Genomic DNA, 72089 nt, shown 5'->3' with positions numbered 1-72089 from the left:
AACTTCTATAGTTCCAGTCCCCCCATAGTTCATTTACTTTACACAAAAGCTTATTTGCCCAGCTCTGAGACCAGCCTTAAATCTCACCTCTTTTGTAACTACTCCTTGGAAACAGACCAGATTTCTAAAGCTTGCAAGACTCACAGAGGTTGGTTTGCTAAAAGAATGTGTTCTCAAGGCTTGTATTTTTCTTTTTCTTTCAGAGAAAAAATATTGGTGCTGTGATTCCCAGTCAGTGGGGTACAGATGGTGATAGTTGGGGGGTACAGTTACTGTGTTATAATAACACAACATTTAATATCCTGACCTTTGAAAATTGATGTTATATGTATCCTCACAAAGGTTGGAGGAGTTTCTGAAACATTTTGTTCAATATCAATTTGTGTTTTGCACCAGCAACATGGAGAGATTTCATGGAAAAAGATTAGGTTTTCCAAAGACACTATCTTTTGGCTTTGGTAGTGAAAACATAATGCATGAAAGGGGGCCTACTTTTTTTTGCTCTTTCAGAAAGTGAGAAGATGTCTCTTCAAAGTGTTTGTGGAGACCAGTGATGAGCGATGTTCCTTAGGGGTTGGTATGGGGTTAGTATGGCACTGTTTAACATCTTTATTGCTGACATGGACAGTGGGATTGAATGCACCCTCAGCAAGTTTGCTGATGACACCAAGCTGTGTGGTTCAGTTGATACGCTGGAGGGAAGGAATGCCATCCAGAGGGACCTCGACACGCTTGTGAGGTGGGCCAGTGTGAGCCTCATGAAGTTCAACAAAGCCAAGTGCAAGGTCCTACACCTGGGTCGGGGCAATCCCGAGCACAAATACAGGCTGATTAGAGAATGGATTGAGAGCAGCCCTGTGGAGAAGGACTTGGGGGTGTTGGTTGATGAGAAACTGAACATGAGCCAGCTTCAGTGTGTGCTCACAGCCCAGAAAGCCAACTGTATCCTGGGCTGCATCAAAAGAAGTGTGACCAGCAGGTCGAAGGAGGTGATCCTGTCCCTATACTCTGCCCTCATGAGACCCCACCTGCAGTAGTGTTCAGCTCACCAGCACAAGAGGGACATCGACCTGTTGAAGCAAGTCCAGAGGAGGGCAGTGAAGATGCTCAGAGGGCTGGGGCACCTCTCCTATGAAGAGGCCGAGAGAGTTCATATTGTTCAGCCTGAAGAAGAGAAGGCTCAGAGGAGATGGTAGAGCAGCTTCCGGTACCTAAAGTGGCCCTACAGGAAAGCTGGAGACGGCATGTAGTGATAGGAGAAAGGGCAATGGCTTTAAGCTGAAAGAAGGTAGATTTAGATGGGATATTAAGACGTTCTTTACTGTGAAGGTGGGGAGGCACTGGAACAGGTTGCCCTGATAAGTGTGCTTCTGTATTAGGGAGGTCTTGGGTCAGTTTCCCTGTATGTACTTGGGCATTTCCATGCAGCCGATACATAGAAGCGAAAGCAAGTGATCTTATTGCCATTTCTTTCATCTGGATTCTCCAAATCACAGAGAGGAGGCAAAGCAAAACAATGCTATAGAGTTTTCAGGGATACATTCAATCAGTGCATCCCTAAGGTGCTTTCGAGTCTCCCCCTCCTCTCTGCTATCAGTCAAAGCAGCTGGATTATGTGAGCTATTTTGGCTGTATGTGCAGAACTACAGGATGTATTACATTTAATTAGATTATTAAAAAAAGTCTTCTACCATCTTTTTCAGACTGATGCAAATAATTTTTGATTCTAAACTAACTGAAAGTGAGTTAGTAGCAGAGGTGCTATGCTGAAATGTCACTGCAGCAATCCTCACAGACATATGAATTAAAAGCCTTTCAAACACTAGGATCCAAGTCCTAGAGCTACGTCATTTTAAAGCTGTTCCTCTTGAAGCCCACTATGAAGTACTTACAACATAGAGACTGAATGGCAGTTGAACTAAGGACTGACAGTCTGAAGTAAATGAAAATAATCAAAAGAAGCAGTATGGTGTACAGTACAGTTTATAGAAAGTCAGAGAAAAATAGGTGAGGATTCAATGTATATGCTAAATTACATCCATTGGTGACTATTTGACATCTTGTGTCTGTCATGTATTTGCTTTATTTACTGTGAAAGCTAGAAAGGAAAATGATCATAAAATATTTAAGAGTCAGTGTAAATGGAAGAAATGTTTTCCCAAGATAATGGACTCCTCCAGCTATTAGACAATGAAGCAAAGTAGAAACATTTATTTTCCAGGCAGAAGGCATTGCTTCTGAGATAAATTTCTATGATAATGAACACAGAGCAAGCATACAATATAATTAATCCAAAGGTATCTGATTCTGTACAGTGAGCATGGAATGAGCAGTGATGGTTGTTCCTTGTGGCCTGATTCTCCCCAGCCTGCTGTTGTGCTCAAGCCCAGTTTCTCATGCAGAGCCTGCTGGGGCTCTGTGTGCTTCCACAGAGGTACCATCTTCAGCAGCGGATTAACTCCTGGAGACTGATGCTGCCTGAAAACTTGCATTTCCTTTCTAACAGAAGTGATGTTTGGTGCATGGGGGTAGGGGGAGGCTTCGACTTACAGCTTTTTACTGCAGAAGAGTCTATGTTTCCTTTAAATAAAAGCCTTTGCAATGAAGAAATGTCTAACCCTCTTTTCCAATGATTTTTATAGGTGACTTTGCTTTTCCCCACAGATATATTTTTATGCAACAGCTGTCTACCTGCCTATTTACCTTAGACATTGCTTCCTTCAAACAGAACTGCAGGCAGGTTTTTAAACCCAATCCTTATGCACCTCTTGTGCTTTATTCTGGGCACAATTAGCACTTTGTTTTCATGCTGACTTCTTCCAGCTTGGTTCTCAGCACGTTGTGGTCTCAGGTTTAATGTATTTTTGATGGTGCAGACCATTTGAAAATCTCCCTGACTTCCCTACCTTTCTCAGTGCTTCCTCTTTCTTTAGTATTTGTTCAACATTTTGAACGTTTCTGTTATGAACTATCATATTTAAATGTCATCTCTGGCTAGTTGGTTTTTTTTTTGTTTGCTTTGACATCTGAACATGTATTTCTTTATCGATTTCTTTATCAATACCGCCTTGGTAGGAATTCACTTCTATTCTTTCAGGAAATCACTAGGAAGTATCCGAAGTCAAATAAAAAAGTAAATACAACCTGGTGATACTTGTAAAATCATGCAGGATAAACTTCAGAAACTCAGAATGAAATGAAAGTCTTTTTTACCCTGGGCACTAGCTCCTTTGCTTGGGCAGATCAGGCTCAAAGTTCCCCTTGTGATTTGAAATACATGTACTTGATGCTTGGACTATTTGATCTTAAAATGTCACCGAGGCTATTTGTGCTGGGTCATATAACTTTAAACAAAGCATTTTAAACTCTTCTCCATTCTTTCTTCTTATCTGGTAGATGGATTGGTTTGCCACTGCTTACTGTAAAACCAACATCACTGCTTTCTTAAATTGATACTATTTTCCACTTAAAAACAATTGATATTGTGGATATATATGTAGAAATAGTAGTAATAAACACTGCTAGACTGCCCAAAAGTGCCTTTAACACTTAACATTTTCATCACCATTGCTCTGTCTTATGGCCACAGTTAGTAAATACAGAAATAACGGGGGACTCCACTACATCTTTGTGTTCCACTTCTGAGTTTCACAGCTATCATTCAGTTTATCTTAAAACATTTCATGACAGTAACAAGACTTTGGCATTAGCTTATGCAACTTCAGGAGTCAACTTTTCAGTATTTTATAGCCAGGTTTGTTTATCTTACTGGCTATACTGATTCAATCTTACTGGCAATGTGAAGATTTATAAGAATACTCATGGCAGATGCAGGTACATGACCTGGCTTTGCTTGCCAGCTGGAAGTATTGGGTAACAGTGCTGGAGAAAGAGCTGGGGTAGCTGCATGCAAGCCAGGTTAAGACTCGAAGTGTGTGATAAATTCCATTTACAGGTACTGGATGAGAAATCTGTACAACACTGCTATTTATAGTATGGGTTTACCACCTTCGGTCTTGCTGAAGTTGGGGTGAGAGTGCTGTTATGCAATTGCATTTGGCACAGAGATTGAAACATTCAGGGGCATAAAGCCAAAACAAAAATATCCCTGTCTAGCTGAAGGCAACAAAAACAGTTTGGTAAAAGACTAACATTGTGAGAAACCAATGGAGTCTAATCTAAGGCATGTTGCAATGGTAAAGCACATGCTGTGCTTTCCTTAAAAATCAGGTATTTATATTTGATTGTGCAATTTGGACTTTTTACTTAAATTTGAACCTGTGTTTTGAGTACTTTCCTCTTCCATCATTTACAACTTATCCCTTTTAAAACACAATAATGTGTCTCAGCCCTAGGTGAAACCAACTTGCTGAGACAATTTTGGCTGAAAATCAGAAGTGTACAAAACCAAATATTTAGGTAGATTATGATTACTGTCTGTACAACTGAGAACTCAGTGAATTAAAGATCATTACATAAGTAAGGGAAAAGAAAAGGTCGCCAGGTTTATTTTATATACATTTAAGAAAATGAAATCTAAACTACACTTGAGGCCATTGGAGGTGAACCTTGTAATCTGAACTAATTTACAGGAAGCTCAGGAAAAGAAATGTGGTCTATTGGAGTCACCCGTACCTGTTGTTTCAAAATTTCTACCTATTTAGATAGGAAAAAAACAAGAAAAAATTAATTTCAATTCAGTTCTTGCAAACATATTATTTTAATGTACCTCACTGTATTTCAAAAGTGTGTACTGTGCAGGCTGGTAATATCTGCACAAGGAAGAACAGAAGTTTTAAACATCCATTACAGTGCCAGGATAGAGCTTCCTTTCCTGAGGGGCACATAGGATGGCCAGCAAAGGTCCCCCCAGACAACTGAAGAAACACTGCTCTGCAGTTCCTCATGATTCCGTGTTGTTTGTTTTGTATTACTATGGTTATGATTATTATTTCCATGGTGCCCAGGAGGCCTAAGCAAGCATGAGAATCCTATTCTGTACCTTCAAATAGACATTTGGAAAGACAACTCATGTTCCAGAGAACTTGACGAAAAGAGAGTGTGTTTGAAGGATGAGCAAGGTTTTCAGTACCGGTGGGTGAACATACTCAAATATGACCTCACAAATATGCAATTATTCAACTCAAACAGGTGTTTTCCAGGCAAATAAAGAAACATGTATATTCACATCAATATAGGGAGCCATGGTCTATCTCCTGCTTCTGAAAATTTGGCTTTTTGTACATGGAAGTGGAAAACAACAGCTGTGAAGGAGGGAATTTGGAGTACAAATGAACACCAGACCCAGCTGTAGATTTGCATTCACTGACATCTGATGCTGAGGAGACACTGGGGGATTCTGTGACAACATGAGATTTTATGCATCTGTCTGCTAAATCTAGCATTTCTCTTTGGGGCATTTGCATGGATGAGGTTAATCTCAGAATGATGTTTTAAGCCAGAACAAAATAAAAGCAGAGGATTGTATCTGATTTGGACTCTCAGTTTGTATGCAGAGCTGGCAGGTTGCACGGTGTTTGCCTTGAATTGGGATCACACATCTGTTCTGCAACAATTTGCAAGGTAACTTCCACAGAACACCAACATGTTTGATTTCAGAAGTACTGTGGCTTGGGGCTCCGCTAAAGCCTTTTGGCGCGTAACGTAACAGGATAAGAGTGTATGTGCATGTGTGTATGTGGGGAATTCAATTAAAAGAGAAAGAGCAATAGTTTAAAAAAGGGATTTTCAACACTTCAACATGAGTTTATTGGAATATCACAGTAAACACTGATACTCAAGGAAAAGAAGGGTTGTGACCATATGACACAGTCTTTTGAACTAAAATAATTCTGTCCTTACCTTTGTAATTTTACCTCATTCCAGTACAGCTGATTTTTGAGATGACAAAGTCTTGTGCCTTATGCCAAGACAGTTTGTATCATCATAGTTAATATGCAAACAGAGGAACAAGAGTTTGAGCATCAAAGATACTACACATCATTATACACTGTAAATCCTCATGTGCTCTCTTTAGGATTATCGCTGTGTATTGTTGGACACTACACATTGTAAAACATCATTGCAAAATTAGATCAGATACTAATTCAGGTAATTTTATTTTAACCTGCACAGTAACAACATCATTCTAAAGAAGGGAGCTACTTAATTTGATTTTAACTGAATTCTTCTTTATATGCCACTGGGATGAACAGAGACACATGAAAGCATTTAACCTCTCTTCCTCATAACCCTGGATAACCAAGGGTGGGTGTAGGCTGAGGCCGGATGAGATGCTGTGAAGTCTGTGGCTGTGACCTTTCCACCTCAGACATCTGAGAGCACACACTGTGCAGCAGGCAGTGCTCACGAAGATTGCCCTTGCCTGATGAACTCGTGCTTCACAGTCTCTGCTATGGTATGTCGCATAATCTGGGATGATGTAAAAATGATTGGCAGTGCAGAAGATGAAATAACACTTCCTCCTTCCTTCCTCTTCCTCTCAGGCTGCTTGAATTGCTTTCGTTTTAGGATGGCCTTTTTCAAAGTGATTCCTGCACCAAGAGGAATGCAAAGAGCTTTTTACAGCTGCTGATTGTAGACTACATATCTGGGCTCCTCAGATATCCACCACCTGGACCGTTTTTATGGTATTGCCCAGTCCCTGTTACTGCATACACTAATCAGATTTTAGCCATTTTCAGATACAGTGATTTAACAGGGTTTTGTGTTAGATTTTTTTTTTCTTTGATGAAAAGGGCTATCATGCTTTTAAGACGAATATATGGAGAAGTACCCTGAACTGCTTTGGCTGCCGGTTGTCTCTTTGCAAAGTAATCCTTGTGCTACACATGGTGGCATATGTTTCTTTAATACGGCTCCTGAGTCCTTTGATTATAAATTATTACCCCAGGAAGGATAAAAAGCAACTAAAGCTCTTAAATGTAACTTATTAGTGACAGCTATAAATGTACATATTACTTTAGCAGTAAGACACAGGTAGAATTTTACCAGAAGGAAGCAGGCTTGGTTGATGACTTGTGCTGAAAAATGGTAAAACCCAATATAATGAAAAATTCTCTGTTGGTTATAAGTCAGGCATGAGAGAAACATGCTCCCTTGAGATGAACTGCCAAGTTTTTGCCCTGGATATAGATGCAGGTTCTTAAGGACAGGATGTATTTACAGCTTGTAAGATACCTGCTATTATTAATAATGCCTCTCAACAAGCAAATAATAGATATTTCTTTTATATTAGAAAATGTTGGTATGTCTGTGTGTTGTGTATGTGTGTCCATGCATGTGAATGTAGCCATTGCGCACAACACGCAAGCTGAATTTAGCCATGGTAGGTGGTATTCAACTCATAATTATTTAAATCCAGGCTCACACCAACATGCAAGCCATAGGGAGTGCACCCATCAACCTTTCTAAAACTGGAGCAGTAGATTACAACACTGACATGCAAGGGACTGACATGAACCTCGTGCTAGATTTAAATCATTCCAGGCAGTCTGTTTTGAATTTCCAAATGTGCCGTATTGTTCTAATGAGTAATTCCTTTGGTGTCCATTTCCTCCTGTCAGCTGCTTTTGAAAAATAAATCATGCACTGTTATCTAGCCTTGTCCATCCTGTTAATGGTTTAGGAAATGCAGCTAAGGATTATCTGGAGCTTTCTATGGCAGCGGTTGACCTGCGCCAATGGGCCAATGATCAATCACATCTGGAACGAGCCACAAACTGTAAGATGTTTATTCATTTTATTTACTCTCTGCAGGGTACTATTTAAAAATGTTTTCCACCATTCACACAGAGGGGTAAAAACAAAAGTGTGATCTCAAGAATCTTCCAAAAAATGTCCATTTCAGTGCATAAATGTCATCCACCCAACAAAGGTGGATATACCAATATATACTACAAATCCCACATTTACCAGCAGCATATTAGAAGTCTCCTCTACTCTCTTCTAGTTTGTTTCTAGCAATTAAGTTGACAACATTGTGACGATTTGCATGTGGTTTCACAGTGCTGGTGCTAGGGTAGGTGTGGAGTAGGGATGGATGTAGTGCTTTCACCCCACAGCGTCTGCCAGCACTGAACTCACAAAAGAGCATTGTCCAGAAGGAGCCTGGGGTTACCCAGGTTACACTGCCCTTGCTCAGCTCCACGGCCCAGACTTCACCTTCAGTTTGCCAAGACCTGCTCCCTGCTTCACAATACGATGTTAAAGATGGCAGTACCTGTATCCTCTAATTCACACTGGTGAGAGGCACTGCTGTTAACTGGTCCTGCTTGAGTTCAGGAAACAGAGCTAGCTTGGGTGCCTCTGATTCCTGCTTATGAGCTGGAAAAACTCTCATAAGCAGCAACCCCTGTCTATTGATCTATTACCCGGCAGCAGTTGCCTTCCTGGCTCTTTCCAATCTCTCCATCACTTCCAGAAACTCCTATTTTTAATTTACACATCTTCCTCAGTTTCCTATCAAGAATTCCAAATCTGCTATCCTGTGGTTATTCCAGCAACTAATTTTTAGAGAAGCCTCGATGTTTTTGATTCCTGTTGTTCTGGTTGTGTTGCCTGTGTCAGCGGTTTGCATCACGCTGTGTGCTGACCCCTCTGTGGCACACAGTATGGTGTTACTTGTGTCCATACTCTCCCTTCTCTCCAGCCACAATTAGATCATCTCAAAATATCTGTACTGCTCAGAAGCTCTAGATCTGACACGAGGGTTCATAGATTAATTTAGCACAACTAGTTTACCTTGGGATTTAAACAAGCTACTAATTTAATAGCCCTGAATCTTTCTGGCTGTCCCTGTGCTGAAGTCTGATGCTTCCCATAGGATTTGCAGGAATAAAGAGTATATAAAAAGAAAAAGAAGCATGAAATTCTCAGCCCTTCAGCCCTTCATTTCCCTGTGACTTTCAGACAGTTCTGACTTGCACGCTGGAGAGATTCAGAGTTATTTTCTTTAATGAGAAACAGATTGGATGCACAGATTTTCATTTACCTCAGTGCAGGGAAAGTTCACCTCTCTGAAGAATCCCCAAAGAGTCTAACGCACGGTGCCAGGCATAGTCAGGACCTTGTACTTGAGTCTGCTTTCTCCTGCACACCTCAGCAGGTGGTGGAAAGACCTCTTCATTTTTCCTTGTTATGCTTTTAAGTGTTGCAAATGGTTTTGACCCTACTTTAACTTAAACCACAGAAGTGGAGCCTTGAGATGCCCTTTAATCCTGAACTGAGAGCTGAGTGGGAGGACAGGCTGCTTACATGAGTGGGGAAATCCGTTCTCCGAGAAGGAATTCTACACAGCCACATGTGGCATTGCCTGAACGCACTCCTCAGCAGCTCTGCGGTGACATGCAAGCCTGAGCTGGGCCAAACAACTTGCGCCCTGAGCACATCTGAATTTCCACTTTTCCAAAGTGTTCAACAGTGAGCTTAAAAACCCCTTCCTTGGAGGTGCTGGTGACTCTTGGATGGCCCCATGTGCCTTGGGTGGGCTGCATGTGCTGTTGTCCATGGGTAGCTCATGTTTTCCTTGGTGTTTAAGAGCTGCAGCTGCACATCTGCAAGTTACTCCAGGGAGAAATGGACCACAGTTTGATTGTTGTAAATAGCCTCCCAGCCCAAGATTTGTGAAAGAAACTGTTGGCAATGCTTTTACTTTAATTCTATCCTTAATTTTACAACCTAGTTCAATTTTAACAAAAGCAGCAAAATGTCCTCTTTTCTCTGTTACATAGATTGGTGCAGTCCCACTGAGGTCTGTGCCATTGCATCAAATACGCTGGCAGAGAAGGGCCCATGAAGGGAAGTGAAGCCCTGATAAAGCTATACTTTCAACATGAACATTCATTTTCCTTATTGCCTGTACCAAAGATCATTTTCTCTAGTCAGAACTCCAACTGCAATTTTTACTATCAAGAATATTGCTTTTGAATAGAAAAATAAAAAGTAAACTATGATAATTTTCAATAACTATACCACTATAGCCTTAATTTTCAAGGAAAAACATTGCCAAACTCAATTTCAGATAATGTTCTATTACGTGCAAACCACTGTTGATATAACAACTTCTATTTTAGGTTGCTAGCAAAAAGAAGAACAATGTGACCCATTTAAAAACTGGCTCACAGAAAAATATTAGCAAGCCATTTATCATTTATATTTAATTTTCGTGATAAACACCATTTGATAGAAACATTTATTCAGTACAAAACTAAGAGTAGCATAGGACATTTTACCATGACATATGCCCTTTGCAATGGTACTGAGAAATGGACTTTCAGTTTATTGCCAATTGTTTAGAAAAGCAATGAAAAAGCGAAAATGCTCACCTTCGAATTCATCAGTGATGGAGCCTGCACTTCTTGAAATCTCCGATTAATGAGCAAATCACACTCATGCAACTAGAGTGCTGCAATGGCTGGATACAATGGGAAGGACAGGGTGGGATGGTGAAGAGAGGAGGTTGCCATATATTTGAGAAAGAAGTAGGGATGCATGGAGCTCGCCATGAGCCAACTGAAAGCTTATGGGGAGCAGGGGAGGCTCCTGAGGACTGGAAGAAAGCAAATGTCACTCCTTTCTTCAAGAAGGAACTACAGGCTGGTCAGCCTCACCTCATTCCCTGGGGAAGGAACGGAACAAGTAATCATGGATACCATTGCAAACACATGAAGTACAAGAGGTGATTAGGAGCAGTCAGCATAGATCTAGGAAGGAAGAATCATTCTTGACCAACCTGGTAGCCTTCTAATACAAAGTGACTAGTCTGCTGCAGGAGGGGAGAGCAGTGGATATTGTTTATCTAGAATTTAGCAAGGTTTTTGGCACTGTTTGCCATGACATCCTCACTGGCAAATTGATGAAGTACAGATTAGATGAGAGGACAGTGAGTTGGGCTGAAAACTGTCTCAGCTGTGGGGCTGAAAGGACTGTGATCAGCCACTCATCAGAGGCATACAGTGGGGATTGATACAGGGGCCAACATGCTCTAACATCTTCATAAGTTATCTGGACAGTGGGATGGAGTGCACCCTCAGCAGATTTGCAGATGATACAAAACTGGGAAGAGTGGCTACTTCAACAAATACTCATGGCTGGAGAAATGGGCTGACAGCAACTTCATGAAGTTCAAAAAAGGGAAATCCCAAGTCCTGCCACTAGAAGGGAACAACTCCAGGTACAGTAGAAGCTGTGGGGTCAACCAGCTGGAAAGCAGCTTTAATAAATATGACTGTTCACAAAGTTGAATGTGGGCCAGGATGCTGTGTCTTGTTCTGGGCTCCCCAGTACAAAAGAGCTGTAGAGCTACTGGAGAGAGTCCAACACAGGGCCATGAAGGTGATTAAGGGACTGGAGCACCTCTCCTGTAAGAAAAGGCTTAGAGAGCTGGGACTGCTCAGCCTGGAGAAGAACAGGTTCAGGGGGATGTGTCAGTGTGTACAAATACCTAATGGAGGTGAGTAAAGAGGATGGAGCCAGGTTCTTTTCTGTGGTGTGCAGTGACAGGACCAGAGGCAATGGGGCAAATGAGATACAGCAAATGACACTTAAACGTAAGAAAAAGATGTTTCTTATGCCGGTGGTGAAACACTGGCACAGGTTGCCCAGAGAGGTGGTGGAGTCTGCATCCTGGGAGATATCTAAAACCCAAAGGGCACTGCCTTGAGCAATCTTCTTTAGCTGACCCTGCATTTGGACTAGATGATCTCTAGCGCTGCCTTCAACCTCAGCCATCCTGCGAAATCATTGCTTATATAATAAAACAAGAAGTGCTGTCTCTATAAGAAGCTCCATGTTATAGACATGGATGCAATCGTGCTTTTTTGCTGTTAGTAAGTTCTATTAGAAAGAATTAACATATCAGCCTGTGGGGTGTAGGTGCATGCAGGATCCTGACATCTAGAGAGACAGCAGGGACCTTTGGATACCTGATTCTTGTGTGGATGGGGGACTGCTTTGCTGCTCCTCACCAGCTGCAGTCCATAGAGGCTGGGCTGTCCCATCCTCGGGTAAGGAGCACAGCGATCAGCACAACCTTGGTCCATCCAGTATGCTGGAGAGGAGAAGTGAGCTGCTGGTGGGGAACAGCTGACTGCTGGCACTGTGGCAGCTGGGAAGCCCTTCTTTCAAGGAGAACCTGCATCCTACTTTCTAGACCTTCTGTGCTGATCCTACAAAGCACAAAGGGAATAGAGCAGGGCTGGGAATATGTGTGAAAAAATATCTCCCCCGTCCTCTTAGGTACTGAACAGAAGGAATATGTAACAGCGTGACTTTTGCACCAATTTCACAGAGATAAAAATGCTTCTGAAAGCAGTTTTTTTGGTTGTTCAGGAAAACTCATTTTCTTCCCAGGTTTGAATTAGACAGGGTCATTTTATTTTTTCCTGCAGCTCCCTATTAATGTGATGGTTATTATCATCAATGAATTATTTTGAACACCAAGCATATGGAGCAAACCATACTTTTTTTACCTCTTTTTTTTTTTACATCACCCTTTTAATAGTAAATTTTGGCCTGCATTTTTTAATAATTGAGGAACCACCACTTACTCTGTTTAGGATTAATGCATTCATGAGTCTTATTTTCAGTGGCTGTGAGGGAAAAAAACATTTTAAAGCAAATCTAGGTAGCTGATATCTTCCCTAATGCATTTTTAATGTTTGAGACATGGCAAGGACCAGAAAAGCATTCTGTGCTCTGTAATACCATTTGACAACAAAAATAATTTAAAGAAGAACATAAGATAAAAATGGAATATATGGAAGAGGGAAAGGTACAGCCACGCCATCAGTCTCCATGTTAGCTAATTTTCTTGGTATTTCCAGCATATGATAAATGAATATGGTAATTGGTGGGGGGATGAGCATGTTGTGATATTAATAAGAATGTAATTTTGTAAGAAACTGTCTTGTGATTTATAGCTAATAACATTACTGAAAGAGGCTAATGAAGGCAATCAATCCTATATATTTTTTTTTTGGTAAATCTGATTCTCAAAGCATTTCTGATAGAAAAAGGACAGATTTGTCCCAGCAATCCCTGCTGACATGAGAAGTCCCACTGAAATCAGTCAGCAAGCAGTTTGGGGAGCTGATAAAGCTCTGTGGATGCACTTCTGTTCTGCCTTGCCTCTAGTTACTCTCTCAAGACAATGTCCTTAGAGCCACGTTTTCTGTAAGAGAACTGCTACAGTGCATCTGGAGTGCAGTTACAGATCTTACTGGTGTACTAATAAACCCCAGCTGCTATCAAAGTTACCTGTGGTCTTGCTGACATGGGTACTGATTGCTAAAGCTTTTGTTGTGCTATATAAGTCTTCGCAGACCTGTGGGTATTTATGCAATTAGCTGGTCTGCACTACATCCCACACTGCTGGGTTTCACTGGTATTAGTGCTGGAGTAAACTAAGTTAAGACAGGCTTCATAGTACTTTCCTATTCTGTAGGAACACAATGGACTGCAATTTATCTCCAGTTCTTACTGTCATCTTTTCCCACTCCAGCCTGCTGTCATCTAAGTAACCAAAATCCAGCTTCAGTGAGATTTGGCAGATCCCTGAAAACTTCAAGATGGACACTTTTTCCCTTTTTTCTGTTCCTTGCCTATTTTATTACCCATTTGCCTGGGAAGGGACAATGTTATTTAGAACATATATCTTCATAGCATTTGGAAGAGCACCTATTTCTTCAGAAAAACTGACATTTAAGAAATACTGGAAGTACTTTGCTTTGCTTCATGCAGAGAGCTCACAGTTCTCCTTATGTAGGAATGTCTATAATGAAATTACGGATCTTGTGAATAATTTTGTGGATGTTAACATGCATACCACCATTCTTTCTTGGTAGACTGTGAAGAGAAGCTCCCCTACATACTTAGCTCCCCAAGCCCAACACCTTCCTCTCTAGGATTCTGGAAATGGGCATTCTAGCAGAAGTTGTTGTCTCTGGGACCAGGCACTTTTAAGTCAATGGCAACAACCTTTTGATGTCAGTGAGGCAGGATAAGATCTTTTGAAAACCAGCCAGTGCTCACATTGTATCTCAAGAATCTCATATCTGATTTAACACTTTATATGTCCACCTCAACCAAATACATGAATAGGCATAGATATGGTACAGCAAGGAGGTATGACAGTGAACAAAAAGATGTGACTATAAAATTGGATTAAAGGTATAGTGCAATGAACAAGATCATACCATTTTCCTGGATCTCTGTTCCAAGCAGCTGCCGAGGCTAGCAGCATGAAGCACAGGAGGTTGTGGGGAAAATGTATTTGAAATATCAGATGCTTGGAATAGCTGAGCTTTTGTCTGAGCTTGGTTAAACAGTCTGAGATATGACATAGACTGGAGAAACACAAGCAACACAGCAAACAAGGGAATGGCTACTGGTTTCAAAAGAACAACTGTTGATTATGTTTTGTCAGAAAACAAAAGATTTTAGCTAGAATCCTGACTGGTTATTTCTGTTTGAGGTTACTTATGAAAACCACTTACCACAGAGCAGATTAAATCCTAGCACTGTTATGTTGTCATCACTATAAATTCATTAATGTTTCACTGAACTGTTCTAATACCATTAGACTGCCTCACATCACATGTGTTGTGTCTGTGAGTGCTCTCTTTGTCTGCCTGCTTAGAATGGAAGGTGAAGGGCACTGGAATTGAACTGATTTTTCAAGCCAAGAATCTTTGCAATCATAAATAAAATAAGTCCCTTCAGCTTAACATTCATTGCCTCCTTTCTCTTTTAGAAACAGATGTCAACATAAGGAGAAAGCAGGCACAGAGCACCTCTTTCAGCTGCTTTTGAAGGAAAACAGGAAGTGAATAAGTGACAGGGAGATGTGTTGTATGTATCCTTAGAAAAGCTTTTATAATTTCTTGGTACATTTCTGCTAATGAGGGTGTGAGTTGCCAGCTCCCTGGAAGTTACAGCATGCATTGCTGCACTCTCACCAACTCTGATGGATGCGTTTTGCATGGGAATATAATTTAAACATGAGAATGTGAGGAATGATTTATTAAATTACCAGAGAAACTACTTAAGAAACAAAGCCTAATATCAGAAAAAATGTCTGCCTCGGTTGAGTGCTATTAGAACTACAGAAGTTCTTATAAACTGGAAACCCCAAATGGATGCTGTCTGTACACTGCAGCACTGTCTGAATCTGCGTATAAATACCCTGAAGTAGTTGTAAAATATTATCATTTATGACAAAGTGTCCTAACTCCTGAACATAGTGAAGGCTGCAATCTTCTTGATGCCAATCAAATTACTGCTGTTAAAGTGAACAACAATATAATCTGAGAGCATGTTATGTTTGGGTGTGTAGTGAGAATGTGAATACTGCCATTTTCCTCCCAGGCAATCCAACTCTCACACAAAACATTGTCATTTTTCAGTGGGGGCAAGATCAGACCCAATATGATTCATAGTCTCTACAAGATGTTAGGTCGAGGTGAGTAGAAAGGAATGAACAGTGCCATAGCCTCTCTCCCCTCTCTTTCTACATCTATCAAGCAAAGCTTGTTTGATGTGGGTGGAAACAGCTATTCTTTGTAAAGAGCTGGCACAATTTGCCCTCATTAGCAGAGCATGTCCACTTTAATTTGCCAGTCTTGTAGCACCTCATTTTAAACACCATGCTGCAGGGGTTTTGTAGAGTGTTTGGGATTTTAACTATGAAAGGACAAGTTTTTCTTGTAAACTCCTGCAGCTTCCTGGCCTTGATGCACTGCATTGCCTCCACGGATTTCACTTTCCCCAGGACACTGAAAAAGCACTAGCCCTCTTGTCACAGGAGAATTTGCTTTCATGCTCTACACTAGCAAAGCAGCTCTGCGATAAACAAGCTTTTAATTTTGTATTTCCACACACTTTTAGTTTGCAATTTGCAACTTGATAAAGCTGTGTTTCAGTGACTGTGCCAAAGGCTCAGCCCCGAACAGAGGCACTAAAAGAAGTGTGAGGGTAGAGAATAAAGTGCTCAGGGAAAGCTAACAGAAGAATTGTACTTCTAGAAGCTTTGTAGATGCTTTGATTTAGTGCCATCAGTCTTACTGCTGCAGGCCTTCTACTTATTGCTAATGTAGACAGTCCAGGAAAAGTCCCAAGAAACTACAAATGATGCCTTTCAACCTGAGAAGTATCTTCTGCCTCCCTGAGTTCCAAGAAGGGGTCTGCCAAAGTGAAAAACGTGCAGGGACTCACGAGGAGCAAACCCTTTCATATGACAAGGTCTCTCTGGAATAAACTGTGGTTTAATCAAAGTATATATGTAGCCAAATCTCACGGAGCATCAGATTTTCAGCAAAAAGCCCTGCTGGCTCCTTCAGTGTGATGCCAGCCCAAGCGTGCCAGGTAGAACTGCTGGAGCTGGGCCATCTTCTTGCATGAGGGGAATACCTGGTGCTCGAATGTATGTTAACATACCCAAGACAGCTTTTCAGTGCCAAAATGAGATTTTAAGTGCTAAGCAGGAGTAATAATAATAGAATGAAGGAGAGTTTCAGTTCACTATGAGAAATACTGACCCACAGCTGGGAGCCAAAACCAAGCAATTTCAGAGGAAGTGCTCACAGGCAGTTGAGCAGTTTGGGAAGCAGCACAGCAACACAGATAGCAGAGGGCTGTTTCTGCTTACCTGACAGGTGTCTTATTCCCCGAAACCTTTACAATAATCCTTAAGTACTGCATTGTCTCCTGGAGCTCTTCCTCTGCCTATTTTCCAGACGAAGAGAGGCTGAGCTTATCTGCTTTGCTGGTGCAGATACAACAAAGCACACTATGCTACTAACTGACTCCCTTCCTGTGGAACAAATATTAGGAAGCAGCTGAAGAGATATTTAAGACTCCCGTGTTTCAGTGTAAACCAGAAAATGCCTGTTCTTAAGACTCTTAAACAGGAGGGTGGAGATTGTGAAATACAAAATCTTATAGGAAAAAAAAAACCCACAAAAAAAGGCTTATATCAAAGTTGTCTTTTCAGCGAAGAAGTCTCTTCTGATGCCTTCTTTCCCTGCTTTAAATAAATCTGCTGTATATGGATATGTTGCGAAACATTGATAAATATTACAGCCACTGGCTAACTTACTGCATGGTGATCTGGGGCACTTGGGGCAAAGATTTCATATTCAGTCTGTGAAAGGATTTTTATTTTTAATGGCAGCTGTTTGAAGTTGTTCAGTGGCTTGGAAGCTTACCAGTCCCTTTGCACTTCTGAGTCTGAACATTTCTGTGCCCATGTAAAATCTCAGGTTTAGAGACTGAGGATACAAAGCTAAATTCTTTAGTGATTCTTTTTACAACACACCTAATCTAAGGCAGGTATTACTACATTATTATTGATGATATTATCACCCTGGAAGAATACTAATTCAAAAAATCAGTGTTCCATCTTCCTACCCCAAACATTTAAATTTGCAATTAAATTTCTTAAAATTTTAAATTTAAAGATGCATCTTCCTAGTTATTTACATTGAAACATGATTAATGAATGATAAAACCTAAATCTTAACAGAGACATCTCCTGTTGCTATGTTCCAATTGAACCATTTTGAATTCCAAAAGGATGTGAGCTGAGTCCTTCTAGCAGCATTACAGTCTTATACTGTCCTCTATGATTGAATGTCTGGTCTACCTTCCTAATTATCTGCAGCTGACCACTGGGCTTTGAAACTGCAAACTGCTTCCTATAACTTTTGCTTCCTGCTGTATACACTTTGAAATCATATAGTTTGTTTTCTATAGCTAAAATTACAACTGACATGACTTAAGAGGAAAAACGTAGAAAAAATGGAATGGAAATAGGGAGCTCTTTAATTGCTATAAAATGTGACAAAAAGTGTCACAAATCTGCAACTGAAAAAAGAAAGCAGCTGTACTTAGAATCTAGTGCTGATTCAGTGGTGAATAGAAAAAATAACTGGAGATTAAACTTGTAATACGTAGCTAAAGGAGTAAACAAACATTGATATGAAGTAGAAATTTTGGACTATAAAAATGTTGCTGAACACTTCAGGGAAAAATCAGTAACTGGGTTTCCCACAAATAAGTAACAACTTTCAAACTACACGAGTAATAAAGACACCCACAGTCAATTGCTGGCCACGACTGTGCATTTGTTAATGATGATAAAGAAACAAAATATTAATAAATATTTTGAAGGTTTCATGTTTGGAGAGGAATCTCATCTGCTTACACCATTTCTGGGTAAAGAATCTGGCAGTTTATTAATATATAAATGCCATTACACAATATCACAAAACTTAGAATTTTTAAATCTGTTTTAAACCTATGTACTGACATCTTTGAGTTCTGCAAAAATTGGCTGAACAGATCTTCAGTCTCTTCTGTAAATTTTTAACAGAAAATCCAGGATTTAAAGATTTTTAACATTATGTAAATATTAAAGAAAAAAAAAAAAGAGAGAAATGAGATGATCCAGGTAATTGCTGTCTGGTTAGCCTGAAAACACTTCCAGGGAAAATACTGATATGGGATTACAGTCATAAAAGCTTGATGGAGAGGAATATAATTAATGCTAGTGTCAATAGTTTTACTGAAAGTATGTCTTGTCAAACAAACATGTATAATTAGATTACAGATTTTTATGAGGCACATGATTTACTGATGTACAAATTCTGATTAAAATTGAACACTAGAACTCACTGAAATGAATGGCATTTTAAGTCAACTAAATGGAAGACGATAAGTGTCCACATACTGTAGACTGGCTCCTGGATACCCTGACTCAGAAAGAAGATCTAATGTTTGTACTAAACCACAGCGGAACAAGAGCTCCAATGTCTGATTCAGCAGCAAAAAAAAAGACTAATGGGGATTGTCTATGTGCAGATAAAAAAGAAATGAGTGAGAATACAGAGGTGAAAACAAGAGCTACACAGCTGGTGTCTGTATTTTGAATGTGGAAAATGGAAAAATGTGCAGAAAAAAGCTAAAACCAAGATAACCTGGTCTTTATCCTCTAGTAAGTGTTAATGAGCTTCTCTTCTTTAGACCACACAGAGATGACCAGACTAAAGTGGGTGATTACCTTAGAGAGAAAAGACTAAGCAATAAAGGCTCTTGTGTCACAGCAAACAGGCATAATGTGAACCAGTAGCTGGAAGTTAAAGCCAGATAAATTCAAATTAGAATTGGGTACCCATTAGCTAACACTGAAGGGGATTAACCACTGGAACAAACTGTCAAAATATTGATTCTTCATTTCTTGATGCCTTCAGGTCATGCATTTCTAGAAAATGTACTGTGGCAAAACACAAGTTATTATTAATTGACAGCCAAATAATTAATACATGAGTAAAATTATAGAATAGTTAGGCTTGGAAAGTACCTTAAGATCATCTAGTTCCAACCCCCCTGCCATGGGCGGGGACACTTCACACTAGACCAAGTTGCCCAAGGCTCTGTCCAACATTTACCACTTCTTTGGATAACCTGTTCCAGTGCCTCACCACTCTCATAGTAAAGAATTTCTTCCTTGTATCTAATCTGAACTTCCCTTGTTTAAGTTTGAACCCATTACCTCTTGTCCTACCACTACAGTCCCTAATGAAGAGTCCATCCCCAGCATCCTTGTAGGCCCCCTTCAGATACTGGAAGGCTGCTATGAGGTCTCCACGCAGCCTTCTCTTCTCCAGGCTGAACAGCCCCAACTTTCTCAGCCTGTCTTCATACGAGAGGTGCTCCAGTCCCCTGATCATCCTTGTGGCCCTCCTCTGGACTTGTTCCAACAGTTCCATGTCCTTCTTGTGTTGAGAACACCAGAACTGCACACAATACTCCAAGTGAGGTCTCACAAGAGCAGAGTAGAGAGGCAGGATCACCTCCTTTGACCTGCTGGTCAGGCTCCTTATGATGCAGCCTAGCACACGCTTTGCTTTCTAGTCTGCAAGTGCACACTGAAGCCAGCTTATGTTAAATTTCTCATCAACCAACACCCCCAAGTCTTTCTCCGCAGGAGTAACTGTGTGAAATATAATAGTCTGTGACATAGGAAGCCAGACTGCACTCTGAACATGTGATTTTATAGCTTTACGAGGACGGGCCATGTGAGCACTTGGTGGATGTTTACATACTGATAAGCAAAACTTAGTAGAATTAATAAAGAGCTGGCTGTCCTTTCACCATCATTTTACAGACTGAAATACGTTGTTATTCCCTTGCCACTAGATCCTGATCTGTGCTTCCATTTCTCATGAGCTTCCCAAATGAAAAGCCAACACCTGCTTGTGCTCTTCTAGTGAAAAACTGCTGAGGCTCATTATTTAGCTCATTCTCACCTTTTATGTTAAACAGTAGAAGATATTACGTCTTTCCCAGTTTCAGAGCTTCTTTCTTAAACATCTGATTTGCAAGAAGTGGATTTAACATCTATCAGTTCCATTGACAGCCACTTAATTTCAACAGGTATTATATGAAACTCATAATCCTTCGGGAATCTCATTTAATGTTAAAGATCTGAAATTATTACAGCTAGGTAAATAAATATTTATCATCTTCTTATTGCAGATTTTTCCTCTGAGCTTCCCATCTTCTTCCTTGAATTAGGGTCTGGGTGTATCTTTAGTTCTGCTTCCTTCCTAAAGAAATAAAGAAATATTTACATAGGATTTTTGCCATGTTGGGGCTCTTGATTATCACTTGCATTCTGTGTTTCAGAGATAACCTATTTCATCCTTTATCTCTCTTTTCCTTTTAGCTTACTAGGGGAAAAAAATGTCACTTCCCTTCTACTCTTCTATTGTCTGCAGGATTGCACTTTACTTTTGTACTTACTTTACTTCATCAGCAATTCCTGTTGCCTTTGCTACTTTTTTATAGTTCTTCACAGATTTTTTTTTCCAGTGTTAATATTTTTCAAAGCAAAGAAAAGCTCCAGGAGACTACACTAGATTGTTCTCCAATTTTCACTGGATTATTCTCTATTTTTTTAGTGTGCCCTTAATTACACTGTATTTTTTATTAATGAACCACTTCCCTTTTGACTGTGGTATTTTTGTCCTTAGAAATGGCTTTCCATTCCTTGGGTTTTCTTTAAAGAACTTGAAGCTATCCTGTTGTAATGTTCTCTAGCTGTATGTGTGAATTCTCATGGGCAGCCATAATAGTTCTGGTTTACATATTTGAATACTGGAAGAATACATGCCAATATGCCCATCAGCTTAGATATATTAGCATGTTTCCCTTTTTTTTCCTTTTATCTCTTGTACACTCTTACAGATGCAATTTTGCACGTAAGAGTTCTGTATCTGTACTGTAAAAAAACTTGTGCTAACACTTTCAGATCAATGTGTTGATTTTTTAATTCCTCCCCCAAATATGTATATTGCAAAGTGAAACGTGTGAAGTGTGAACCTGGCTCTCCTATTACCTGGCAAAGGTAAGAAGCACAAATTTACACTTGCAGACCATAAACCACACAAGGCCACTAAAACCACCCTTTAGGATGGATGTAAAGGGAAATTGGGATCCAGCTGACATATTTTGCAGTGTTTGCAGGATGGCATTTACCAATGTAAACCTCACTTGCAAACATACAGTCTTCTTAAATGTACATGGTTTCTCTCTACTACAAATGGCCCCTTTACTGAAACTGGTCTCTCTTTACCTTCTCATTTTGGACTATTTATACTGCTCAACCATCGATTTCCTTTTTGTAACACATTACTTCAGCTGCAGAAAGAAAATGATAGGCAAATAATATTATTCCAGGAACACTGGAATATTATTCCTTGTAAAGAAGTAGTTCCTTTTAAAATGTGCAGAAAGGTTTTCAATTTTGTTACTTAGAAGCTTCTGTTTCAATGGCCTAATTCAGAAACTTCCTGCTTACACTTCTAAATCTGGAAAAGAATCAAACTTATTTGAGAGAGTAACCTGGCAAGAAATAAAGATAGAAACTGGACCACGTGAGAGATGATTGCTGGCCAACCTTAGTCCAACACAAGAAGCAAAATAGAAAGCCCTCTTCGCTGGAAAAGCTAGATGCTCCTGATCCTTTCAGTTGCCTGTGTTGCTATATGGACATTGCCTTTTCTTCCAGGACACCTTGGCAAGAACTGAGATCTGGTTTAGAGAAGCACAAATGGACTCTAAATTGCCCCAAATGGAATACTCTAATACCCCACAGATTATTTCTCCCCTTATCATAATATTAAGTCCTGCATGACCTTAACTACTCTGTGCTGGCAGGAAGGTAATAAAGTGAGTAAGAACGAAAATACGACCGTCTCACAGTCTGCATTTCTCATCCCTCTAAGAAATAACTCTTCGTTGTGTGGCCTGCAAAGAATCCTGCAGGTCAAAACATATAGTTTGTAATTCTTGTAATTCTTTTTTTTTTCCTACAGACAGCTTAGCAACCTGTACAGTTCCCTGCATTGGAATCTTCCTTTCAGAGTGGTAAAGGCAATAAATACAGTTGTTGAAACATAACCTCTTAAAAAAAAGTTGCTAGTCATTAATGACAACTTATACATGCAAATTTCACCGTGTTTGGATGCAGAATTTTGGTTCAGGCCAGTATACAAATTTTAAGGTATTTAGGGAAGGTATAATATCTTTTGAAAAAAAATCAGTAACTGTATAAAAAATACTAATAATTCTATCTAGACATAGGAAATACAAGAATAGTTGTTTGCAATCTTACCAGGATTAATATTATACCAAACCTGTTTCAAAAAGCCATTTCTTATTTGACAAAAGGGAATGTCAGAGTCTCTGCTGCCTCTGAACTACTGTCCCCTGAGTTCAAAGAGGAACTGTTAAACCTTGGATCTGTGCCTGGACTTTTTTTTCCTGGTATCATGAAAGGATGTGACTACTAATCCCAATTAAACAAGAAGTCAGCATGTTCCACAGAATTAAAGGCTGAACTGCGATTCAGGAGAGAGGTGACCTGCTCCTGCTCTTACTGGTGAGGTGTCATGCCACTTACAAAGGTCACGTTGGCTGGGCTTCTCCTACTTTTCACCCATCAATCTGATACTAGCTTGAGTGCCATCACTATGCCTCCTCTCAGATTTTTCAGTATATTGAGCCAAGTTAGCAAACACCACAAGCAATGCATTTTTACAGAATAAAGAGTGTATTTATGTGTATTATAGTTATATATTTGATATCTCTTCATAATAAAGCCAACTATTGGGAGCTTCTACACAAACATAAACTTTAGATGTCTGGTATTAAAGTTTCTAAAGATTGATATAGTCAGTTTAAGAGAGAGATGGAACACCGAATGTCTGGCATAAACCATGCGATCCCCATGAAGAGCACACTTAATTAAAGAAGAAAGGACTGTAAAGTGGATGTGGATGCCTTGGGACAACTCTATCAGGTAACATAATGCTGCAACACTGAGTGTTTCTCAATGACTGCACAGTACATCAATATGATATAAGGAAGAAATTCTTTATTGTTAGGATGGCGAGACACTGGAATGGGTTGCCCAGGAAGGTTGTGAATGCTCTGTCCTTGGCGGTGTTCAAGGCCAGGTTGGATGAGGCCTTGGGTGGCATGGTTTAGTGTTAGGTGTCCCTGCCCATGGCAGGGGGGTTGGAACTAGATGATCTTAAGGTCCTTTCCAACCCTAACTATTCTATGATTCTGTGTCAAACAGCAGTGCATAGAGTGCTGTCAGTCTACTATATATAGGAACAAGACCAGCCTGACAGAGTACAATATTTTCAAGAGTACCTACATCATTAAAGGACACAAAATCCCACTGATCTTGAACAAGGCTTAGATCATGCCACGGTCTCCATCTGATTGTCTCAATCTTTTTACTTGAAGTTGGGTCCATAAATGAATGAGTTGATTTGTATAGAGATTGGTCAGGTCAATATCCACATTTGCTGTTGGAGTTAAATATGAGGGCTCTGTCCTGTGCTCCATTTCACTGTGGAGACACACCCTTGAACTCCTTTGTTACTTACACACTTCACCATTAAAGGTGTAGGAATCTTCAGTGGAGTATAATCTGCTGATTAGATTATGCTATGCCTCACAGAAGCTATGGAAGAAATAGGATATTTGCACAGAAAACAACTCAGCAGACATACGGGAATAAAGAAATGCCAGGCATTCATTAAGATTTTACCTGCTATGCCTAATTTTGCAGAGAGGTATGGAAAGAATTGGAGAGGTTAAAAGGAAGGGCAACAAGTATAAGTAGCTTAGTTCTTAAGTTCAGTAATGAATGGAAGCCATGGAAATTATGGAAAGCCGTGAAAAGTATTTATTGCAAAACAGGAACTCGCAGGTCTGATAATGTTGCCCCTCATAAGGATGAAATTCTAGAACAGATGTCCCACAGGAAAGCTACTGCAGGAAAGGACTTAATAGAGGGCATGAATGAAGTACTGTACTTCAAGGAGTACAGGAATGAACCCAGCCTCCTAGGACTGTTGTTTTTCAAACTGTGAGACTCTGTTTGAAGATGAAAATTAAATTTCCAGTCAGATGGACCAGAATCAGTTATGATTTAGGGGAAAGTTTGTTTTTTCCCCGTGTGGTTGAGCAATGATTCAAATGGACTGACGTTAATAGAAACAACTAGTGTGTATTTAAGAAGCAATTAGAGGACAGAACTTAACCAATAAACCCAGTTTGGTATGGGAGACGGGTACGCATACGCAACATGATATCTCATGTGATTAAAATTCATGTTCAAAAATGTGACTTTTCTGTTTGTACTGATGTCAGGTGATCATTATATGAGGAAATATGCCTATTTGCTTTTTTGCCTCAATAAGCTGCACCACTGTTATAGTTTGTTTGGGTAGTATATATTTCTTTCAGTCATCAGTTGTGAAGATAATAAGTAATGGTCCTGTAGAAGGAAACCTGTTTCTGTTCTGATCTTAAACCCAACCCAGCACATTTTACTTCTTTTGTCCTATTTTCTTTTCACCTTGCATATAGCTCATGAGCCAGTACTCTCTTGTTCCATTAATGACGTTCCAGCTAAGTCCTTCCTCTCCTTCTGTCTCACTTTCACAGTGGTGGTAATTTCTGCTCCCATGTCAACACTACATCTTGTATATCCTGCAGGAGAAGTTGAAACCACACTCCTGGACGTGGCCTAAATGAAGGGGTCACTGTAAAAGGTGTGGATGCCACAACCCTTCTTCAGAACAGAAGCGACAGAGATGAACTCCCATGCTTACTCAGTGGCTCCCTTATCCTCACTGTGGGTCTCTGTCCCTCTATAGAAGGGGCAGAGTTCTATGGCGTGAAGAACCTCAGAATTGCAGAATGGTTGAGATTGGAAGGCATTTCTGGAGATCACCTTGTTCAAATGCCCTGCTCAAGCAGGATCACCCAGAGCAAGTTCCCCAAGACCGTGTTTAGGCGAGTATCTCCTGGTCTGGAGACTCTACAACATCCCTGGGCATCCAGTGCCAGTGCTTGGTCACTCTTACAGTAAAAAGCGTTTCCTGATGTTCAGAGGGAACTTCCCATGTTTCAGCTTGTGTTGTCACTGGGCACCACAGAAAAGGACCTGGCTCCATCCTCTTTACCTCTTCCCTTTTTGAGTGCGCCCTCAGCAAGTTTGCCGATGACACCAAGCTGTGTGGTTCAGTTGATATGCCGGAGAGAAGGGATGCCATCCAGAGGGATCCCGACACGCTTGTGAGGTGGGCTGATGCCAACCTTATGAAGTTTAACCATGCCAAGTGCAAGGTCCTACACCTGGGTCGGAGCAATCCCCGGCACAGCTACAGGTTGGGCAGAGAAGAGATTCAGAGCAGCCCTGCAGAGAAGGACTTGGGGGTGTTGGTCGATGAAAAAATGAACATGAGCCAGCTTCAGTGTGCGCTCGCAGCCCAGAAAGCCAACTGTATCCTGGGCTGCATCAAGAGGAGTGTGACCAGCAGGTCGAAGGAGGTGATCCTGCCCCTCTACTCTGCTCTCGGGAGACCTCACTTGGAGTACTGTGTGCAGTTCTGGTGTCCTCAACATAAAAAGGACATGGAACTGTTGGAACAAGTCCAGAGGAGGGCCACGAGGATGATCAGGGGACTGGAGCACCTCCCGTATGGAGACAGGCTGAGAAAGTTGGGGCTGTTCAGCCTGGAGAAGAGAAAGCTGCATTGAGACCTCATAGCAGCCTTCCAGTATCTGAAGGGGGCCTACAAGGATGCTGGGGATGGACTCTTCATCAGGGACTGTAGTGACAGGACAAGGGGTAACAGGTTCAAACTTAAACAGGGGAAGTTTAGATTGGATCTAAGGAAGAAATTCTTCACTGTTAGGGTGGTGAGGCACTGGAATGGGTTGCCCAGGGAGGTTGTGAATGCTCCATCCTTGGCGGTGTTCAAGGCCAGGTTGGATGAGTCCTTGGGTGACATGGTTTAGTGTGGGGTGTCCTTGCCCATGGCAGGGGGGGTTGGAACTAGATGATCTTAAGGTCCTTTCCAACCCTAACTATTCTATGATTCTATTTGTACATATTGATATGATCCCACTGAACCTGCTCTTCTCCAGGCTTTCCTTATCCACTCCTTTAACCATCTTCATGGCCTTGTGCTGGACTCTCTCCAGTACCTCTACAGCTTTCTTGTACTGGACAGCCCAGAACTGGACACAACACCCCAGGCGTGGCCTCACCAGTGCTGAGCAGAGGGGCAGGATCACCTCCCTCCACCTGCTGTCAGCGCTTTGCCTAATGCAGCCCAGGATACCATTCACCTTTACAGCAAGGGCACATGGCTGGCTCATGGTCAATTTAGTGCCCACCAGGACCCACAGGCCCTTCTCTGCCAAGCTGCTTCCCAGCTGGTGGCCCTCAGCCTGTACCTGTGCCAGGCTGTTCCTCCCTAAGGGCAGGGTTTTGTCCTTCCTCTTGCTTGAAGCTGCCTGCACCGGCTGTCCCCGCGGGTACAGACCTCCTGTGCCCAGCTCGAGAGGCAGCGGAGCCGCAGAAGCCCTCACCCGGGCAAGGGGAGCAGCCCGCAGGGGTGGAGAGGAAAACGCCGGGAGGACCGGGGAGCTGTGGCCCGCGGGGGACTTCAGCCTGGGCTGCGACTCCCGCGGCCGCCCGGTGCTCTCTCCACCATCCGCCACCGTTACCCCTCGCCCGCCTCGCCCAATCTCACCTCGCCGCGCCGCTGAGACAGCGACCAGCTCCGGGCCCGCCCGGCGCTCCTGCCCCGCCACACGACGACACCCCCCGGCGGGGGGAGGGCCGAGACACGGCACGGAGCGGCGGCAGCCCGCCTCGCCCCTCGCACACACACACGCACACGCACACAGGGCTGCTCGGAGGGCGCCCGCCCATGGCTGACAGGAGCCTGATCGAGGGCGACGAGCCCTTCCAGCGCCGGGAGGAGGCTCCGGAGTGGGGATACGAGGAAGGTGAGGAGCGGGAGGCGGCGGCGGCGCTGCTGGGGACAAACTTTCGCCGCGTCCGATGAAGGAGAGGAGGAGGAGGTGGCCGTGACAGGGCTTGGGTAGCGGAGCAGAGGGAAATCGGCCTCCGGCAGCCCCGAGCGGGAAAACGCCGGCCCGCAGCGGGCGGTGGGTCCGTGGACGCCGGGGGGAAGGCAGCGGGGCGCGGCAGAGGCGCAGCGCTGGTTCCGATGGGCAGCCCCGGGGCGGGCGGGAGGGTCTGTCTGTCCCGGCAGCCGCCGGGTGTCCCCGTTAACATCTTTCCCTTGTGCCTCAGGCGTGGAGTGGGGGCTGATTTTTCCCGATGCCAACGGGGAGTACCAGTCGCCTATTAACCTGAACTCGAGAGAAGCTAAATACGACCCCTCGCTCCTGGAAGTGCGTCTGTCACCAAACTACGTAGTATGTCGTGACTGTGAAGTGGTCAACGATGGGCATTCGATTCAGATTGCCCTGAAGTCAAAATCAGGTACGGTGAAACACGGCCTTTGCTTTCCCCCTAAAGCTTGGATTGCCTTGAGACCAGCTGCGCTTGTGTCCCGGAGCATGGGAATGGCAACTGCTCCCAGCAGCTCGTTCGACATGGGCTGCTGGTAAGAGGGTTGCTGTTGACTTCAGTAGGAAAAGGAGCAAGCTTTGCAACGGGAGATGCAAGTGTCAGCGCCAAACTCTGGATGATGGTCAGCCAGATTGCTTCAGAGCATGCCTAGAATTTCCTCTTATAGTGGTGTCATCTAATTCACTGGCACTAACAGTTGTCTGCAGTCAGAAGCAGGCCAGACTACTGCTAAGACAGTGTGATGCCCAGCTATTGTACAGCTGGAAAAATTTGGCCTTGGTCCAAAGACTATGCAAGTTAAAAGAACTTTTTCCATTGGTGTGAGTGGGTTCTGAATACTAACTATAGAACTGGGCAGCTTAAGCTAGATACTCAAGTTATACATGCTTACAATATTGATGAAGAGCAGGTAGCAAACCAGTCCTCATTCCTTAAAGGGTATTTTTTGGCATCATTCATCGAATAAGAATCAGAAGCAAATAATAAAAGAAATACTTCCCGCTTAAGTGAAATTGCAGTGTCTCATTGAGATCTTTCATCTGGGTAAACTATTCTGTGTGAAGGAGACAGCTGTCAAGAAACTAGGGAGAAAAAAAGTCCATTGTGCTTTCCAGCACTGTAGTAGTTCTTACCATGTGTTTGGAAGAGCATCCAGCTTATTCTAACCAATCTTAGCTAGTAACAGCCTTCTGGGGGCATTTAAACAGCTGAACATTGTCAAACCATGAGACATTTGAACTTTTGTTTCCTTTGGAGATCCCAGTAGTCCTTGGAGCTACAGCTGTGCTGAGAGTGAGGGAGTCAGTTCAGTGTTACAATGAATTTTTTAAAAAGGAAGGGTTTGTTATTTTAATGATGGTGATGCTTTATTTTACATTTTCCTTTCTATGACAAATCCAATGTATTATTCTAACACAGAACATTTCTTTCCACAAAATTGCACAGATTTGCAATAGGACAGAAATTTTGTTCTTCCAGTCAGTTTTACTGCCTTCATCAGAAGCAGAGCTCTTTTCCCAGGGAGTAAGGTTCTCTCTGCAGGATCAGGAAGCTTCTAAAATTCTCTTGTGGAGGAAGTGAGAGTGACCGCAAACAACATGCCACAATGCAGCTCCTAGAACCTTACCTTCCCAAGGGCAGTTTGTAACTTAGTGGGACCAACACACCAAAATGCATGTGCAAAAGCATTGGAGACTTAGGAGAAGGAAATGCTTCTTTTTAAACTTGAATGCAGTGTGATGCCAGACTGAAGAGTCCTCAAATATAAGAAAATGTGAGATAGAATAAAAATTTATGACTGAGGTATGGAATTACGATTTAGGAAATCTTGTTTTAATTTCAACTTTTCCTTAGATTCCGTGTTCCATAATGTCTCATTCTCCATGTGTAAACTGGAGATAATTTTTCCATTTCTTTGAGGGGGAAGACAATGTTTTTTTATCCCGGCCAAGAAGAGAAAAGAGTTAATAAGCTGTTTTTGACCTAGTATTGTGGCCAATTTTCAGGCATTGTGGAAACTCCTGCAGCTTCTTTTCCTCACAGGGGATCTCTGATGACAAATCCATTTAGCCAGATGATTTTAATGGGAACTGTTGAGCGCTAAATGCTTTTGAAACTCTGTCCAATTAGTGTGCAAGAGATCCTCATCTATTGTAATGCTAACAGTCAATGAAAAACTTCTTTGTGGAAAAAATAAACTGATTAAGATACCTATTAAAAATCAATTTGTCATTACTGGTGATTGATTTTATCCTTTAATTCAGGACACACAGTCCATCTGGAATTCCCTAATCCTTCTCATTATTTAATTGCAAACATTTTTGCAGGCTGCCTCCAGTTTGATCATCGTACATGTGTTATGCATTAGGTGGAAGAAGCATGACCAACTGTGTAATGGAATTGTGTTCTGAAAAATATTTTAGAGAATATCCTACTAACAAAGAACCTTCTAAGCCAGCAGTGGATTGCACAGTGGATGACAGTTTCAGAATAATGTTATACTGAGGATCAAAAATTGCTGAAAGGCAAAGTGGATTTAAACATGTTTTATGCATTGACAAGGATCAAGATTGGAGGAGAGACAAACGAGAGATAAACATGCTTCATGCATTGAAATACATTTATCGCAGGATCAGTGTTAAAACTTAAGACTCAGAAATAAACTCTTCGAAGCTCCTGGAGTTCCAGAACTGCATCATATAGAGAACATTTATTCTGGTTGCACCGTCTCTAAGAGTGGTATTTTAAAACAGAGAAAATGCTCTGTTGTCCTAAGAAATAACACTAATGAATATAATGTTTCTTTTTATTTGTTCAGATTTCCCTAAATACTTCAGTTTGTTGTTTCCCTCAATGTTCACCAGATCTGTAGGTTTTCCTTATAGGATATAGGTACCAATAGAATACAGATGTAGCAAGTTTAATCTGGATCTATAACTATGTTTGTAGCTGGTTAGATTAGTTATGAAGAATTATTAAAGGAGGATTAATTGGAATATTTTACTTGTTTCTCCAATGTAATTGCTTATGAAACCTGTAAGTGATCAGTTTTCTTTTAGTTTTTTTTATAGTTCTGTACATTTGGTTTTGTGTTTCTACAGTTGCAATATGTTTTCATTGTTAAATTATGTTTTAGTTGTATACTGTGCCTTGTGCTCAGTTTAGTTTAGTTTGCATGTCAAAAGAACTTCATATTATGGAACTTTAATTCCCTAAAGCTGTAGATTATGCAATTAACTAATCTGTATCAATCATCCGAGATTGTAAAAGATTCATTCAAAGTCTATGAAATGTAAGGTATAATTTGATGGATTCTGGGGAAGACTGTGAATGTCCTCAAGTAAAATCCACCCTTGACTAGAAGCCAATATTAGTGATTTCAGGGGGAAGTTCCCTACAGCTTGTGGAATAATATTTGGTCTGAAGCAGATTCAGAAGTGCCAAGGCAAAAGGTTCCATTGATTAATTCCAGAGTAGATTTGACCTCACAAGGTACAGTTGCTTGCTTTTACTACTTATGGTGGAAGTCTCTATTAATGCAAAAGTATCAAGCTACTAAATAGTTTTGTGTGTGTGTGTGTGTGTGTAGCAATTGTGGGCAGATGTTTTTTAAGAAATACCAGATGTTTAAAAAACTGAAGTAAGAAAAAAACCCAAACAAACCAAACCATGGCTGCCTAGAAGCTGTTTTTAAGTAAATAAGCTATGTTGTTGCTATTCTGTGTAGGTTGATTATATTTGGATATGGAAGCATTCTGTATCTCAGAGGCTTGATAGGTGGTATATGATTGAGAACCTTTGCCTACCAAAATGTTGGCAATCAAAAGTTTTCTACCAGTTTCTGTGACTGATAGCAAATACAAGTAATGGAGATTAAGCATTTGGGCAAGTTGAAGGCAGTTACCAGCTCAGTTTAGAACCCCTGCCATCTGTTTAGAGCACACAGGTACTGTCTTGATAACATATTCACTGTTCTGACTGATAAAGGTACAACGTTTTGTATTTTGTGTTACGACCAGCTGTTCTGCCTCATAAAACAAAAGAGTGCAGCATGACAGCAATTACACTGTTGGTTGCAACTGCCTGAATTCAGGTTCTCTACTGGCATGGTATTTCAAAAGTGAAGATATCAACTCTGTCAACTTTACTCTTCCCCTCTCTAGTACTGCTGATAATAAAGAAGCTTGCAGCAATTTCCCCATTGTATTTAGAGAATATATTCAGTGGCTTCTCTGCTTTGAAAACCAAGTTCCTTACCATTTGTCTTCTTTCCCAGTGTTAATAGGGGGACCATTACCTCGAGGACATGAGTTTGAACTACATGATGTTCGATTTCACTGGGGGAGAGAAAATCAGCGTGGTTCGGAACACACAGTTAATTTTAAGGCATTTCCCATGGAGGTAAGAGTCGCGTTGCATTGCAGTACAATGGCTAAATGCAAAAGATTTTTCTTTCAAAACCTGAGTTCCTGGTAGTTGAAAAGAGTTTCTTTTAGCTCCCCATTTTATTGCTTTATATTTCCACAAAACAAAGCTATCTTGCTGAGGTGTGCTTTAGTGCAGGTAAATTAGGACATGCATCTGGAATAGAATGCCTCCAGCACTCATCAGATTGTATGATTAATTGGTCATAAAGTTAACTTGCAGAATTATTAACTTCTGTCTTAATAATATTAGTGTTCTAACAAGATCTGCTGTTTCAACATTTCCTGTGTCACCTTGACTAATAGCTATAGATGGGGAGAACTAGACACTGGAAATATTTCCATGGTGAATAATAACAACCTAGGTAAATTTGGAGTAAATGTAGAGCAATTTGTTCATGAAATAGCATTACATACCTGAAATTTGAAGATTATGGGATATTCTTGGGTGTGTGCCATTATAACTCAATGAATTTCAAAGTTAAGAACACAAGCGAAACAAGTGATAATGCAGTCTGAAAAAATTAATCTGTTCATGAGGTGTCATTTGGGGCTCCTGGGCAACCCAGGGACCTATTTCTCCTCCACTCCAGCAGCCATCTATCATATTACTTCACATCCCACTGTCCCATTGCTTACATTTGTCATGGAGTGGCTTGGAGTATCCCTTAGACTCTGGGCTGCAAAATCTGATACCAGCCTCGTTGTTTGGTGACTTTAGCTTTGCGTCTTTTATTTCATTTGTTGTGCACTGTTGGTTTGAAAGAAACTCAAGATTTTTTCAGAGTTCTATGAATTATCTTTGCTTTATTTATCTATCATAATCCCCCAGGAGCCTGAAACTCTGTTTACTTTTTCTCTGTGGTGTTCAGTGCTGGAAATTTCTTACTGTAGCATTATATTCACAGGTGCCAGACTGGAGTAAAACCGCTATATGGAAAAGGATATAAAAAGTATTAGAGCAGCTATTGCAGAGCTAAGTGTAAAAAGCCTGTGGACTTACACCATCAATTTAATTATTAGGGTTGTTCAGGTGCTTTCTTTAAGAGTTGTGGGTCAGAGCCTGGTCTCTGCTGTTTGCTATTTTGCACTGGTCCATCAAAACCTCCATATATAAAATCACTCATAGGGGCTTTGCAGGTTGAATTGAGGCAGATCATGGCATCATATGATCATTTAGGTTGGCGAACACTGTTAAGATTATCAAGTCCAACTGTTAACCTAGCACTGCCAAGTCCACCACAAAACCATGTCCACATCTGCATGTGGATCCACTTTGCATGTTGATTTCAGCATGTCATAGTAATGCAGGAGAATTACTTGAATGGGGAGGACTCATCAACAAAGGAGAATGCAGAAGAATCATCTCTTCATCTTGGTTACCTCGCATATTATATACAACATGACTCTTATGTGCATTAAGACCTTCAGGATGCTGCAGTGTTCTCCTGAGGCAGGAAGTAGTTTGCTCATTATGAAACAGCTCTGCAGAGTACTTTTCCTCAAGGCTGATCCAGCACATGGTGATCAAGAAATATTGACATAAACTATGTTGAGATCTGTACTTGGGAGTCTGTCAGGAACTCCTGTATCCTTGTTTATTAAGGATCACTTCTCAAACAGCTTTGGTGGTGTGTGGGAAGAGTCTGTTGGTAATCTATGGAAACCCCAGAACTCTACTCCAAATCAGTCCAGAGAAAAGGATACTTGACCCAGAGATGCAAAACAACAAACTTAATAAATCATGACAGGATTTCATTTTTCACCTACCTCAAAAGCAGCACAGCAGCTGCACAAACAGAATTCTGGCAGAGTTGAAGAACATCACCTGGCAGTGAGCAAGCTGGTGTTATCCCATCTCTTGTATCAAAGCAGCTCTCAGCTAGATTGATCTCCCAGAAATAATTACTGAGGCAAAAATTCTGTAGCAGAGAAAAACCCTGACTCATAATATCCTTTGAATACAGTGTGAACGTTTAATTTTGCAAACAGATCCTTATGCAGATTAATTCTTCTGGCAGGAAATGACAGCATAGCATGCCATATCCAAGGTCAGTTGCACACAGGTGTACTGGCTGAGCCAGTTCATCGCCTTCTGCCCTGTGCTGCAAGGAAGTGCAGGGCAGTTTGTTTGACAGATGAGCTGCAGTTCCTTCTGCTATACACACAAAGAGCTGCTATATTAAATTGTCCAAATCAAATATTATACTTGAGCAATAATAAAACAGGTGCTTGTGACCACTGTAAATGTTTATGAAGTCTGAGACTCCATAATGGAAGATTTTCTGTTTCCATTCCACAGATTTCCCCATCTAGGTTTTATTTTTTTTTTTTTGGTGAAGAGCAATCATTTTGAGCAAGGGACCAGGAAATCTTACTTTCTAACTTCTAACGTTAGCACTGATTTATACATTTGTTGGAAAGCACCATATTCTGAACACATATTGGGCTTGATTTTCACTGGGTTTGTTACTGAACACAATCAGTGATGAGTGCCTGTTTTGGCTATATTATACAAGCAGTCTGTTGTAGTCTATGTTTTTGTTCAGTACTAAATACAAAATAAACAGGCAATTGTTTGTGCACAGATGTAGGCCTAGAAATATGTTGAGCACCAAGTACATAAGTTTGGATCTTCTGCCAGTGGAGTAAATCTAGTAGGTTGTTTTCTTAAAACACTAGAAATTATTTGCAAAGCAAATGATAAGGATTTTCAATTCTCCTCTCTTTGTGGGAGGAACACAAGTCAAAGGGATAAGCAATATCTTGAAAATATAAGTGCTTGGTTTAAGTGGGTACATTAACAATACAACAAAGTAGGACCAGATTATATGCTGCATTATACTGTTATAAAACCTGAGCAGTTCTACGTAATCCAACTTTGAGTTTGAAGAGATCTATGTGAGGTGAGTATCTAAGGCTATTTATTGACTGGAGCAGCAGTCTTTTTTTTTTAGGACTGAAGACTGTAAAGCTTTATTTTATTCATTGGACAAATAGTTGTGGAACATCTTCAGATTATCAGTGTCATGATCTTCGTAAAAGATGACTAAAAAAGAGTGTTACTTTTCAAAGTTTAGAAGCTCACTTTTCAATTACTTCCTCAGTCTCTTCATCTTTGATACCATAACTACTTTTTGAGAAATTAGGCAATATCCTGTATTAGTTGAGTAATATCCTGTGTGCAATAATCTATTATTTCTTTCTAGACAGCTGGGGCCTTTGCATGTGGTTAGTATATATAGGTTCATGGTGAAATGTGTTAGACTACTAAGCTTATGTAACCTCTGGAACAGCTCCTTGAAATAAGTCACACTGTCAAAAAATATTGTTCATGTGGCTTGGAGGTCGAGTTTATTGTTATTTTTATTATTATAAGAAGTTCAGCAAAGATGTGTTTCCACCTTCCTTGACTGAAGAAACCAGAGTGTTGACAGTAATAAGCTGGTGTTATCATTTTCACCAAAACATCTGTGTTTGCAGTCATTCAGGAGGACAGGACAAAACAAAACAATAAATAGTTATCAAAGGTAAATACTGTAACATGTCTTTTTAAACAAAGAAAAGCAAAACAAAGGAAATCCATCCGCGGATTCTGTAGGAGCTGGCAAATGAAGTTGCTAAGCCAATGGCCATCATATTTGAAAAATCATGGCAGTCAGGTGAAGTTCCTGATGACTGGAAGAAGGGAAATATAACCCCCATTTTCAAGAAGGGGAAAATGGATGACCTGGGGAATTACAGACCAGTCAGTCTCACCTCTGTGCCTGGCAAAATCTTGGAGCAGATTCTCCTGGAAGGCATGCTAAGGCACATGAAAAACAAGGAGGTGGTTGGTGACAGCCAGCATGGCTTCACTGAGGGGAAATCCTGCCTGACCAATTTGGTGGCCTTCTATGGTGGGGCTACGGAACTGATGGACAGGGGCAGAGCAGTTGATGTCATCTACCTGGACTTGTGCAAAGCGTTTGACACTGTCCCACACGACATCCTTGTCTCTAAATTGGAGAGACATCAATTTGATGGGTGGACCACTCGGTGGATAAAGAACTGGCTGGATGGCCGCACACAAAGAGTTGTGGTCAATGGCTCGATGTCCAGCTGGAGACCGGTAACGAGTGGTGTCCCTCAGGGATCAGTGTTGGGACCGGTCTCGTTCAACATCTTTGTTGGTGACATGGACAGTGGGATTGAGTGCGCCCTCAGCAAGTTTGCCAATGACACCAAGCTGTGTGGTTCGGTTGATACGCCGGAGGGAAGGGATGCCATCCAGAGGGACCTCGACACGCTTGTGAGGTGGGCTGATGCCAACCTTATGAAGTTTAACCATGACAAGTGCAAGGTCCTACAGCTGGGTCGGAGCAATCCCCGGCACAGCTACAGGTTGGGCAGAGAAGAGATTCAGAGCAGCCCTGCAGAGAAGGACTTGGGGGTGTTGATCGATAAGAAACTTGGCATGAGCCGACAGCATGCACTCACAGCCCAGAAAGCCAACCGTATCCTGGGCTGCGTCAAGAGGAGCATGACCAGCAGGTTGAAGGAGGTGATCCTGCCCCTCTACTCTGCTCTCATGAGACCTCACTTGGAGTATTGTGTGCAGTTCTGGTGTCCTCAACATAAAAAGGGCATGGAAGTGTTGGAACAAGTCCAGAGGAGGGCCACGAGGATGATCAGGGGACTGGAGCACCTCCCATATGGAGACAGGCTGAGAAAGTTGGGGCTGTTCAGCCTGGAGAAGAGAAGGCTGCATGGAGACCTCATAGCAGCCTTCCAGTATCTGAAGGGGGCCTGTAAGGATGCTGGGGAGGGACTGTGGGAGGAGTCCCTGCTCACGGCATGGGTGTTGGAAATAGATGATCTTAAGGTCCTTTCCAACCCTAACTATTCTATAATTCTATGATCTTTATTCTTCTCCTTCATGCCAGGAGCGTGGGTTGGAGAAGAAGGGAGAACAAATAAAGATCTAATGAAACGCTGACTCCCTCCTTTACCTTTGATGTATAATGGAGATAGAAGGGAATAAAATGGCAAATTACTGCTACTAAATTTTGTTGTTAACAAAGTTAAAGCAGGGGCAGCTAAAAATGGGACCCACTGTACTCATTGTCTGTATAAACACCACACACTATAGTGCAAGGCCAAATCAATTTACAGTCAAAAAGACAGGAAAGACAGCAGGACAAAGTGAACCATATGATGGCATCAGTGCTGTTTTATGGAAAAAACCCCAAACCAAACCAAAAAGGTTTTCACTGCTCCTGAAGTGAAGGGAAGCAGGGAAAATTATGCCTTAAAGGCATCTCTTCCTCTTAGTTACTCAAGTGGTGGTGTGACCGAAGGCACAATCTGACCATAAGGGAACAATCTGACCATAAGGGAATTTCCAGGCAACTGCTCTGAAATAAAACTGTATCTGAGAAAATAAAAAGGTTCCTTTCACTGCTTGTGCTATAAGCAGGAGGATAATTCTCTGTAATCCATCCTCTTTAAAATGTAGGATTATATAGCTGTGAACCATGTGAAAGCTCTCAGTAGAAGAGGATTGGCAGTAAATCATTCCAGTTTCCAAGATGTGCAGGAAGATTAAAAATGGTGTTATTGTCTGTCCTATAGTTTTTGAGTAGAACAGAAGAAAATCTAGTTGCCTGAGGGACCAGAATCAGTTCTGTACAGTAAAAAAAGGCGTTCCTTTCAGTTGTGTGATGAAGAGCAGACTAATTAATTCTGTAGACTGTTTCAGAGCTACTGAAATACCTGCTGCAATGAAGTTAAATAGAATGCAACAAACATATCCTACCCTCAGTCTGATTTAAACCATTAAGTTTTCCTTTGTTCACATGAAATGGTGCCTACCTAAGGATCTCATCTAACAGAGTTACAGCCTTAGGGCTTCAGGTTAGACTGTTAACGTTATGCTTATCTACCCAAGTCTTCACAGTGTTTGGTTTGGAGTTTTCTCTGAGCCTGACTCTGAAATCATACATCTGCACACTGTGCATCCCTTCTGGTCTTTCTTGAGAGGAAGTGTCACACTTTCAACATGGAAATTTATTCTTTACCAACTTCTAATATTCTTTGACAACATTATTTAATCTTGCAGTCCATTTTAATCAGTTCCTTATTAGTTTGTTAGCAAATTATTTGGGTTAAAAAAATAGAGTATTTGTAATTGTGATAGAAGGCCTGGGAGATCGTGTGCATGCAAACGTCTCTGTCTTTATGGGGAGACTTAAAAGCTGCGATGGGGCTGAGTAGGTGTGAATGGCAAGCAGGATTTAACTTGTAATGACAGTAATTTCTAATATGTGAGCTCAGTTCTAGTATCTGTGGATTTTTGCCAGTAGCTTTAATGGCACTATGATACTAGTTATAAACCCTAAAAGAGAAGGTTTTAAACCAAGGGGTTTAAATCTTGTTGCCTTAGCTGATTGCGCTGATTACCTCCTTGTGAAAAAAAAAGAAAAAACTCATTCCACTCTAGCAGCACAAGAGCTATGAATGGAGAATCTTGCTTAGGCTGTCATGAATTTAACAGGAGGCAAAAAGAACTGATTCCGGAAGGGTTTAAGTAGCTGAGGTCTGGAATTCTGCTCAGAAATTATCCAAGTTTTCTAGTGGAAAGTTAACTTGTTTCCCCAAGGCTTGGACTATTTTCTGAATTTTGGGATCATTGCAGATCCATACTGTGAGCTGTGATTGAAACTGTGTGTCTCATAAGGAAATGTCATTCTTGTAATAGCTATATCCTTGACAGGTTATGAATAACAGATTAGTAATAGTTTAAAGTAGATATGTCCATTGGACATTATATAATTTTTGAGGACATAATTGTGGACAAACACAGGAAAATCAAGCCAAAGTCTAAGCAGATGTTTTCAGTTTTATTTTCCAAATCTGCAGTGATTTATGTAAGAATTTTTTACACATTATGTAGATGCCATTTACAAACATAACAATAATACATAGCTTTACGCAGCACTGTACGGGCAAAATTGGTCCTAGCACCAATCCCAGGGTTGTCAGTGAATTGTATTATGTGCTATACTAGCCCCATATGTGCAGGCCTTTAAGAATTTTTCTTCATTTTTCTATGTACTATACACACTCTGGTCCCCAAATTGATATGACTTCTGCTTGGTTTTTTTTGGTAGTGGTCCAAAGCTAGGAGATCTCCATCTCCTCCCAGTATACAGAGAAACAGAAAACCAGCAACAAAAGAAAACCAAAATTACCATCATTGTAAACGTACACATGAGGAGCTTATGACTCTTGACACTGCTAGTTGCTGAGCTCTTTCAGTATTGTATTTTTATTGTGGTTGAGGGTTAATTTGACCTAAAGAGGCACATGCAGTCTCTGAAGCGTACCTTATTTCTAGGTAATTTGTCAATATGAGCTTGGATTGGCCCTTGTTTTGCTCAGTCACATACAGTTTGAATTTTTTAGGGAATACATTCTATGTGTTTTGCGTTATGGATTTGTGAAAGCAGGTGCAAAAATGGGCTGATGTGCTAGCACAAACATGGTTTTAGCATGGCTGTCACCTGAGAAATGCTCATTTAAGCCCTGTGGAAGAGCTGTACACATCTTCAGAGGTATCAAATGAGAATTCCTTTCTGTGCAATATCTGCAATTTATTTGTTGGATTGTAAAGGATGTACAAGCTGCGGGACACCAAGTCAAAGAAGAGTGGCATTAACAGTCTGTACTGAAGCTTCTTTATCCCTTTGTCTCCCTTTTATGAGTTATCTTATTAACAGTGAGTTGTGTGTGTAAAAGCTCCATGACCCATGTGCACCTAAAACTCTTCTGAGGTGGCAGTTGCAGCAGTCTGTAATTTGTAACTTCTACCAGTATAGAGAATTTCAGTACTCTTTTAAGAAATAAATGGTCCAAACTACAGATGGCTGAGCAGAATTCGTCTAAGGAGAAATGTCACAGGTAGAGAGAAGCTGGGTGAAGGAAATGCAAATGAAAAGAAAATGAAGAGTGTCTTGAGGAAAGCCCTTCTCTGGGCTCCCTGTTCTGTCTTACCTCAGCTCATTGGTTTAGTTCTGCCATGAGTTGCAGACAGTTTTTGTGCTTCACATGTAACAAACATTTTGCACGAAATTATATTGCAGTTGTGCTGGGCTAAGATGCAATGTTCAGTTGCAGCCAGTAGTAACAGGTTTGGTGGTGAGGCAGGCAAGTGACTGAACAAAATAGGTTGTAGCAACCCCTGTCTGAGGTGAAAACAATATAGCCCTTGATACATTTTAAAAAGATGTGAATCTTTTCAAGTCCTTGAGCAAAATCACAGCATTGCCTTCTCCTTTACTTTCTCATACAAGTGTCTTGGTGACAGTTCTGGTACTTTTGGATATAGAGGCTGCTATCACGTCATCCCTTATTGTGAACCTCATTTTAAACTCTATTATGGCTGCGTACATTTTCTCTCTGCTGTAAGAGAAGAGCTTGTGTAATCACTTAGGAGATGGTGCTTCTGAAGAGAATTGAAACCCAGGTGTGCGTACAAGAAGATGACTGCTCTTGTCTCTTCTTTGTCATTTTTCTTGCTGTGTGCCTTTGACACGATTTGCTTCATTTGTACATGATTTTCTAATTTCTGCCATGATCGCTGCTGGCACTCTGCTCTATCTTATTTAAGTTTCCTGGTGCCTTGATTTTTCTGCTTGGTTTTCCTTAGCACTTTGCCCTAGCCACTAGGCCTAACTGCTTTTTCTCTCTAAGACCTGTCACTTGTGGAAGAAGCTGAAAAAGGAGATTCCTTGTTTTCCTATTTTCCACACTTTGTGCTTGAGTCAGGACCAGTTCCTAGGGTGGCCCTGGTGCATGAGTGAATACCCTGAGTTATAATAGCTTTCTAATGCTAAGCCCAAAATTTTATGTTATTTGCTCTAATGGTGCACTCATGGCTCTTAAGAGGTAAAGGATGAATGTTGTAGATCATCTAAGAGCTGAAAACCTTTGAAGGTTTACATAAGCATTTGCTGTCATGCCTGAGTGCTTCACAAGCACAAATAATTTAATCCTTAAAACATCAGTACAAGGGAGACAAGTTCTGCTGTTGCAAACAAACTGGTAGAAAATAAGTTCAAAGGGATTCAGTTGTTTAGCCATGGCACACATGATGCCTTTTTCAGAACTGACAGAGAACTGACTCATGATTCTTAGATGCTTGAATTCTAAGACTTTCAGACACTGTAGTACTGAAATGCCTAACTTAGGCTGTAAACCCCCGTGCAGCAATTTAACCATGGGGCTATCTGATGCCCTAGTCTGAAGACTACACTGTTGGCTATGGAAGAGTCTCACTGGTCATTCCTGCCTTTTTGCTGTGCCAGCATCAAGCCACATAATGAACTGGACTGGGGAACAGTTGAAGTTTGATAAAATTTAGGGAGTTTATGGAACTGTGGGGGAGGAAAAAAGTGTAACACCGTTATGCAATGTGCATACTAGCAGTTCAAGAGAAAACTGTTGGAGGTGTATAATGAAGTTTATTATTTCAATGGAAGCTTAGCCAATATTACAGAAAAAAGCCTGACAGAGTTTCCTAGAGGAGTGTAGTATGGAAGAGCAGCTGCTCACTGGAGAGCAGTCAAGATTATGGCTTAAGGAGATAAAATGCAGCTGCAGATTCTCATCTCTTTAGAGACCCTTAGCTTTGAAACACAGAGGGATTCAAAACAGTTGCTAATAAAACTTAGTAAATTAACAGGGAAGGAGTGCTTTTTATTCTGCCTTCATTAGAGAATCTATTGTTGAAAATTAAATCAGTGATTTAAATCCTTCCACATACGGTCTGGGTTTAAATCCAAAACAACAGATTGCCGCCAACACTTTGTGGAATTAGACATGCTTATATTAAATGCTTAGTTGTATAAATAACACTTCCAGAGTTAAATGCTTAAGTGATAGCACTTTGTGTTTTCTGTCTTCTTGATGTAATATCACCAGCTATTTGTCAAGGGCCAGTCCTTTATCCAAGCTTCGTGCTTTCTAACTGTGAAGCTACAAAGGAGCTTTATATAAAAGCACATGGAGACACACCCCCACACCCACTCAAGCTGGCAAGAACCCGGAGTAAAAGCAGGCTGGAGAGTCCTGCACTAAAGTACTTGAATTTTCCTTCCTGGCCTTAATAGTTCAAGGGAAGGAAAAAGAAAAGCTTAAATGTGTATTTGTTCCTGTCAGCACAGGTAGGGGCATACCCAGGCACCTCAGCCTACATGTTTGCTGGGGCCAGGTATAGTATCAGGGAACAATAACCTGCTCTGTGTGCTCCTTGCTTCATGCACTGAGCAAAAACTTTGCACAGTGAAGAGTCTGACCTATGAATTTGACAGTAACAACTGTGTAGCTTTTTGTTTTCTTGTTGATTAGGTTATTAACAAAAGAGATAGAAACAAGGGTATTTTGTCTCTTTCATTCCTTTTCTTAGCCTGCATACTTTTATTACAGTTGGAAAAATGTTAATTTTTGATTAATTCTTGTTTTCATCTCCTGTGCCTGCCAGTAGAAATAAGCAGTGCCTGTGCTTTCAAATGGGAATTAAAAATAAATACACACAAATAATGAATTACAGCATCTTCAGATTCCCCTACACCCTTCAATGTATTGCCAGTGATTTTCCTAAGAAACAGGCAAGCTGATGTTGCATGTCAGCAGCTTTCATGGGTGAGCAAGGAGATATTTTGATCTTCTATTCAAGGCCTGAACAAAAAAGGTCTACAGGGGGTTTGCAAAGCTTTCTGGAGACTGGTGTCCTTCACAGAAATGTAAGATAGGTAAAGACATTGGCATGGTTGCGTTAACATGAAGATAGTTTTTGCCTCCCTGTGAGTGCTGAGAACTGCTGTGGTGTTCAGCTTTGTGTCATCTTTCATGTGTCCCCTTCCTGTTTCCTAGTCTTGTATATGGTAGAAATGAAGCCTCTCCCTGAAGACTTAGTCCATCTCTGGTTAGACGAGGGACACAGGATTTGACCTGTTTTTCCTTTTTGAATTGTGTTTAAATTCATTTTTTTGTTTTATTAAGAACCTTTTGGCATTTTTTGCCAGAACAGAAAGAATACCACTCGAGTGGATTTTTTATGGTTCCCATAGCTTTTCTTTTTAGCTTACTATTCGTAGCTGCAGCCTTCTGAGTCTTTCCATATATGTCAGTGCTTCCTGCTGTTACTTTCATTTTTTCCGTGGGCCTGTGGTTCTTTGTTTTATATGAAATGAGGCTACTGCATGTGATTAGACTGTTCAAAGGGAACACAGATTCCTACTTACTATTAGATGTTGCAATGTTTTTATTATTCTTTTTCAGTATTGCTTACCAACATGGGTACTTCTTTAGAACAAGCAATTTGCCACAGCAACTGTGAGAGTGTTGCCTGAGATGCTGCAAAAAATTCAGTAGTTGCATTGTTCCTTGCGTTTTCAGTGGCACACCTGAAGGTATGCCACACGATTGCCTAGGCTACTTCTGCTGTTGCTTGGCTGGCTTTTTAGAAAGAGAATCAATTTTGGAAGATGTGCATACCTTCCTTTTATGATCCAATTAAAAGAATTTATTTACTGTCAAGTTACAGTTCTGCCGTCTTTCAAAGATGTTTGTGGAGAGAACACCAGTCAGCAAGTGTTCTGGACTATGATGTCCCAGTCAAGTGTATGTTCTGCATGTTTTAGGTGTGAATTTAGTTTTTGAGCTGAGACATATAGTATTTCACACTGTGACTGCAAAATTGTTTAAACAGTGTCTCCAGGATACCTTGGACTCTGCTCCAACTTGATTTGTTTGTTCCTAATTTCTCTGATTTTAGATTACAGACTTCTTTGTTCAGGGAATGTCATCTTGTTCTGTACCAACTTAGAGCCTGATGGTTAACCCACAGACTAGATCTGCTAGATCTTTAACACTTCCAGTAAACTGTAACAGGCAGAAGTTCAGCAGAGGCTGGGCTTTCCCTTCTCCCAAGTTGTATTGATCAGCAGGTTTTTAATGCTAACGGTATTGTCATCCGTGTTTCTTGGTGCTGCGTTCAGTTATCTCAGTGCTGAACTTAGCACTGCTTTTAAAGACAGGCAGAGTTCCTCTTTTTTAATTTTTTTTTTTTTTAAGGGCAAGGATCTATTTATGAAATTTTGAAGGCTGAATTTCTGCTGAGATTTGGTGACATTTTGCCATCTATTCACAACAGAAGCCTTGAGAAATTCAAGTCTACAGGCATAAACCAAGTCCACTGATTAAGAGCCTAACTCCCTTGGCTACTTCGTCATCCTTTTCTTGATTTTGCCCAGAGTTCATGATCGAGTAATTTTCTTTTATTTGCTTTTGCATTTTCAAAGGAAGCATATTGACCTTGACTGAACTGTAATGTTTAACCAGGAAGGCTTTGTTAAAGTTTTATGGGGTTTTGGTTTTTTTTTTTTTGTGGCATGGTGTATGTACATGTACTCCTGCTTCTCCTAAGATGTTTTCAAACAGCCTCTGTATCAATTCCATTAACTTTAATTTCCTAAACCTCTCCTTCAGGCTGTTAATAACTAACTTTCTTTATTCTTAATCACTTTTCTTGAAGCTCTGTGCCCTGGTCATGTTCTTGCTTTGGTCCCCTTGTGAGGATTTGGAACTTAATTACTGTATGTTATGGTCACTGCCAACAGCTTAGTCAATTGCTTCCTGAAACAATTCAGTGCCAAGTCAAGTATCAAGTCATAAATTCTTGTGTGCATATATAATAGCAAGACACAATTTTTCCACATTTTGTCCTCCTTTGATGATTTTTGTGAAATATTTGTGTTGTTGAAATTACACATCATTATTGTACAAGTAGGCTGTGTTGCCTTTTATTATTTATTATTATTTATTTATTATTTATTATTACCATCTGAAATCCTCAGCTTTGTTTCATCCTCTCAACTCAGGAAAAAGACCTTATGCTGGCCCTTCTTAGGTAGCCAGAGTTTCCCACTTCTACTGTTCCCTCCTCAGCTTTTATGGCATATTGTGAATGAAACTGGAATATACTGATCTCTAACAAACTTGGGTGAGTTCAGGAAACCAGTTCTTAGATCTACAGTCTTCAGCAGAGCAGCTCTAAAGCTGCTTTAATTTACCTTAGGGATATAGATTCGTCTCTGAGATGGTGTTTATGTGGAATGAAAACAGAATTTCAGCTCCACTGTCTTTCTCATCAGTGACAGAAATATGGCAAAAAGAAATATGCTCAAAATTTCCAGACTTACATGTTTTAGATGAAACTCTGGTTAAGATATGGTAATGCAGTATTTGCTTATTAGTCTTCTGAAATATGGCCTATGTGAATTGAAATAAGACTTGGAATATATGAGAGCACTAACATATGTCTCATCCTTAGATCCGTTCTTATCCTGTAATATTACTAGACTAGGCAGACTTTTCTGGAGCTTGTAATTGCTAGTTGCACAGCTAACAAGAAATAGCTGCATAGCCTAGTCCTGACCAAGGCACAAAGCTTTCCAGAAGATTATTTTACACATGATGCGGAATGCATTGAAGAAAGAAGCTTTTGTAATAATAAGCTCCTTAGTAAAGACTAAGAATATAGACAGTGGAAAAAGTACAATGGGTGATTGCGACAGCAGCATAGATTCAAGCAACCCTGGTGATGATAGTATCACAATCTGATGTTATAATAGGTTAATGTGAAGGTCTGAAGAGGAATTATTTAAAAATTACCATCTTCTATTGTGTTTAGAGCATAAACAGGAGCCAACTGAACAAAAGGATCCCATATGTCACAACCTCTTGCAATATGGGCTATAGTTACAAATGAGGTTAAGGCGGGACCTACACCCAGGCTGGGCAGGTGTTCCATGTGGCCTCCTCCTGCCTCAGCTGTGGATGGTTTTATCCCACATGAGTGCCCCGTAGGATCTGTGTCTGGTGCCAGGGAGGTCAGGAAAGGTTCTGTTGGCACATTTCCCTTTGACTCCTAACTTTCTTCCCAACTGCCTGGCATAGCCAGTGGAAACACTATATATTGAATAGTGTTTTATAGGGATCCCCGTAACAAATTAGGGTTTCAGTAGTTTAGCAGCAAACATTCATAAAGAAAACAGTAATTCTATGGGCTCCTTTTTATGGTACTAAGTCCTTCCAGATTGTAAGTATTTATGGCACATTTGTAACATTAAGATTATATAAGAGTGCAGAAACATTGAAGTACAGTCCTCCTTCTCCTCTTACCATTAATCAGATCTGTCATAACAAAAGATGAGCTGTGATATATTTCAGAGTGGATTTTCCTATATGGGATGAGCCTGTCTCATGTTTGCTCTGGCACTTGGGTGACAGATCCACACTAGCATGTTGCAGTAAGGAGCAGAGCTAACAGCAACTGTCCTGACATTGCAAGAGTCAGGTAAGCTTAGGTGAAAGTAAGCTTAGAGGTGAAACATGGCCATTCACATAGGTGGAGGACTGAGAGGGTCTAAGAAAGAGGGATCATTCAGCAGTCAGTCAAGAGGAATCACTTTGGTAGTCACGGGCAATTCATGCCCAGGCTCCTGAACAGAGACTCACACAGTATCACAGTATGTTAGAGATTGGAAGGGACCTCAAAAGATCATCTAGTCCAATCCCCCTGCCGGAGCAGGAACACCTAGATGAGGTTACACAGGAATGTGTCCAGGCAGGTTTTGAATGTCTCCAGAGAAGGAGACTCCACAACCCCCCTGGGCAGCCTGTTCCAGTGTTCCATCACCCTCACTGAGAAGAAGTTTCTTCTCAAGTTTAAGTGGAACCTCTTGTGTTCCAGTTTGTACCCATTACCCCTTGTCCTATCATTGTTTGCCACTGAGAAGAGCCTGGCTCCATCCTCGTGACACTCCCCCTTTATATATTTATATACACTAATGAGGTCACCCCTCAGTCTCCTCTTCTCCAAACTATAGAGCCCCAGCTCCCTCAGCCTTTCCTCATAAGGGAGATGCTCCACTCCCTTAATCATCTTAGTCGCCCTGCGCTGGACTCTCTCCAGCAGGTCCCTGTCCTTCTTGAACTGAGGGGCCCAGAACTGGACACAATATTCCAGATGCGGTCTCACCAGGGCAGAGTAGAGGGGAAGGAGGACCTCTCTCGACGTACTGACCACCCCCCTTCTAATACACCCCAGGATGCCATTGGCCTTCTTGGCCACAAGGGCACATTGCTGGCTCATGGTCATCCTGCCATCCACGAGGACCCCCAGGTCCCTCTCCCCTACACTGCTCTCTAACAGGTCGTTCCCCAACCTATACTGGAACCTGGGGTTGTTCCTGCCCCGATGCAGGACTCTACACTTTCCCTTGTTATATTTCATCAAGTTACTTCCTGCCCAACTCTCCAGCCTGTCCAGGTCCCGCTGGATGGCAGCACAGCCTTCTGGCGTGTCAGCCACTCCTCCCAGCTTAGTGTCATCAGCAAACTTGCTGACAGTACACTCAATTCCCTCATCTAAATCATTGATGAATATATTAAGTAATACTGGTCCCAATACTGACCCTTGAGGCACTCCACTAGATACAGGCCTCCAACTAGACTCCGCCCCATAGACTACAACTCTCTGGCTTTTGTCCTTCAGCCAGTTTGCAGTCCACCTCACTACCTGATCATCCAGACCACACTTCCTCAGTTTAGCTATGAGGATGCTGTGGGAGACTGTGTCAAATGCTTTGCTGAAGTCAAGGTAGACCACATCCACCGCTCTGCCATCATCCATCCACAATGTTATTTCCTCATAAAAGGCTATGAGGTTGGTCAAGCATGACTTCCCCTTGGTAAAGCCATGTTGACTGCCCCTCATAACCCTCTTATCCTTGACATGCCTTAAGATGGCATCAAGGATAAGGTGTTCCATCACTTTCCCAGGGATGGAAGACTCCTGGAGTGTGAAAGGGCAAAAGGCGAGGGACATAGGTTGCAACAAGAGGGATTCTGGAGGTACAAGGAGGAAAAAACCCTTTATGATGGGAGAGGTTAGACATAGAACAGGTTACCCAGAAAAGTTGTAGGATCTCCATTGCTGGAGATGCGCAGACTTCGACAAGGCCCTGAGCAACCTGATCTCATGTTGCTTTGATCAAAGCATGATCTCATGATGACTTTGAGTTAGCAGCTAACTTTGAAGTTGGTGCTGCTGTGAATGGGGGAAGGAGGCAGTTGAACTTCAGAGGCCACTTCCAACATAAATTATCCTGTCGTATGTTTTCATGTGTGAGCTGGGAATAAAGTAAGATCTGCAATAGAGCTTAAAAGATCATTTTTTGCTCTTGGTGAGCTTAGGACCCTGCAGATTTCCACAGAGCAGGCAGTGCCCCAGACGGGAATAATGTACCTGTTTTTGCAACTGTTTTTTATTAGAGAGAAACTGGCTTTCAGAACAGCTAAATGTGCTAGGTCATATACAGTAACTATGATTCCTGCCAGAATCTGTCATTCCAGGGACTGATTCTGTGTAAAAATCTTCCATCCCAGTCCTTTTCTTTTTCGTATCAACATAAAAGAGATTTGTGTAGTAGAGAAAGGAATGGATTCAAGAGTAGGGTTTTCATTTGTTTATTGATTTTAAAGCCAGAATCTCAAGTCCTTGCTTAGTTTTGAGTGTTGCTTTGAGATGGGCCCTTTGTTCATGTCAGTGTCAGCTTTTCCTAAGCAAGGACATTAGGACTGGGATCAGTAGTCTTTTGGTTGATTGGGGACTGGATGAAAATTGGGAAGATTCTCACAATATGTTCAATGCAGAATAATCCTTCTGTGGGGTTTCATCTGCTACCTGGAATAATTTCTTAATCTTTCCTGTGAAGGAGAGTCCCTCCAGTCCCTTCACAGAACAGATCTACTTTATCAGCACTTTATTATTATTTGTCTTCATGAGTTTACAGCTTACCTGATTTTAAGGAAGTCACTGCAACAATTCTTTGATTTACAGCTGGAATATTAAAAGGCTCCAAATTATTAATTTGTCTAAGAGAAAAATGGCTTTTTTGAATGCTCAAAGGCATTTCTCACAGTTTTCTGATTATTTATTGTAAAAATATACTCTCTGGCATGCTGAGCCAGATACTGGTAATCAGTGACAGCGTAGCTGACTCATTTTGGTTATATAGAACCATCATAACTACTGACTATCAAAAATTAGCTAACAAGTTGAGCAGAGCCTCTCCTGCTCTACTGACATGTGCAGCTTGTTTGTGCTCTGAATGAAAACCACACAATGGTAAGCTGCCCACACACTGCAGCTGATTATTTAAAAAACCCCACGTGGTTATGTTCATATCAGAGACTGGCACCCCTTGTGAGTATGCACTTTTTATGTAGCTGTCTCAAATCAACGTGGAACTGAAGGTTACCAGAAATACGGAGCACTAATATAATAAGCCTCTCTTGCTATTGCTACTTGTAAGGTACTGGTGCATGGGTACTGTCCTGGGTTCAGCTGGTTCAACTGGGTTTGAAGTTGTCAATGTGCATGGCCATTATGTTACATTGACAGTTTCAAAATTTGTGAAAGCACTTCAGTCTTTCCTCTGTGCACATCTGATTCCCATAAAATATTAACAAGAGTTACAGGCCATGTTGTTTGTGGACTGTACTCTCTAGAGTTCAAATTTTGTAATGTTTGTGGACTTTTTGCCATCTTTTTTTTAAACTGTTATCTGATGTTTTCATCTGATGTCATATTACAAACAAACCCAGAGCCAGCAAAAGGCAGAACAGCTCCAGAGAGCCACGCAAATACATAGGATAAACCACAACTTGAAAGCAACACTTTGCTACACTCAGGCCTTACCACTTCCTTGCTAATATTTCCCTTTCTGAATCACTTTTTTGTGTACTTACCCAGCCCCCACCTGAGGTATATTTTTCCTGCTCTGTAGAAGAATTAATTTGATTTGACTTCCATTTATTTAAGTGCATGTTGACAACCATTTATTTTTTCAGTGTGCATGCATGGGCTTATCAGAGAGCAAAAGATGTGGAGCTTGTTGGCATGTTGTTAGGAAATATTATGGTATTAATTATTATTTTCCATTAGGTTGCCTGTCTGATTTCAGTTTGTAAATCCCTAATGACAGAACCTCTTCTTTGAATAGCTATCCCAAATATCACCTTGCTTCAGAACATGGGAATGTAATAAATTTGCTGCTGGATCAGGTCAGCAGGCCATCCAGTATGCTATCTTTAGCAGTGTTATGGATGCTGTACAGGGAAAGGGCATGAGCCTGACAACTTTTTGTTGTACTCCCTAGTCATCTACCATCATAGAACTAGGAGTGCTAGAGGCAGCACCTCAGCTGTTCTCTGTAGTGTCTGGTTTTGGACTTGTCCATAGCTTGCCTAATGCGTTTATGAAGCTGCTGATACTGTTTGGGACTACAGTGCTTATGGCAGCAAATTTACAATCTGCTGTGTAAAAAATAGATCATATTCCACTGTAATTATTGCCACCTCCAAGGAAGTAGCAAAGTGACATCTTAAACACAGACCAGAAGTCTGTTCTACCTTGAGCTTTAGCAACCCAATACAAAATGATGATACTTGTACCAAAGAGCCTACTATGTATTTTAAGCATCCTTGAGGAGAACCTCAAAGTTACAGAAACCATGGGACCAGAAAGTGCTGACTGCCTATTTCAGTACCTTTTTTCAGTACTTTTTTTCATGTTGATACATTTAGTAATGTTGGTTACTAAACCTGAAATTAGTTTAGGGGTGTCTACAGTAGCCTTAAGTACATCCCTTTTTTGTCTTTGTGTCATGCTGGGTAGACCATCCTGACCTCTATTGAACTGGTAGAAGGGAAGGAGGCCTGGAGGGGATTCAGAGCCCTAAGTAGATTCTTAAAATGCATAGCTAATACTTAACTTACTCTCCTCATGTCCGCTGGAGATGTGGGAGGAGGTGCTGGCCAGTAGGTATGTTCCTTGGAAGGCAGTTCCAGCCACAGGGCTTTTTGCACTGTGCCCCCACCCCCCCCTTTAAGCATCAGCTCAGTATATTTTGCAGCATGTCTTCCTGTCAGGCTACTTATGCTGCTGCACAGACTAATTCTAGACCTCTTCATGTTTTATAGTATTACACAGAGGTTTTGGTATCATTTTTCTAGCTGCTGTATAGCCTTGTCATAGGAAAGTCTGTCCTCATGAGCCTGCTGCCTAAGACGGGACAGCATTCTGTTTCTGGATGAACTGTAGTCATTGCTGGTATGGTCAGAAGCTCTTGCTCATTTTTCTCTTGATGGGGCTCAGCATTTTGCTTTAAAAGCTTCAGAAAAAAAACCCCCAGTGTTGTCAGAATGCTGACAAACGTCAGATTAGACTTCACCTGCAAAGGAGTGTAACACGGCAGCTTTAGCCAAGACCCGCCTGTTGACACAGTCAAAGTCATGGTCTCTTTACATTTGGCGATCGCCCTCAGCGCTATTGTTCCAGCTACCAAAGGACAAGCTTGCTTTGACGTGTCCAACCAACCGCGTCGCAGTGCCGTGCTGCGCTGTTCTCGCTGCACCAAGGGCATTGCCATCCCGACTACGAGTCGCCCTATCCTTTCGTGTTTGCTCCTTAACGGCAGGGTTTAGGTGAGAACTGTGGGGCTCCCTGAGCCCCCTCTAGTGGATAGCTGATGGAAACGCCAGGCTAGTCTTCGGGAAAATGCAGTGCTCCGGCGCTGTCTCCTCTGGTGGTGGTAGTTCTGTGTCTGCTGACATGAGCCTGAGAGACTGAAGCCTCATTATTTGATCTGCGGTTGTGTTCCTTTAAAAGCCAAAGGCAAATCAAATGTGTAGCAAAGCTCTTTATAGCTGATAAAGTACACGGCACCAAGTAAATCCATGGGCAACAGATAGCTTAGTTCTAACGGAGCATTTGTATGTCTAGAAGTTTTGTAGCTGTGGGCAAGTACATTTGTATTAGTGTGCAAAGGGATTATGATATTTTTTAAGAAAGATGTTTCATGTTTTTAGCACAGCAGATGCCTTTGATCAGCAGGAATGGATTTATTTGTGTGATAATTTGGAATTGAATTCAATTTACAGTATGATAATTTAAAATTTTGTATTGAATTTTGAAATGACAGTCATCAAGAGGAGTGCCCAAAATTCTCATCAGAGATTAAATAAAGGGAGAGTGATTGCTTGAGGAACTGGTCTTCTGAAATGCTGAGATGCCTGACTAAACTCCTGATGTCTGAGGGTCAATAAGCATTTCACAGAGGCTGTAACTGTGCAGAAACGAAACACAAAATGGGAAGGCACACTATCTGTTTTAAAAACTAATTTTGCTGAAGGTGGAAAAAATGTTAGATAACAGTGTGACATTTTAACTTCTTAGACACATGACTGAGCAAAGCATTGATCACGATTTTACAACAGGAATTAAATCTAAGAGTTTGTATTTTTTTAGCTGTTCTATCTATCTGAAATGTGCAAAAGTTGTTGGCAGATAAACTTCAAAGCAGCTGTGCTTAGGATGTTGAAGCTTTGCAATGTTATCAGACCCAGCCACAGAGATTGCATTTTAGCATTAGCGCTGGAAAATCTCGTATTTGAAATGCATATTACTTCTCAGTACAGTAGATACTGCCCTCCCTCCCTCTCTCTCTCTCTCTCTTTCCCTCTTTCTCTCCTTCCCTCCCTCCCTCCCTCCGTCCCTTCCTTCCTTCCTGCCTTCCTTCCTTCCGCCTGCCTTCTTTTCTGCCTTTCTTCTTCTTTTCAACTTCTCTTTCCAATTGTTCTGTCTTCCAGCACTATTCTCGAACACCACTTCCTAAATCATGCTGTGACATCTCACCAGAAGAGACTTCATGTTTACTATCCTGTGTCTGCTGCCTGACTTGCGTTTATGCATTACGTCCTACAGGCCCTGCTACCATGTGGGAGAAGGCGGTTGAGGGCTCATACTTTATTCTTTGGCTGTCTTTCACTGCTGTCTCTAAGGTGGTCCTCCAGCCATTTTTCTCTGCTTGACTTTCTGTATGTTTAACCTTTCCTGAAATCACTTCTCCTACTCTTACTACTGACATTTGGGTGACTCATCTTGGGAGTTGATAATGTGAGACAAGTGACATTAAAACAGTACACAGTCAAATGTGTGTTTGGACAGCCTATGTCCATAATTATACTCCTGCCTTGGAAGAGTGCTGGCTGGCTGAGAGGTAAAATTGATGGGTTTTATCAGCTGACATTATTTCAGTACTCAAAGTAAGGAACTTGGTAAATCACCATTAACATCATTAGTATAGTTACCCTTTGTTGTAGACATTTGGTAACATCACTTTTTCTGCAGCTGACCTTTTTTTTTCGTTGGGATTCCTCATGTTTATAATAGAATCCACTTACATATACATGCACAGCCATAGGCATACACATATGTATACTCAAGCATGCACACACAGACACTGAGTCTTTGTTAATTGTTGTTAACTGCTGGCGGTTTTTTTATTACTAAACATATTTCTCTATCAATCTCTTTGCACTGCTTTGTTTTAGCTTCATCTGATGCACTGGAACTCCACACTGTACAGCAGCATTGATGAGGCAGTAGGGAAGAAGCACGGTATAGCTATTATTGCTTTGTTTGTGCAGGTAAGTTTCGTGTGTTGGACTATCTGAAGAGAATGAGTTCCTTTCCATTTTCTTTCATTTTTAATGATTTCATAAAATAAAACAATGTATTACTGCTGATAATTCTATTTGAAATATACTTCTCAGTCATGTCTTCTGTGTATGTGTACTGAAATTCCATTGTGAATTAAGCAAGTAATCCTTGTTTAAATGGGATGCTGGGAGTATGTTAGTTAAAAAAGGGATGATGCATAATTGGCCATCTCTCTGTGACTCTGGCTGTAAGCAGATATCCAGTCTCCGTTCCTCTGAGGACAGAATGAGGGTTGTCAAGAGGCACAAATGCTTCACTATAGCTGTGATGTGTTGTTCTCCATTCCTGGCCAGGTCTGCTGTTTGAGGGTTGAGGAACTATAGAGACAAGGCGAGGAAAGAGGAAGAAAAAGCCTAACCCATTGGCACAGCTGAAAATCGATAGTAGGCTTGTGCTTTTCTGAACATAGGGACAAATGTGTTTCTTCACACAGAATGCATGTGAGGTGGGATGACATCACTTTTTCAGAGATGCCAGGCTGATAATATAGCACGACTTGCTACAGACCCCAAGAAAAAGCCTGCGACAAAGGAGGCTTAGAGCTTCCTGGGGAGAAGGTGTAATGCAAGCTGGGAAGTTAGCCGCATTGTCTATTTGCTATTGAAAGTGTTTCAAGGGATGTACACTATAAAGAAGATTTTCAGTTTTAGCCTCAGACACCATCCTCCTCATGAAAAATGGCAAACTGTTTTATTTAAATGGGTTTGGAGGAAGAGGTTTAGAGTTCATGCTTAGATCAAATGGATTTTCTTTCACAGTCATATTATTAATTTGTTGTATTTCATAACGAGTTTATGAGTGCCTTTGAGCTTTACCTCTGTTTGAATTTAAAGGTACATTGGTTGCAGCTCCAACACTCAGAACTGCTAAAAATGAAAGTTAGAAAGTCTTCAGTTTTGTATCTGGAGGGCTGTGTAATAATTGCATATGTAAGTCACTTTCTAATTCCAGTAGAGATAACCTTCGAGTTAGTTAGAAAGTTATATATAAGTCCTTAAATAAATCTGAAACTTCAATGATACATTTTCCATTTCCGGTCTCTCACCTTCATCAGAGTTTGTAAGTATTCCAAAGGGCTTTTTCATTAGCCAAGAAAGGCATCATATAATTACAACTGACCAAGAAATAACAGCATTTATGCTGCTTATTAAAGGAGTAGGGAGAGGAAATTCGGTGAACATTTCTTCTGTTTCAAAGGCATGGAAATGTTGTAGTTTTGCATCAAAGACATCATTTTAAGTTCAGTGAAAATATTTTCACTGATGAAGGTGTCATTTAAATGTAACCCTTGGTGATTCTTAATTTAGAAACAGTGTCTTTGAAGTGATTTCTGTATCTGTTATGCACATGGAAGGTTTAAAATTGAAATTCCATTCTGAAACAAAAGAAAATCTTCTTAAATTCCAAGAAATAACAAAGTACCTTTTGTTTGACATTCGGTTGTTTCCTTCCAGTGACTACTGTGCCGTTCTATTCCAAAAGAAACAAAAGGCAAACAAAATTTTCAGGGTCTAGCTTTCCTACTTGCAACTCTTGCCCACTTCATTCCTCACCTCAAATGTGTATGTGTTGGAAAAGAAATCAAGTGGAAGGCTGTCCTCTGTCTTCCTATTTTGGCAATGTTGTTCTGAATGTAAAAGCCAGGATCCTAGAATGGGCAATTTAGAAGCATCTGAAATCACCGTGCAGAGTGAACAACATACGTGGAAAATAAGAATCTCTTATTTCAACAGTGGGTTTCTTTTGAAAACCCCATCTTCGGTGCATTTGGTAAAGGCAGTGCTGTAGGCTGCCAGGGTCACTGGCAGGATCCCAGAGGTGCCATGAGGGAGGGGATCTGCCATTCTGCACTCTGCAGGCAGGAAAGAATTCCCCCAAGCTTCACCTTGGGCCAGATTTGCAACACTGTGGGGACAAATTCGAAAAGTGTCTGTCATGTTCACTCTGTTCCTTTCTGTGTACTTCTCAGACAAAAACTGGTAAGGACAAACTGTATCATTGGCATTTATATGCCACAATGCTGCATGGTTTTGACTCCACGTGCACTATATGCTGCAAAACAGGGTTAGTCAAAACTTGCCAGTCTTAACTGTGACTCTGTCTCTTGTTCTGTGAGTTTCTGCTTTAAAGTTATTTACCTCATTTCCTTTTGACCGGTGGCTTTACAGTGGTTTAATTGTTTGGAGTTGCCATGTATCAGCGTATTTGGTTAACACAATGCTGTGTAGTTTGACTAAAACCAACTACAGAACTTAGTGTTCTGACTGACCTCTGTCTTTCCTTAGAGTTTTTGAAATAGCAAAATACTGAAACTCATCTCTGCTTGCTGCATTTCAGATAGGAAAAGAGCATGTAGGCCTAAAGGCTGTAACTGAAATTCTCCAGGACATCCAGTACAAGGTAAGGCATTGTCTGAAGAAATGCTTCCTTCACTGACCAGGTAGAAAGAAAGTAAGTCTGTGTGAAGCTAAGAGACGGGTTTCAGATGTGTTTGTAATAAAGCCGTGTGTGAAAAACACAATTTGGTGGCCTGCATCAGAACCTCAGCGTTTTACAGTATTCAGATAATATACAGTCTTTGTAGTTGCTTCCTTTTCTGGTGGCCAGAAAAATTTGATCTCCTATACCAGTAACTGATTGCAAATAGTACCTTTTCAGTGATTTTCATGGAGTCAGTGTGAATGTAAGCACTGCAACATGCTTAGCGAACACCAGCAGCAGTATCTCCAAACCTATCTGGAGGAAAAGAATAGATGAACTGAGCACCCATATTAACTTGCAGTGGGAAATCAGCAAACACAATGCCGTCTTGTCGGGTGGAGTGTGTGTGGGGCTCCTGAAGGACAGATAATAAACCTTGCAGGACTGAGGAGATATGAGTGCTTTCCAGAATGTTGATGCTGTCTTAAATGACCTTGGGCAAGTTACTTCCATCTCTCTGCTTCATGTCTCTGTCCGTGACATAGAAATAATCATACTTACCTTTGATTTTAAAGGACTTTGAGATGTATTAATGAGATGTTTTATATTGGTCTGGAGACATTAGCCATTCACCTCAGTGGATGCTGAAGTGTATAAAAATTAGAAGCTGTTATTAGAATGGAATTGAAAATCTGTCAGTCAAATAATATATGGTAAACTTTAGTCATGATGCTTAAGATTACAAACTCATTGTTTATGAAGATGTCAGGGAAAACAGTTAGTGTTTAGAACTCCATAGTTTCATTACTGAAATGTCAGCCAAGTAGAGGAAGGTCATGAAAGGCCTCGTCATTGTGAGTGTGTTATAATAACAATTTTCAGAGGGTCAGCATCAAATGTACTTTTGGCATACATAAAATTTTCTTGCATTAAATATGTGGAACCAGCTTTATCTTATTAAGTGTCATCCACATTGGTCAAGGCAAAGCTCACTTTGGCCCTTGGATTTTAAACTCAGTTTGTATGGAACTCCTGAGTTTCATGCAGAGAATTTCAAGGCTGGGACCTGGGAAGAGCTCAGGTACTAAAGGCAGAAAGTTAACATATTGCTGGGATAACTGTAAAACTAAAGAATAAAATAGAATAAAAAATGTGTTTGTGTAGCTGCAAGGACAAATGCAATGATGATTAAATGGGGGCTAGTAATGAGGTTACTTTGCACAGGAATTCAAGTCTTAATATTATAAGAGCACACAGTGTATTTTACCTCTCCGTTCATCATTATTTTAATAGAAACTAGATATGAGATTTATTTGTATTCACTTTTTCAGGGAAAGTCCAAAACAATACCCTGTTTTAATCCCAACTCTTTATTGCCAGGTAGGTGTCTTTGCTTACTTTTGTGTATGTGGATTAGTAGCTGATTGCAGAGGCTGAGACAATCTTGAGCTAAAGCACAGTCTAACTGCAAGCCTGAGAGTGTGTCCCATAAGGTGGTAATGCATTTTGCACCTAGTAGTGCTAACAGGCATAGGGATGAAGTCCCTTTGAAATTTATGATACATCTGCATCTGTGAGTGGGATGTGATACTGCAGTCCATGCACTTCTGGCAATACTGTGGCTAATTTTCTTGATGATTTCTCATCCCATCTAAAGGTGGAGCTGTGTGTATTGCTTTCCCTAGTTTGGCACAGAATAGGAAGCGTAAGGTTACCCATTTACCAAGGTAGCCTTTTGGCAGCATCAAAAGGCAGTGCATGATGCAGTGACAGTTGTGTAGCATACAAGGAGTAGTGACAATGGGAGGCAAATTCAAATAGCTAAAAGTAAAGGAGTAATAGTAAGAAACAACCACTACCTCTACTACTTGTCTACTACTATTACACTACCTTGTCTTGAAAAAAACATGATTAAAAAAAAAACATTTCTACAAGATGGATGTTTCTGCAAGGAATCTTTGTGAGCTAAATTCTGCACCGTAGTAGCAGGTTCTTTAGTTTTCAAAGTACTCCAGGTCTACATGAAACTGTATCAATTATGTATATCAAAAGAATGCTATTTAAGTTGCAAAGTGAAGTGCTCAGCAATTAGGAATTGCAGGAATTAAGGCTGCCTGTGCCCCTTTGTGCATATACATTATAAAATATCTTTTAATTGCATGACCATAAGTTATTTTTTACAGGACCCCTGCCTCACAGTTCCTGTTTGATGCTGATTGAGTCACCTAAACCAAAATTTTCATAAATCATCTCTAACTATGTGTTCCTCATTTTCTAGGTGCCCGACTTGAGATCATGGGGTCTGATTTGCAGAAGTGCTGAGTGCTTACGCCTCCAACTGAAGTCAATGGGAGCAGTGCTCTGACTGTATTAAGTGCTATAGAAAGTTCATTACTCTTGAGAAATCAGGTTCTAAGCATCTCATACTGAACACCTCAAATGAATAGATGCATTTGACATTAACTTCTCTGTGCTCAGTTCCCCATCTTTAAAGTGTGGGGGTAATCTGTCTTTCCTCACACAGTGGGGTGTTGGAAGGATAAATGAAGTCATGTTTGGGAAGCACTCAGACACTGAAGAAATGAGTGCATTAGAAATACAAAAAATGACAAGATGTGATCCTTCTAACAAGCAGTATTCGAATAGCATGGGAAAAAGGAAGACTAAGGACTGTGTATTAGGTGACATGGTTTAGTGGGAGGTGTCCCTGCCCATGGCAGGGGGGTTGGAACTAGATGATCTTAAGGTCCTTTCCAACCCTAACTATTCTATGATTCTGTGATACTGTGCTGAGAAATCCAAATGTTACTAGAGGGTTTTCAAAACAAAATAATCCATCCAAGTAAATGATGAAAGGTTCTCTTGAAAAGACATATGTGATCATGTAACAAGGCGGTGTCACAGTGCATGCACAGGATGGGCTGAATTAATTCTTGCAGTTCTTAAGTCCTGAGTGTTTGATGATGCAACTTGCTTTCAATGGATTTGCTATGTAATTCTGTAACTGAGAAAGAACATTACTCCAAGAAAACAAAATTCATTCACTGACAATCGCAGGCTTCATTGGCAAGATTTAATTCTACTGATACTCCTCTGAGCTAGTAGTGAAATGGCAGTAACAGGTTAGGCCATCCAAGCAAGTTTATTTGTTTTCAATCTCACATTCTGTCCTTGTCAAGCCAGTGACAATCTTCCCCCTAGCTCTCCATGGCATGATTAACCACCCTTTGTTTCCAGTTGCTCTCTAGGTTTTCTTGTCCTTTCTTTTACAGTCAGGCAGTTTCCTCTCCATACATCTTAAGCTGTGTCAGGAAGTGATTTGTGAGTATGGCCTACAGCAGCAAAGGAAAGCACTGTGTAGTCTTGCAAAGTGCAGTGTGACTGAAATCTTTGAGGAATTAGGGTTAAAATAATTAACATCAAACTGTTGTATGTTGTGTTGTCTTTAGAGTTAAAACTGTGCTTGGACAAACCATTGCACATTGTCTTGAGAGACAACAGTTCTTTATAAACCTATTGATAAGCTTATAAACTTACTAAAATAAATTTATTCTTAAAGAAACCTTGATTTTTCCCCCTATGAAATTCAACTCACTTTTCCAAAGCTAGGAGGCTCCAGTGCATCTTGAAAAATGTCACCAGAATTGTGAATTGAAAAGTTTGGCTTGAGCTGTTTTCATTGAATTTTCATAAAAAATTAAATAAAATCATCCTTGAGACATGTCCTAAATGGGGAAGTCAGTGAAAATTCGATCACCACAGCCGCTCTGCCTTCAAAATGAGATGTGTCTTGTAGTTTTGTCACTAAGAGGAGTTCTTTATCACCACATTATTTATTTACTGTGTTAGTTTAATGAATTGTGTGCATTATTTTTCACATCTATAAAGTGGCATTTTCATCTTTAAAATGCTCATCTGCAGGGGGAAGTTACTGCAATATAATGACCAGAAGACATGAACTAAGTAGTGGGCAGCGCTTGGCAGGTTATAAATTCACACTGTAGCTTACTGTGCACTAACTTCATCACATGAGCAAGCTCGTGGCTGTCATAAGGTGTCATAATTGAAAAGCAGACTGATGTTCCTTAATGTCATTAAAATTCCACATTTCTTTTAATTTCAGATCCTCTTCTGCGTGACTACTGGGTGTATGAGGGCTCTCTAACTATTCCACCCTGCAGTGAAGGTGTTACCTGGATATTATTCCGCTATCCTTTGACTGTGTCCCAAGTGCAGGTAACAGCTGTGCTTAAAGTGACCTTGGAGTATGGTTATGAGCTAAAGGTTATAGCGTGCAAATATATATATCAGGACATTGTATCTGTTCTCCTTGAAGATCCCATTAGATCAGTACATGGCTTTTCAAATAAAGGTTAAGCCTTTTGAGTCACTGAAAGCAATGCAAAGGTCAGAGATGAAAAACCTTATCATTTATCATCTGCATTTAAAATAATTCTTTATTTAAGTGAAAGAAAAAGAAAGAAGTCAATGGGTAAGAGAAATTCAATTCTTTGTAATTGTAAGCTTTCAAATATCACTGCTTTTTGATGTTAGAAGAACAAAAAGTCACAGGGAGACACTATGTCCTGAAGAATGAAAAATGTTAACGTAGTACAGGCTAGCTATATTGCACTGAACTATATTTAACTTATCTTGCTTTTTTAATTCTGTTTTGTAATATATGTCAAATGGAAACTGCTTATTTAAGTTTGATTTTACATGTATGTATTTTAAAATTGGGGTTTTTTATAAATTTTATCTAACAGTCATGTAAGGCTTTCTGTAGAAAACATTTCAAAACTGTCTGCAAATAATCCCCGAAAAACAATGAAAACTTCTGATGAATATTCTCCCACATTCTGTGAATCCCTGTTGGAGAAACCTGGGTTTAATTTAAGTGAAACTATTGAGAATCCCTGAAGGTGAATGTCTTAATTTTCGTTCCCTGCTCTGAAGCATGTGCAAACATAAGGGAAAAAGTATTAAAGGTGATAAATTCAGATTTACAGTATTTCATCTTTAATTTTTTTTCTAGTAATCCCAGCACAATATTTTCACAATTTTGCAGTGTTTCTTTTCAATAAAAACTGAATCCTAGTTCTAATCATATGATAAAAGCAATAGCTCCCAGTAAGCTTATTTGTATGGTAGCTGCAACTTAAATGTATCCCATCATGAATCTGGTATTTATTTGCTTGTGAAAGGGGGTAAGTCTTTTGGCTGCTTACTATTGAGTAAAGAGGAAACATAACTCTGTTGGCATTATTAGATTCAGAATAACTTTAAAAGACACTGCATTTTGTAACTTGGCAGCTAATTGTCCAGGTATTATATGGATAAATAAAAGTATTTGATCAGAATTATAAAGACCATAGCTATTACATTGACATTGTATGATATTTGATTTCATGCTACTTGCAGAATTTGTAGTCTCTATTCCCTTTTAATCCAGTCGATGAACAGAGGAGGGCACAGTCGAAGCCATATGGTGGGAGATGGAAGGCCAGGTTGAACAGAGCCTTGAGCGACATAGTCTAGGGTGAGGTGTTCCTGCCCATGGCAGTGGGGTTGGAACTAGGTGGTCTTAAGGTCCTTTCCAATCCAAACCATTCTATGATTTTATGATTCTGTGATTCTATGGTGAGAGGGTGAATAAAAGAGGAATTAAGCAGAGAAATGTGAGTTTAGTTAACATTCTTATGTACTGATTTACCACAAGAAAACAAGGTGTTGGGGCATAGTGTGAAGGGGCTGAGTCTCCGGAAGATAATATTATGCCTGAGGAAAAGATTGTGACTCATAACCATGGCGTTCTTTAGGTGAGGGGTAGCTGTTTTGTGTTTTACTGTTTTAAATTGTTATAAACCAAATCCAGCAAAAGCATTGCAGTGACAGAGAGTGCACAAGTCATGGAGGGGCTTTTTCCCTGCCACGGACAGGCATGTATGCAGGTGAGATGTGGCACTGGAGCAGAGTGAGAGACTGGAATGGGCTTATTCCAATATGATCCACAATGCTTTGAACTTGTTGTAGATCAGCATCACTTAGGAAAAAAAAATCCTCACTGATAATTACGAATGCAGCAGCATTAAAATTAAGGTTGTGCAGAGACGACTTAGTAAGCACATGAGGGACTTTTGCCAAGATGGGATAAAAATTTTACTTGTATCAGATACTGCTTTCAGATGTCAATTGAAAATAAATATGTGAACAAATAAGTGAGAGATGGTGATTCTGGGATTCAGAAAAGGGACTGAGAGTTCTCCATGATGCCCAAAATAAGATTTTTAGTGTGCCAGGATAATTTGCTATAGCCGAGACATCCAAGATTTTAACTTGTAATTAGCATTTTGGCTTCGGTTAAGTATCGGGCCTCTTTTGTGCATGTGGGCAAGAGTGCCTATGAGAGATTCAGTTTAAGGAGAGGTCGGAAATGTAAGGGCTTTTGTCTATGGAAAATGAGAGATGTAGTATGGCGTATAACATTCTGAATCATCCATGGCAGTCTGGTAAAGGCATTTAATTTTATTAATCCTGCTTGTAGTGGTAAAGCATAGATTTCAGCACAAATGCATTTCTAATGGATTTAAATATACTATTTTACATGTGTCATTAACTTGTAGAACTTTCTTCTGTGGGATATTAATGAGCACAGCTTATGAAACTTCAAGCCATTTATATAAATACTAGTAGCATCTGTGGTTATAGCCAATAAGAGACAAATTCGTGGCTTTCTACTTTCATTTTTCAGGCCATAAAATAATCAATTTCTGAGTGTCAATAACAAGAAACAGTAAAGAGCAACACAGTCTGATATGCAATAGGTTTTATTGCCTTCCTCTGATGAAGCTTGTTAATATATTGGAGACAAGATACTCATTCATATTCTCTTTTTCTGTAATTAACACAGTAATATTGGTTAGCTTAGCAAACTGTAGGTCATAAGTGAAAAAAAAGAAGAAAATTGCAATTCTAGTTCATGGTTACATCTGTATATTTTCACATTTGCTTATTTTGAAACAATGAAGAAGTAACTATTTTAGCATAGGCATAATAGGCTGACCATTGCAAAGTAGAGAACCTTTTTCTGTTTCTTCTGAAGACATTTATAGATAGTAAAGTTCAACTGATGAGCTGATTTGCCACTGACCCAAGTCAATGTTAAGTGAAAGGAGATTCATCTCTATGTGCACCTCACTTCAGCAGCTGGCATCTGATTGTGTTCATTATATGAATAGCAAAAGAGCAAACCAGGACTACAGTTAGGATGTACTTTGCTGGAGTCCAGTGCTGTCTGCTCATTGGAAGTCACTGGCTTCACTTCCATCAGAGAGCTGTTTCCTTCACGGGTCTTTCTATGAGGTCTGAATAAAGTGTGCAGGCAACTCTTCTCCCTTGGAGAATAAGGGCTTTGCAAATCTGGTTCTGGGAGTTTTATTACTGATCTCAGTGGAAAGGAGCTTGTCTGGGAAGCTGCACCCTGCAGTGCTCTTTTAGCATATTCCTGCTCACCTTTTGTGGGGTTTTTTATCATCCTCATGTGTCTTATGTTGAAATATACACCCCAGAAAGAACTGTGTTGACTGCTTTTGTGAGACACGTCACCCATGCCTGTACATTGCTGAAATGCAATGGGAGAAAATAGAAAACTCATTTCTGTTAGGCCAGTAAAGAGCAGAAAATAATTGAAAAAGAGTTGCTTGTGCTTCTCTCCACTATATTTTTAAGAAAACTGGACATTTGTGAATAATGTGCTTTGTGGTTCACTGAAGCCCAGAACAAGTACATTGTCTAAGCCACTCAGAATAGGGATTTTAAACAATGATGCAGCATGGAGCTGTCATTCTGCTGTACTCATTGTCAGAGTTAACTGGCTTTGTATTGAATGGCAAGGTCTCTAGTCCTTTTGTGTACCTCATTCAAAACCAAGACCTCCCGAAGCACAGAAATAGTAACTAGCATATGGTGCTGGAGTGGGAATTGTGTAAAATTTTTGTAGTCTGTGAAATAAAGTGCTCTGACAGGTTCATGGTATTCAGGCAAAAGGATAATGCTTCTATTCCTCATATAGAAGAAATGTCTGTGGAAAACATGCAAACTCTTTGTTTTGTGTGTTCTATTCTACAGCAAATATTTAAGGAAGCAAAAAAAAAGCAGTGTTCATGATGTGAATAAAGGGAAGTGGTAAAAACATTCTTGCAAGATTCTTCAAAATATAAACTGATAGTGACTGTTCACCTTGTGGCTTTACTCTTCACTGGTTAGAATTTGTTCCTGAATTTCAGTGTGAACAGGCCTAAGTCATCCTCAGTGTCTTCTGGGAATGAGAAAAGCTTTTTTAAATGGCTATTCCTGTTGAAAGTATGTGAATACTTTGCCATGTGCCTCTAAAATATCTGTTTCCTTGGCAGTCCTACAAGGTGTACTTCGCAGCATTGACTTGTGAGGGGTTGGGAGGAGAAAGTAAGCGGTTCTATATGACGTTAAGCAGGATGTGTGCAGCACACGTATTGCCTTCTCATGTGGAAATTTAACAGGGGAAGTAGTGTCAGCACAGCTGGTGTCCTTTTCTGACAGAACTACTTCTCAAGAGTGAAGTAGACCACCAGTGTGTATAGAGGGTCTCTGAACCATGATATGAAGGACTAAACAAGGAGGCTGATGATCTCAGAGGCAATTCCCCTTTGGAGGAGGGCTACAATTCTTTACTTCCCTGAAGGCTAAAGAGCAGGCATGGGGATCAGGTCAGTCCTACTTTACTGACTGAAGAAACTGGAAGCTGCTTTGTGAGGAGTACCTCCAGGAGAAAGATTTTACTGTGGGGACTGGGGCAGAACATTTGTAGTTAAGGTGGGAGACAGCTCATAAATACCAGCTTTGCAGAGAGTCTGCTCTTCCTTCTCCTTCATCTGTGTTTGTTTGAAGTCTCATTCTCAATAGATCAAACAAAAGCCACATTCTTGTAAAATGTTCCTTCCTAAACTGCAAGTATTTCAGATTTTCGAGAACAGATTCAGACGATAAAAGAGGCTACCTTTACAAAATCCTCTCAGTGATTTACCAGTGCCTGACTCCTGAAGACTTTCAGTTCCAAGCCTGTAGTGGGTTTGTTTTCAGTTTGCTTTAAACAAACAAACAGAAATCATCCAAAACAAGATTCTGCTCTCAAAGAACCTTCAAAGAGCTTTACAGTTCATTCTGCTTTTCATCTTTTGAGTCTAAGCTGTTGTCTTATATCTCAGCTGTGAGAAGCTGAGTGTCGATTTTCAAGCACACTGCTTTCTGAGGAAAATAAAGCAGAGCAGAGCTAGCCTCTAAATCAAGTAAATAAGTCTGTATCAATTCTGCTGTAGAGTGGAAAACAGCAATGAAGGCAGTTGTCTTCCAGGTTGGAGTGAGAAAGAATTCTCTGCAGGCAGTAGAAGAATAAAAATGCCGTTAACTGCTATTTAGTACCTCATTTCTTTTAATCCTGGAATCACACTTGCATCCTCTCTGTAATCCTTCATTGGGTGTTTTTCGTGGAGAAATTAACTCTCTATAATCTCTTAGATGATAAAATGCTTAAATAATTCAGGCTTCATTTTGCTTTCTGTGCAGCTTGTTTCAAGTCACAGCTGAGCTGGATAGTGAGGCATCACAGGGTCAGTACAGGTTCAAAGGCTCAGGCTAGGAAAGTCAGCCTTCCGATAGGTTTGCTGTATCCAGCTAACATAGCTCGTCAATATGCCAAAGCAAAACCAACCACAATTTTTTTAGTAGTTGTAACTGCTTATTTAAAATATAATTCTCTTAAATAAAACACCAGTGTTGAACAATAAGGTGTAATATTGCTGAGATATGCATTGATTTTCTTAATTTTTTTTATCACACAGAGCTTGATGCTGGTATCAGGGATGGAGATGAGAGCTGCTTACATTCTTCCCTTCACATTTAGAAAAATCTAAAGCAGAAACGTATTTGTTTTGGACCTATATAAATGTTTTATATTGATTTTTTGTTTGTATTTGATTTCTAAGTACACTTAGCACCCACATCTACAGAATCACCAGAAGGGGTATTTCATTTTGATGGGAAAAAATATACTTTTCTATATAAAATTTCAGCAGACTTCCTCTAAAGCTGAGAATCTGTTCAGAATTCTGGTTTAGAAAATAATTTTTATTTAAATGAAGCAACAGTTTCAGGCAATAAATAAATCACTGGAAGAAATTCAAAACCATTTATAGTCAGCCAAGTTATTCATGAAATGCACTTCTTTGAAGAAGACCAGAATGATTACTCTCATGTCACAACTGTGAAGTTGATTCATAGAGTGTAATATACAATGGCTAGGAAGGTTATAGATCCCAAAAGAAGCTGTGAAAAAGCAAAAGATAAGTTTATGCACGTGGACAAACTATGTGCATAAAAGTTCTTACTTTCTCTGTTAAATGCTTTGACAGTGCTGACGACTATTTTTAAATGTTATTAATGATGTATGTTGGCCTTAACATGTGGTACCCAAACTCTCAAAGTATCAAAGCTGTGGAAGTGGCTGATTTTGATCGTTGGTCATTAGTGAAGAATGTATCTCAGCTTTTTCATGCCTGTTTTTCTGCCTTTCAGATAGAGGAATTTCGTAGACTGAGGACACATGTTAAAGGTGCTGAGCTTTTAGAGGGCTGTGATGGAATCCTAGGAGATAACTTCAGACCAACTCAGCCACTTAGTGATAGAATCATCAGGGCTGCATTTCAGTAGCAGAAGAGGAAGAATAACAAAAATTAATCTTATTCAGGTAAGTAAAAGCTTAGCAGAAAAATCAAAACGTTGAAATAATTTTCATAGGGGATCTTTAGCTAAAGGAGAAAACACACTGAGTTCATTTTAACTAATGTTACATTGTCACAATCGTAAATTTTGACACTACTGTTTTGTTCTGTCCTGTGATATAATAGTTTGGTTCTTGGAATAATTTGGTTATGGTTAGGTTCTTCAGTGGCTGGAATCTAATATACAATTTGTTGAACTGAAATATTTGTAGTGTCTTCAGTAGGCAGTGGATCATGCACAGATCACAGTTACTTCCTGTAGCTTTAAATTTCTCCTACTGCAGTGAGCAACAGCACAGTATATTTAGGTTATGTGGTAGATTTCTGCAGTTACTGAGGTTCAGTAGTTGATTTCTTACCTTTTTTTTTTCAGAAGACCAGTCATTGGTGAATATTTCTCGTGTTGCGTGTTAAAAAACAGGGTAGTAATTCTGGAAGGAGGCCTTTACTTCTCAAAGGATGCTTTTTTTTGGATCCCTTCTCCCTGCTTTACAATGCTATTCTTTCCCAACAAGACTGAATCTTGGGCAAAATCAGTGCAGATGCAAGAGGAAACTAATTAACTTCTGTCATGACTAATATTTCATATTTCATTCATGGTAGTAGTTGCTGCTTCTTGTCATCAGTGATATTTTCAGCCTTCACTGGCTCACAGAGCAAGAATTTAAGGATTACATTGAATTCAATGCATAAAAGCTAATGCGTACGTGAACCCACATCATCCACGCTTCAGTTATTAAAACCTCCCATGTCATGTTCTCCTAGCCTCTACAGTTGCAAAATACATTCCCTCAGTGCTCAACATTTATGCCTAAACCTCATTATACTTAGTTAACCAATGTTTTACTATAATTAAAAGCCTTGTAATGAGATTTTGAGAGAGTTAAAGTCCAAGGAAGTGATTGAGTCCCCATCCATGGAGGTATTTAAAAGATGTGTAGACGTGGCACTTAGGCACATGGTTTAGTGGTGGACTTGGCAGTGTTAGGTTAGTGGCTGGAATCAACCTAAAAACTTTTTCCAACCTGACCATTTCTGTGATTCTAAGACAACTAATTACCTTGAAAGTAATGAGCCAAGACGCTAAAATTATGGCTCATTTCACAATGAAGTGTCTCCACCTTGATATAAAAAGTAAGACAGCTGATCTAGGAAGTCTTCAAGAAAAGAATGAATCTATTCACTTGCTTTCTTTAAATTAAAGTTCTACTACTTTTTTAACATAGTATAACTTTTCATCTACTATCCTACCATAAACTTTATTTAGATAATAAAGACACTGGATACTCTTCTTTATTTTACTGATATATTTTCATATAAAAGTATCAGGGTTTCTATCTGCACATTTCTTCAAAGCTATATGCTCACAAGAGAATTAATTAATTCAGAATTTCACCTGGAAGCATGCTGCTGGGAAGTTTTTGATAAACACTTTTGGGTAAGCACATCTATTTGTACATTAATTTTTTGCCCTATCTGAGTCAATGATGGAACTCCTTAGTTCATGTGAGACACTGTTATGGAGTTAATCCTTTTCAGAGCATGCTCTGGGCCCAGCACCCATATTGATGTGAAGTTAACAAATGATCGGGCAGCTGATAACCCCTAAAAGAGATCGATAATTTAGTGCTTCCAAAAATGGATCCATTAAAACCGAGTGGGAAGATTATCTTTATTCCTGCATGTGACAGGAAATATTAAATAGGCTGGGACAGTGACCAACAATTTCATGGTCTTTCCATGTACCATAAGCATTCAACATAGTGTATCCTTCTAAATATTTTTGAAGTGAGGGTTTGTTTGTATTTTATAACCCTATTTAATATTCATACCCCTGAAGTGAAGCAAAGAAAGCAAAACATCGGTACTTTTATTAGTACTGTTTTCTCATTCTGCTGTTTAATTTTGGGCACATCCCTAAGCCCAATTCTCAATTACATGGTCCTCTGCAGTCACCAAATGTCATCACTTTAATCTTGAAATGGATGTTTCAAATTCATCCTGGCTTCTGCATAAAAATTACTTGGGAAAATCATAGCAATATTAAAGTACAATTTTTCTCAGAGAGTGAATAATGCCCTCAGGCCAGTGCAGGTAATTCAAGTCTGTAACAGTGAAATTACTTGACACGCTGAGTTTGAATTTTCAGCATGAAAGAGTTTCCTTTACAATGCTGGAATTGAAATGTAAAAATCTCCCTTTTGCCTTCATGTTTGAAATTTTATTACATTTGCCAATACTTATAAAGATTTGTTTAAAATAATAAGATTTATCTTGGCCATGCTTCACATAATGTGCAGTTTTAATTCCCAAATGATGGAATTTTTAATGTAAAGTAATAGTCCTTACTGTAGGGCTATGCTAATTATGGACTCTCAAGCACTGAGAAAGGACTGTGGCTTCTGGCATTGTGTAGCCCACAGAAGAAATGGCATTTGGCTCTCTATACCTGATTGAATTACTTATCAGAAATTTGTTTGCCCAGGTCTTCTTTTTAGTTTTGGATGCATCAGTCCAAATAGCGCTGAAACAATCAAAGGTTTACAATGTATCCTTGCTATTGAGTTTGTCTTTGGGGAGCTGGAAGAATGAAGTGTGAAAAGAAATCGTGTGGGTTTGATCACCTTTTTTCTATTCAAACAGAGAGAAAGGAAAGAAAACAATTCTACTTACTTTGTAGTGATTTCCTCACACACTTCTGTCCAGAAGGAAGGTGTTGAGGAACTGTAGCTTCCCATAGAGATCTCTGACATCCTCAGAAAAACATCTTCCCTCATGCATAGGAACGGGTAATGGTCCTTAAGCTGGGACTGCTGACATCGGCTGAATGTTGCGATGAAGACTCAGTAGCAGATGGGGAAGTAACAGTTTGCAGGGTAGCATCTACATAGTGATCCAAGAGGAAGCATTTCTTTCTTTGAAAGATATTACCTTTTATTTTGAAGCTCTGGTATGTCTTGAATATATACAATTGCAAACACACTGGTGGACTTTTTTTCTGACATGATGCTCCTCTGCCAAGGCTGCTGGAACTCCTGTCAGTAAAGGTTTCAATATTTTCTATTATTCCAAATCAGTGTGGTAACAGCCACTTGGAGAACCTCGAGGAACATTAGTTTTCCATGACCTTGTCATTCTGTCAAGGAAAGATGGATACAAATGTGTCCATAAGTGTTATATACACAGGAGTAGAAAGAGGTTGCTTGAAAGGTCTAATCAGTTTTGACTGAATTAGAATGCAGGCTTTATGCATGCCATGCTCACAAATCTTCAGAACATCTGATCTTCAGTTTTGATTTAAGCCTTGACAGAACTGAACCCTTTGTGGCTTCTGATGAAATGGCTTATGTTGATCTTTGATGCAATTTGTTTTAGTTTGTTGACATGAAGGCAGAATTGACACAAACATGATATATCATGGTGTGTTATCTCAGGTAAAGAACTACCTTTTTTCCCCCGTTTTGATATGGGAAAACCCAGATCTAAGAATACCCTTCTCTAGTTCTAGAATAAAGTTTGGGCAGGCTCTAAAGGAAGCCTTCAGGAGCATAAACCGGGTAGAACATTGTAGCTCCACTGCTCTCTTTAACCCAATGGACTTTAAAATAAGTTTGTGGCTGTCAAGTTGGCCTCTTTTGGCTTTGCGTTTTTGCCAAAGATGGATCTCCCTCCTACAGCTTGGGGTTAATGTGCCTTTGGACTCCGTTGTGTGGGTGTTTTCGGAATACATTCCTTATACGACAGCTTTTGCATCCTTTCTCTTGCAGTTGCATGGAAGGTGAAAAAATTGAGTTCACTTTTAGCGGTGCAGAACAATAGAATCACAAAATACCTGTAATTGGAATAGTTGTAGTTGGCCTTTGGAGATCTACTAGTCCAATCCTCTGCTTGAAGCAGTTTCCAGGCCATGTCTAGCTGGGCTTTGAATATTGTGAGGAAGAAGACTTAACCTCTTGGAGCACCCTCTTGCTGTGTTTGACTACCCTTGCAGGGAAAAAGATTTTTCTTAATTTTAAATGAAATTTCCTGTATTTCTGTTTGTACCCACTGCCTCTTCTCCTTTCACTGGATACCACTGAGAGTCCGGTGCCATCTTCTATACTTGTTTACATGCATTGATAAGATCCCTCTTGACACACCTCTTCTTGAGGCTAGCCTCTCAGCCTATTCTTCCATGACAGGTGCTTCAATCCCTTGATCATGTTTGTGGCCCATTGATTGTATCACTCCAGTACGTCCATGTTTCTTGCGAACTGGGGAACCCAGAACTGGACCCAGTACTCTGGGTGTTCTGTCACTGCTGAGCAGAAGTGAAGGATCATCTCCCTTCACCTGCTGACAGTGCTCTTCCTAGGGCATCCCAGGAGGCTGTTGGCCTTCTTTGTTGTGTGGGTGCATTACTGACTCATGTTTACCTTGCTGTTTACCTGGACTCCTAGATCCTTTTCTGAAAGAAAAGAGAGAAAGGATAACATTGTGACTTCCTCAGTGCTGCCAGTAGCTTTTTTGGTACTTCATACTTGACTCAGAGCCATAAGGTTATTTCTTGATAGCCTCAGGGGATCTTGGAATCAGATTTGTAGTTCTTACTGTTTTACAGCAAAGCTTAACAATGGGGACAACAAATGCTACCACTCTTGGAAATCAAGTGAGAAAAAACTTAAATATTCCCTTTTGTTAAAGGCTATTCCTTTTTTGGCAGTTTGAGTCCTGGCTCACTGTTTTTAAACATGTGAATTGTGACTATTCCAACTGGCTGTTTTATTTTTGGGCTTGCCACCATACGTAATGGATAGGTTCTTTTTCAGTAGCACATTCTTCACTGAAGCCATCATCATTTGTGGTTTCCAATGGATTTATTACCCTCTCTTTAATCCTTGTTGCTTTACATGTAGCTGATTTGGTAGGCATGCCTTTCTCTTCTATAACATCACCGAAACAGCTTTATCTGTGAATGAACAAATTGTCTGATTTTGAACACTTGAATATCAACTTGAATTGATAATGATACCAAATTCATTTTGGCATGCCTATGTGTCTTCATCCCTGTATAAATCAGGTTTTATAAGCATGATTCTGTGAATAGGGTAGTTAAATGTCATTGCTCCCCTTTATTAAGAGGATATAAAATAAGTGCCTGGTACAGAAGTCATTGAAATCAATGAGATTCTTTAAATAGAAGGCAGTAAGAGATAGTTCTAAAAAATAGCTTGCTAAAATACTATTGAAAGAATATTTTCTTTTGAAAGTGACAAAATAAA

At 40.4% G+C, this 72089-nt stretch overlaps 1 protein-coding gene across 1 annotated transcript; it reads left to right on the top strand.

Annotated features, from left to right (window-relative positions):
- Window positions 1-27326: 27326 nt before the first annotated feature.
- Window positions 27327-66757, top strand: CA8 (carbonic anhydrase 8; the record flags this gene model as incomplete). Its single annotated transcript, XM_080611068.1, has 8 exons — window positions 27327-27405; window positions 27716-27907; window positions 31773-31897; window positions 53425-53520; window positions 55931-55993; window positions 57346-57394; window positions 60138-60250; window positions 66623-66757. 8 exons carry the CDS (start codon window positions 27327-27329, stop codon window positions 66755-66757), a joined length of 852 nt encoding a protein of 283 aa, XP_080467194.1.
- Between the last annotated feature and the right edge of the window lie 5332 nt (window positions 66758-72089).

This window comes from Psittacula echo (genome assembly GCF_963264785.1).
Source record: "Psittacula echo genome assembly, chromosome: 2".
NCBI lineage: Eukaryota > Metazoa > Chordata > Aves > Psittaciformes > Psittacidae > Psittacula > Psittacula echo.
Note: the sequence above shows the minus strand (reverse complement) of the source record. Positions and strands in the feature narration are given on the sequence as shown.